This window comes from Diadema antillarum, unplaced genomic scaffold (genome assembly GCF_040938485.1).
Source record: "Diadema antillarum isolate AM-2024a unplaced genomic scaffold, OU_Dant_1.0 scf00000029, whole genome shotgun sequence".
NCBI classification, from domain to species: domain Eukaryota; kingdom Metazoa; phylum Echinodermata; class Echinoidea; order Diadematoida; family Diadematidae; genus Diadema; species Diadema antillarum.
The window spans coordinates 5,586,336-5,658,424 of NW_027270918.1; the positions used below are offsets into that span (position 1 = coordinate 5,586,336).

Here is a 72,089-nt window from a genome sequence, read left to right on the forward strand (position 1 = left end):
CTTTTCAGGGAGGCCGTGCATAAGGATTAACAGAACTGAATCACGAATAAACAATATACCACGAGAATGAAAAGATGGTGCACATGTGTCAAGAGTACTGACGAACGTTCAGAATTACCAGCCATCTATTTCCTTTTCGGATTAACGAACCATCGAAAAATACTTCCTTCATTTTCGAATTAACAAACCTTGAAAATGACGACTCTTGCTCCATTTCCGGATCAATAAATATTCGGAATAGCGAACCTTTAGAGTAACAAACTGTCAGCCCTTGGATGACCGTGGCTGAAGTTTTACTTAAAGGCATCATTTACCATTTGCAGATAAAACAAAAACGCAGCATTAGCGCTTTAGAATAGTTCTAAAATGTGAGTTAAGCATAGAAACAACCACTGTAAAAATTTGAATCCGTATAATCGATGGTGTTGTTAAATACACAAAACGAGAACAATAGTTATAATAAAAATGTTTCCAGACCAAACCTTCTTCAGTTACGGTTTATTGAGAAAAAACCCTGATATCTCCTCAGACTTAAGGTTTTACCGCGAAAATTTTATATGGTAGGATGTTTTGTGATAAAACAGACCTATACATATGCATCAATATTATTATCTTGAACTTTTTTGAAATCACTGCTCCAAAAGGTAAAGTGGACCTTTAATGAAGTGGCGGATACAGATGAGGCATGAGAACGGTTGAGCGCGCTGTAATAAGCTAATAGGGATCTTTAGATTTTCGCGACGGGGATGATCAGAGGAAAAAAAAAAAACGTATTCTGCGCACGCGCAAAATCGCGTATCAAAGTCGATGTATTATAGCTCGCGTCGTCTGAGTTTTCACTATGCGTTCTTATGGTATTTTTACGTCCGCTGAATTCACGACGTTGATAGCTACTTCACGCAGCAATCATATGGGGACGCCATTTTATTTTTCATAGGTTGCGCCTCAGCGTAATCTAAAGCTGTTTTTTTTTTTTTAATACGACGCAGGAAAGAGGAGAACGTCCAGCACAAGCGTCGCTGCTAATCTAAAGCTCCCTAATGTCAGGGAAAGACGTGTACAAGGGAGAAAAAAATCCTTTTAAACCTCTCTGTCATCACGTACGATTTGACATTCAAGGCAAGCATTCATGGAGCATTCATCTTTATGCTTTCAGTGAGATGATAAATCCATTGGTGTCTGTTTTGAGCTTTTGAGAATTTGCCACCAGGTCCCTATTACAATGATGATGAACTGGGTAATCTTCCTCTTAGAGTATAATGAATGTATAGTATTAATGTTCAATAATTGACACAGAAACGGCGATACAGAGGGCGCTATTTTGTGGCTAATGAAGGGTCTGGCTAACTGGTGTTACAGTCCCTGTATGAAGGGACTCTAGCTGATATTATACGGCTAGTAAAGTGGAGCTGCAGCTGAAATCACGGGAGAGAGTAAAAAACACCCCCCCCCCCCGAAAAATACCCGTGATATGTGGAAAAGTGGTTATTGAAATGTTGACAATTCCATGAGAATTATAGTATGTAGAAGTGTTGATTTTTTATGATATGTACGCATATAATACTATATTCCAACTGACACAGAAAAATCTCTTAATTTGGGTTCCACCAATGCTCACTATGTGACAGCCATTAGATAAAGTTCAAGTGATATACAGGAGTTTTACAATACTAGTTAATAAAAACAGTTTAAAAAATAATTATTAAGTTTATGCAATAGAAGTTATATTAGATAAAGTTCACGTGATAAAACGTGGTTTTACAATACTGGTTGATAAACAGAGTTTGAAAAATACTTAATAAGTTTATACACTATAAGTTATATGATTGGATTAAGTTCGCGTGATAAAACGTGGTTTTACAATACCGGATGATAAATAGAATTTGAAAAATACTTATTAAGTTTATACAATAAAAGTTGTATAATTAGATAAAGTTCACGTGATAAAACGTGGTTTTACAATGCTGGTCGATAAACAGAGTTGAAAAATACTTATTAAGTTTATACAATAAAAGTTTTATAATTTGATTAAGTTCACGTGATAAAACGGGGTTTTACAATACTGGTTTTATAAATAGAGTTTGAAGAATACTTATTAAGTTTATACAATAAAAGTTATATAATTACATAAAGTTCACGTGATAAAACGTGGTTTTACAATACTGGTTTGATAAATAGAGTTTGAAAAATACTTATTAAGTTTATACAATAAAAGTTATATAATTAGATAAAGTTCACGTGATAAAACGTGGTTTTACAATACTGGTTGATAAACAGAGTTTAAAAAATGCTCATCAACTTTATACAATATAAACATTGATGAAATTAAACATATCTCCACTGCTTGTGAGACACTACTTAAGGAAATAGGTAAAGAAGAGGTCTTTGTTATTAATATTTTGATTAGATCAATGCCCAAATTACACAAGATAAAGCTCCGTTACCAGTTGTGGACATTGCGTACAAGTAGATGGAATAATAAATACAAAAGACTGAAGTAAAGTAATTATAAAGTAAAGAAAGCATTCTAGTTATTACAGTGGAATGATTCCAATATGATTATGCACTATGAACAACAAAAGCTCCCAAGGAATGATGTCAAAAGTATGTTTTAGCAAAGTATTACAAAACGAAGAGTTAAAGTATAGAGTTAGTCTCAAGTGTTGGGATTTGAGGCCTTGACCAATGCATAACTTCTCCCAATTTTTGATGCCTACTGTTGAATTATTCTTTAATATCAATCAGCGACACGGAATTCTACTTTTGTTTTTTAACGATCACAAGATGTTTTGTTCGTACATTTAAATCGTGGTTTTGAAATCAATGCAGATCCAGTCTAAAATGAAATACTAATGATTCTTTAAACCAGGAATATGCCAGGATTTCTCGTAAGGATCGACTAAAATGTATATTTACAAAACTAGTCAACAAATGCATTCCTTAGATTATGTTAAACAAGATTTAAAAAGAGGCAAATATTATCTTACATTGCGAAAATGACAAAAGGTAGTCAAATTCTGGGTTAGATTAGATTTTAAGGGAATACATTTGAATTGGAAACTATCTGCAACGGTTGAGTTTTAGTTCATCACAAATAGATGCCAAAAAAAGGATGAAAATGTGCGAAACGTCGAACGTTCATATTTCGGAGGTCTAGGAAAGTCTGATCTGCAGTCTTTCAGGATAAAGATAACACAGATCTCCCCACTGTGCGATCGATGGATAGTCACATTAGCATGACCCTGAAAATCCATGTCATCAAGAAACATAGTCTAGTCGCTTTTCAGGTTTTGATGTAAGCACGTACATGTATCCTTTCAAATGTTTGCCATATTTGCCTCGACTCCGAATACAAATGACCCTTGGTTAGATACCTGTAATTGACACATTTGATCACCAACGGAGACAGCGTAGATTTTTTTCCCGTTTCATTTTTCTGTCACTCATTTTGTTAAAATATATGTTGAGTACGGAAATAATGAAAGGGCAAATGTTTTGTGATAGAATTTACAAGTGAAGGGGGAAATCTTTATCAAGTTGCCTGCAACAAGTTCAAATAAAAGCCCTTACAAAATCAAAGACAACACATTTCTTATGCAATTAGGGTCCTCGGAAATAATTGTATAAATCCCACTTGTACATCAAATATGATTGTTTCCAAAAAGTTATTTGTTGAATACGATATTCTTTCAAAGAATCGTAAGAAAAATATAATATCATATACTCTTTATACCATTGAATATGTAAGGTAAATCGTACAAGATCGAAACAGGAAATGATTGCGAAGACAGTGCGTGCAACAACTCATGTTTGAACATCGAAAATATTCTAACTAGAAGGTGTCAATTATGCTTTTAAACAGAATCAATGAATTCACTACATGCTCTTTATTTCTTTACTAGTAAATTGTGATTATGTTTCGAAGACTTCAAATGTCTAAAATGTATGATATTATCGTTTACATTTTTTAACGTTGTTATTTAGTGCACAGATATTCATGTCTTCAAGTTAAAGATTTCTTTTAATTGTCCTGGATAATATTTCCTTTTGAATACTCTATTATGATTTGCTGCAGTGCTACATTTTCCTGGATTCAAGAGTTTACTTTCTTCGGTGGAGATCTTTCCTTGCAATGATTGAAAAGCATGTTCTTCAGTGTTGACCTTAGAAGCGGCTGGCTCACTGCGTAGGAGATCGGGTTCAGAAGGCTGTTTCCGGTTGCCAACCAGGTGAAAAAAAGCATCCAAGCCCGGGGTAGGCCCTGCACGATAAGCTGAGGCTTGACGGAATAGATCAAACCGATGATGCTCTGAGGTAACCAGGCAACAACGAAAGACAGCACGATGAACAAGAGGGTTCGTGTCGCTTTCCGCATTTCGGCAGCCGACTCGCGCTTTGATTTGAAATAGAGAAAAAGAAAAAGGCAGTTTGAAAAATAATACTTGGTCTTTTAACACTGACAAAGAACCTTTCATGATTTCATGATTCATTCTTATTCTAACCAAAAGTAATAGCTTAGTTTTATTGAAAATTAGAATTAATTTAATCGATATTCGTTACATTCAAGCAATCTTTCCTGTCATAATTATCATTCGTGCCAACTTAACTTTTTTTTTTTATTTCGAACAAAATTAGGTTTTGTATCTGTAGGTCTGTATAAACATTATACAAAAGATGCCTTTTGCTGTTGTCCTTTATCAAGATTGGAACATATTGCAAAATGTAAAGAAGATACTCATTGTATCGTTTTTATATTTTCGTTGATGGTGAAAATAATAAAAAAGAGAGAATATCAAATTGTCGTATATTTGGGATTCTGTTGAAGCACACAAATTTCAGTTTCTTGTTTCCAAAGGCCAAGCATTTAAAAAAAAATCCTCAATAGTCATTGGCAGCTTAGAGTTTCCAAAAAAAAATATTTGTGTTGTCTAAACGTGACTTGGGCTTATCGTAACCAGAAAAAGAAAGGTGACAACATTTGCGAAATCAAGCATATAGGCCTACTGAAAATACTTATTGAAAGGGATAAAGCTGATTGCTTACATTCGGTTTCTTGTCGACATTTGAACCGGCTTTCTTGGTGTTCCTCCGTGCAAAATCTTGTCCAAATTCTTTTTCTCCCAAAGACTCAACGTCCATGTCGATGGTTGAATTATTCTGAGACGACGTTGTGGCGTCCTTCGGAATATTTGTGGAAACTATACTGAGATTATTCTTCACATCGAATTTCTTTTCGACAAGTTTCCCACCCCGTGTCTTTCTGATCTTTAGAAATATACGAAGGTAGAGAAAGGTAATGAAAAAGAAAGGCAGATAGAAGATGATAACGACATTGACTACGGAAACTCCTGGTATTGTGGAATATTTATTAACGCAGTGACGTCCGTTGTCAAAGTTGTCGATGAACTCCCAGGCTGTGATGAACATCATCCAGAAAGCAAAAGCAACAAGCCAGGCCAGGGAGTTAAGAAACAAAGCCTTACGTTTGCTGCGAGTCATGAAATGGTTGATGGGATCATAAGTCGCACGATGTCGGTCTGCGCAGATGATCACGACGACGAAATTAGAAGCACTGAGGAGGGACCTACTTATCCCATTCATAATCTTACAAAGATCCTGGTTCAGGGGATAGTAGCCGATGTGGGTATGGAGTACGCTAATGATCAGGCGAAAACCAGACAGGAGATCGAGAATGGATAGGTTGATGATGAAGTAGTTGTTGTAAGTGCGAAGCTTTTTGTTCACGCAAAAAGCTGTGAGAGTGAGAAGATTTGCGACAATAATGCAAGCCGTAAACAGGGAGGTCCACAGAAGACCAAATACGCTGGAAGAATTGGACCTCCCAGATTCTGTGTACACTTCACTCCCAGTTGTATTGTCGAGAGCAATTTCATCCCAAAACGTAGGGTATGTTTGCACTGATACTGTGGTCATTTTTACCTAGATTGTTATGTCGAGATGGATTATCTGACTCCTTTCTAGAAAGACTTCACTTTACTAATGATAGCAATCCACAGAGTTAAATCACATATATATCTATCGTGTCAGCTCTACAAACAAAGGGGCAAATGCGTCAACTTCAAATTTTAAATAGCAATTCATCAACAGTCTTGACGCCAAATGCCGTGGTCTCCTGGGAGTATTCTTACCAATGCTAGAGAGAGATGCGAGAAGTTCACTTCCTGACATTGAAGTGTAAAACTCGCTAGAGTGGGTATGAAATGTCCCCATATTATAAAGACACGTGGTACAAGGTTGAGATGACAATTTCATTAAACACGATTAAAGTGGTACTTCCGCTGCAAATTCTCTCTGTTGGATCTAACTTACACAAGGTCAGTAAAGGATTCTAAAAACAAAAGTCTACAAAGCTCGCACTCTATTTTCCGGTAGAACACGTTAGTGAATGTCATTGTGACGTGTTTCGAGGCCGCCTTCACATTGCGTCTGCACAGACTTTAACCTCCTTTATACCAAGACCAATATCAACGAAAAGAAGACATTGTGGAATCTGACCTGGTGGTCCAGGGAGTTCCGAGATATTCTCTTTCCGCTCTGTTCGTTTGTTTAGTGTTTGTTTGTTTGGGTTTGTGTTCTTGTTGCTGTTGTTGTTGGTGGTGGTGGTGATGTCAGTGATGACATTTTTGGTTTTATTTTTTATTTCATTTTTTTTTTTTTTGCTTGACAAATTATGCACTTGTTTGGAATAGCTTTGTCTACAACATTAGAGGGACCGCGGGGCATTTTCTAAAGTGGAGGGGGAGGGGCAGTTGTAGATCAACAGTACTTTATTTTTCAATTCCTTTTCCATTTTTTCCCAAATCCAAAGAAGGGTGCGGAGGGGGGGGGGGGGGGACTGCAACCGCCCATCCAGCCCCTTCCCCGTTCCGCGGCCCATTCATCAATCATTGACTGTTTGATGATATGTCATAAAATGAGATTATTACATCATTACATTTATTACATGAGTTTCTTTGCAAGAGCCACACTCAGCTTGTTTCCGTCGAGACGTCATTTAAGATAATAGTGACAAGTTTGATACATGTATTATAACTTATAACAAAGTTGAATACAAGACATTTTTTTTTTTTACAGTAAAGCACTCCTTGTTTTCTTTGACTTTGGAGGCTGCATATAAACTTAAAATGCTTGGTATCCATCAAATGAAGCATTGTGTGGAATCTTCGGCTTAAATCTTGTTTGCTTGTACAGGTTCACTCTCAAAAATAATGATCAATAAAGGAAAAATGGACTTGCCTCTATTGAACAAGAATGAGATGGAGGAGAGATCATACTCTTTCACACACTTTTCTCCATAGCTCCTTTTGTCAAAAGTGACAAAGAGGATCAGATTGAAGAAAAAATATCACCTCTTTTAATGTGCTGCGGCTACATTAGATATTGCCAAAGAGCAGCATGAATCACTGGCCAAGGTTTTTCTTATTTGAATAGCATTATGCGCAACAACAACAACAGCAGTAGCAAAAATAAGAAATTAAGCAACAACAACAACAACAAAACCGGCTGAGAAAGCACCGTCGCCTTTGCTCCTGCAAAATGTTGAAGTTATAAGTGATTTCTAGCTAAAAGCTTGTTTGCGCACGAAAGAGATATATCATACTCAAGAAAATGAAGGAAATGGGGACCGGATGGCTTTCATATTTATGTGTGGGTGTTTTTTAATGATAGACCTTACAACACTCTATCCAAGGTTCCATTATAGTTATGACCTAAGAAGGGATAACAAATAGAATAAAAGAAATCCTTTCATATTTTGAACTCTCAAACCATTTGCGTAAGCGGCATGACTTGTTTGTTATGGCAGTTTTAATTCTCCTTCCCTTCTCCTTCCTCTTTTCTGGTTCATCTTTCTCCTCCCACCGACTTCCGAAACCTCTTTTGTATTCTTCTTCTTTTTTTTTCTGGCTCTATTCCTCCTAACAACGTCTGTCCATATCTCCCATCCGCCCGTATCCATTAGTACCGCCTCAACTCCGCGCTCACCGCTGCCCTTCAACACTCGCGCCTTGCCTTTCTTTATATACACTCGTCCTTTGTCGCTTCCCTTCTTAACTCTCCTTTCTGCTGTCTTCTTTTGCCAAACAAGAGTCCTTTCAAGGACTATATTCACATGGAGCTACCGCAAACCTTTTTTCCTCTATTCCTTTATCAATTCATTTTTTTTTTTATTTATCAGAAGTACGTCCTTTTCGGTGTTGAGAGCTATTCTTCCAAGGCACGCTGTCAATTCAAAATCAAAGAACAAAATACATGATTACCAGACTGTGCAGACTATCTTTATGAAGTTGAATGATATGAAAATGACAGGTAGAAAACAATAAGCCGACAACAAAGGGGACATGCCAAGAATTGTCAAATTGATTACAACAATAATCAACTTTGGTAATAACACTCGGGCAGGTGTCTATGGGAAACGTGTGATATAACAAAATCAGCTCATCCTCAACGGGTTACATACATATAAACAAAGAAAACAAATGCCTTCAATTCGTGTTGATAATCATGAATGGAACAGATAGCAACACACATCAGGCGTTTGGTGTCAGAAGGACTCATTAGGGAGTTTTGAAGTAGATTTGATTCAAAGTTACCTCCTGCTTTAATATTGTAGCTTGCTATGAAGTATTCTCAAATGCGGTTAATGAGTAGTAAGACGAATATAGGGAAGGATTCTTTGTCACATTGTAACGTTTCTATACCTGATCCGATACCTGATTTTTTGCGCAGGTGAAAACAAAATAAGAAGAGAATATTGCTAAACAGAATATCCAACGATGGAGAAGCGAATTATAACTGGCCCCTCACAATTTTTTTTTTTCTTGCTTGTGCAGTTTTTAGATGTATGTGGGTGCGTCTGCGTTCACATGTATGCGTGTGTGTGTGAGTGTGTGTATGTTTGTGTATCTGGATTTCATCCTTATAGTGTAAGATTTACGTTATGTTTGTGTATAATGCAGTTTATCTTTGTATGATGCTTTGTTTTTGTTTCTGTGAACGTTTCTGTTTCTGTGATATGAAATGAACAAAATTCGAATAAAGAACTATTAATAGAAAGTATCTGGAGGGTGAAGGGACTGCAGGAAGATGGGGGGGGGGGTCAAGGGTTAATAGCAACCCGACGGACTGTGGTTGTGATGGACAAAAGGGAAGGAGAACAAATTGCGTGTTAGTCATGCACTCCTTTGGACAAGTAGCACTGCGTTACTGTTATTTCTCCTAAGCATGAGGAGACATCACAAATGATGACATGAACAATCCTCCTATATCATAGGATGATTATTGGGGAGCATGCACACCACAGGGAAACCCTGACTTCTTGGTCTCTGTATTTGTTTGTTTTGTTGTTATTTTATCATTCTTCTGTATTGTCTATTCTAAATGCCTGAGGAATGTCACTGCTAATAATGATGATACTCATGATGATAATGATGACGGTGATGATGATGATGATGATGATCCACAGCACTTGTATGGCGCCATATATCTGTCACAGAAACATTCAAAGGCGCAGACTCCTCCAAGACAGTTAGCAATTAAGTGATGATGGTGATTATGATGGTAGCAGTAATAATAATAATAATAGTAATAATTACAATGCTACTGATAATAATAATAACAATAATGATCATAATAATTGCATTTATAAGGCGGTATATATTGGTGTTTCCAATATCACAAAAAAGACTAAAAATCGAAATAACAGAAAAGTGCAAAACCAAAATTACAATCACAAAATGATAATGATCATGAAAATGATAACAAGAAGAAGAAAAAAAATAAGAATAATATAATATAAAGTGTTAATCTTTAAGTGACTCGGTAACGGGGGCACAGAGGGCGCTATGTATGTGGCTGATGCCATAGCTGGTAAAGTGGTATTTTTAGAGCTGAAACAACTCAAAAGAGTGAAAATAGAATACCACTGACATAAGAAAACGTAATTGTATATAGCAGTGTTTTCGATTCCATACGAGTCAGCATGTAGGACCTAGATGTGTTTGTCTTCTGCAAATGATTTAATTTCTTCATGATTAACTCTTTGTTTGCTATAAGTGCTGACTGGCACATAAATCTCCATAGTATTGGACACACTGTCCAGGGTCCCCGGCACAGAAAGGATTAATAGAGCATCCTATTACGAGACAACAAAAAGGTTTGTGATGTGTGCAACAAAACCTTTTGATGTTTTAACCAAGGAGCTACTATGTAGTAGCTCCATAGTTTAACCTTTAGAATATACGGTTGTTATCATTTGCTGCTGAAAGGGAAACTGCATCAAAGAATGTTGTATTGCATGCACAATAGATTATACATGTACATTTTATACATGTGCTTCATTTCGACCACTTCTGTTTCTTTTTTACTACCATGTATAATTACTACAAGGTCCTCAAATATTGTACAGTCGTTTCATTTCACAATGCTCTGTTTACCTTCTCTGTTATCAAAGGAAGTGAAACATATTTTTTTTTGTCGAAAATGAAAAAGAAACAACCTTTGAATTGAATTGAATTGCGTCAGACATCAAATATCTTGACAGCTGGTATAGCAAGTTAGTTCTGTGATATCAACAAAAAGACGGAGAGACGTTCTTTATTCCGAAGGTTTCTTAATGTTGAAATGAAATTATTTCCGTTAACGTTATCACTTATAATTTCACGATAGAAAGATAATACTGTCCTTCTACCTTCTACTTTTTTTATGTGGCACCTTAGAAAAAGTTTTTTAAAGTAGCAAGAATAATACAAAATATGTGTTTTCATAAAATTATCAATGCCTAGAGAAGATGCTTGCTCTTAGCTGCAGAAAGTTAATCAAGTTTTCCCCCAAGAGCATCCTTGTCGGATAATGGCTGCAATAGTATGGAAATTGAATTCATTCATAGGTCAGGGGCAATTTCTTCAGTTTCCAAGCAACGACTCTGCATTGTCGCTTCTGACACATCATGGCTACATAATGTTTTGTACGGATATGGAGAGGTTGGGCGCATCGATGAAAGTGGATATTCCACCGCTCAGCCCCCAAAACAAATTGTACTTTTCTTACGTAACATGTTGTTTTCTTTACCGTATTTGATAATGGCTCACTATTTGGTACCATGTAGCAAGCCAAACCGGTGTGAAAGTGTTGCAAGTAACCATTCTTGTCCAACCAACACCTGGTAAAGGATTAAAAAAATGAGACCAAGCGGTCGTACATAAATGACGTGCAGCAGTTTTATTTCTCGAAATGTAACTGGCATGAGGAGGTAAATAAGGCGCAGACTATATCCCGGTTGCATCGGAAGACAAAGCAGTTTAAAAAAAAAAGATGAAATCAATGTAAGTATATATATATATATATATATATATATATATATATATATATATATTTATACATCCTCGAGCCTTTCCTGTTTTTGGTTTCAACAATAGTCGGAAACTGTCCAAGAGTATCATCACAAATAATCAAACTAGAATGAAAGAGCCTTGCATTGACACACAAGTAAATACCTATGTCACCAGGCGCGCGGAGAACCATTTGGTATGGTGACATGGCTTAGGGACTTGGCTCTTGGAAATCAGATTTTTCGTTCAACTAGTGCTCAGCGCGGACACGTTTGAACAAGATTACCTACCAAGTATGACCCATTGATTCCCAACAAAATGGGTACATAATTTTGCTGATTAGTGAAGCAATTTATGGTAGCCAGTGCTTTACACGGAAAAAGCAACCCTTAATAGGTTAGCGCATGTCGTACTCTTCATCTACATCAATGAACGTCCAGCATTTTGAGAGCGATCGGTTGTGATTGTGTGTGTGCGTGTGTGTGTTTGTGCGTGTGTGTGTGTGTGTATGTGTGTGTGTGTGTGTGTGAGTAGTTCCTGTTTACAAGTTCATTCATGATTTTGTGTGAAGTCGGTTTTAAGAGGTAGATTTTCCTCACCTTTTGTTGCCAGTTTGATACCTATGAAATACATCGGAGAAAACAATTTCACTCAAAATAATGCTTAATTCATGGGTATTTACAAATGAGAAGTAAAATGATAAGTGTATTGGGTGGACACATATATTATATTATATTCACGAAACGTATTTGAGCTGAACAACAATGTCGTCAAGTCAAAATGACCTGCCAACAATAGATGCCAAGTTTCCGATGTTGGGCTCGTAGTAACCGTGGACAGTGTTAACAAGTCAGCGATAGATGGCGCCTTAGAGCCTAACATTGGTTCGCTAGATTGAATTGCCAGATTCTTCAACAATCTGTTTACCGCCGCCCCTTTTCTCCCCTGGATGATATAGCTTACTGTAATACAGTTCTTTATCAGTTCGCGAACTGCCCCTCATTGCAAGTTTATTACCAGGGGTTATTTCAATTCGTTCTATAGCCGAGTTGGAGTCTCGAGTTTTGCCGAGCTGCGCGAGTTTGAACTCGCGAGAACTCGCGTGAACTCGCATGAAATTTGTCAATTTTAAGCAGCGTTTACACTTTGGCGAGTTGACATGGCGAGCTATGGCGAGTTAAGGCGAGTTGCCAAAATGAGGCACTCGCGATAACTCGCGTTAAGCTCACCATGTAACTCGGGATAACTCGCGACAACTCGGCATGGCTCGGCGAAGCTCGTTCAAGCTCGGGACAACTCTCCTTGAAGTCGTGAGCAGTCCCAAAAGTTTTGAACATGTTCAAAATTTTTGCTAACTCGCTGTAACTCGTGCTGAACTCAGCTAGACTCGTTATATACTCGCGGTACTCGCAATAACTCGAAAGAAGCTCGAGATAAACTCGTAATAACTCGTAATAACTCGCCATATTTGAGTATACGCGAGTGCATACCGAGTTTACTAGAGCGAGATACGAGCACTGCGATCGTATTACGAGTGAAGGAGAGGTGCCCGCGAGATTAGCGAGAGTTCAGATCGAGCACCCCGAGTTACAGCGAGTTTCGTATGAGTTTAGTCAGATTGCGTTGCAAGTGCGTGTGCAAGTGCCAGCTGAATAATAAATATCCAGTGTTCTATATTTTTCCATATATGTTTTAAAACGAGAGCACATTTTAATCGACCCACGCATGTACACGTACTTTTAAAACGGCCATTGTCACTGTATTATTACAACTAGCAAAAATAGGAGAGGAATATGCCCCGACCCAAGAGATCCAAGAGTTGTGGCCATTCAGGTAGTTAAACACCGAAAGAATAATGTCATTCAAACAAGGGTAGAAGTAGAAGAAGTGCAGGAAGAGAGAATGGAGACGGAAGAGGAGATCAATGACGAGCATGAGAGACAGGTAAAAGAACAAGACACCAAACTAGACCAGGTCCAAGCTCAAACTACTGAGCATCAGGCCTCGCCTGTCGAACTGGTTGGGGAGGAATATGAACCCATTTTTCTCCACTCGCGAGGTTCTCCGTCTGGCACCCCAGGGAAGACGGAAAAAAAAAGAACAAAGAAGTCCACCCCAAACAAGAAGTCCACCCCGAAGAGACGAAAAACACCTCACTGCATACACATTCACTGAAGAGCAAGAAGTAGAATAAACAGAGTGGTACAGATATCACGATTGTCTGTATAACAGGCGACTAAAGTCGTACAAGGATACTGCAAAGAAGACAAGGCTAATCGAAGAGAAGGCCAAGGAGTATACGATCCGGTGTGCTCCGGTAAGTGAAGATGAATATTAATATCTATTATTTAGGGGGGGGGGGGCTGTGGCGGCAAAACGGAGTTTCGCTAAATATATTTTGTTGAATTCATTACCATGATTACTACTATGATTATGATTGCCATAATTATCGAAAATCCTGTAAACAACTGACAACACGACATGCATAATATTTAGTCCTGAAAATTTTGACCCCCACAGTTCGTTTATCCCGTTAGCTAGCTATATACTTCACTGTATTAGAAACAAGAATTTAATAAAGTTGTTTGTTTCTTTCCATTAATTTCTGTGATCTAAATTCCCAGTGTTCGATTTTTTTTTTTCAGTTGAACAGCTGAACAATTTCCTCAAGTCTATGAGGACACAGTACAGCCGTCTGACGAACCCAAAGTCTGGAAAGGGGACCAGAGACACACCCTACAGTGAGAGAGATCAGTGGATTCTCAATACATTCCGCGTCCTGGAGGGACATATTGTGAGGATGAAAGGGAGAACATTGGGAAGGGTAAATATGCATTTGATTTTATTAAGATCTGTAATAAGCTACATTTAAACAAAATATAGAAATCGCCATCGTGCGTCTTTCCTGTAAAAGATGTTGATCGAGTGATTTATTTATTTTTTGCAGACCTCTAAGGGACAAGTAGCATCCCAACCAAGAGAAGACGAATTAGATACTCTTCCCCCGACCAGGATACTGAGACTGATGGGCATGATGACAGCAGTGAGAATGACCAGACCACCCAAGAAGCTGATGACCCCCAGCAGACAATGAAGCTGGTTCCTCTTACACCAACTTATCAATTGTTGGCAAGGGCAAGGGCAAAATGAAAGGGAGGTGTACAACCCCCAAGGTGGCCTCTGAAGAAGCCAAGGACAGAGAACTGCTGGAAAAGGTGAATGTGAATTGTTGTTAAGAAAAGACAGTACGGATCGAGTAATACATGTATTTTATGAACAGTTATTTTTTAATACAAGTACATGCACGAATAACAAAATGACTAATCCACCATATTGTTAGAGGGTAAAACTCCGTTCGTGTGTTTATCATGATAACGCCATGATATAAAACCGGTGAAAAGGATACTCAACACGTACATTAAGGCCACTGCAACATTGTGGTTGATCGATTTTTAAAAATATTCTTAAAATGAGCTGCATGGCCTGTCTAATTATGTTCAGATTGATTAAAACAACCAAGAATATGAAAATAACGAACGACACACATTCACTACCAAGATGTTATATTTTTTTTTATCATTATCTGCTACAATAATAATTCCAGAACAGTGGGGTGAAGTTTTAGGTTTTCACCTTTTGAAGCACTAAATGATTCCTGTGAAGCATAATTTTTTCAAAGGTTCAAAACATATATTCTGAAAACATGTAAGGACATGCAGCCCAGATTTTTTTAATGAAAATTGTAATTATCATCTGCTAGAATAATAATTCCAGTACAGTTGTCCATGAGGTGAAGTTTTAGGTTTTCACTCTGGAAGGACAGAATGCTTACTGTGAAGCATAATTATGTTTAATGTTAACTTTTACATCCAAACATATATTCTGAAAGCACTTTGACATGCAGCTCATTTTTTTAACTGAACATAATGTTAAATACATGTATTACCTCTAACATCAAAATAAGAGATTAAACACGTAAATTGCGATTTGGACATTTCATCTCGACCATACAGAAACCTTATTTGTTTGAGTTAACTCCGTCAAAGTAAAGTTATATGCATGCTTTCACCATAGGCATTTCTTCAAATTTACATTTTCGTCAACCAGTTGTATCCGAGTAATTGAAAATATTTAATCTCAATGTTATAAAGGAGTTACTTACTTTTAACATGTGAATTTCAAACTGTTCTCAATTTCGCTGATATTGTAGTTTTGTATATATCCACCTACATAATTATGTTTGAATTAATATGGCAGATGTTAAGGAATAAAGGTTCGCAAGTACATTTTAACACTCGATATCAAAACAAGCTTTGAACACTAAGTGTTGCAGTGAACAAAAAATTTGATCAGGCATTGTCCCATACACTAACATGAATTAAAATAACGCACAAAAAGTATTACTAAAACTATTCAGTTCTTGGGGTTTTTCTGGGATACATTAATAGGTGATTAAACATTATGATAATGAACATTGTTCTGTATTAAAGAAAAGGAACAGTAAAGTGTGTCATTAATCTCAAGATCTCAAAATATGTTTGAGACTGTGATTATAACTGTGATTTTTTTTTCCAGTACTCTCGAGATAATTTCGTGATACCGTATAATTCCTGGTTAACTGCTCAATAACTTAATAGTTTTGTGTAACATGGTGAAATATAAACGATGTACCCTTATGAGTATTGAAGTGACTGGTATCCTTTTATTATGTTGTAGCTCCTCCAGCGAGCAGATGAGGTCAGAGATCTACGAGGGTCTTCTTTCGCCTTGTCATCTCTCCCCGCAAGACCGCCCAGGTCTTCACCAGCTAACTCCGCCATCAGCGTCTCATATAGTGTCCGTACTTTGGCCTCCTCAACAACCAGGGTCTTGTCCAAAACCTCCATTGAAGCATTTTGGTCCTCTCTTGAGAATCTCTTTTTCTGCGGCGCCTCCTTGACAACAGGGTCGCACCAATCGTGCAGAAGATCAGGGTCTCTTCTTCTTCAAGCAGAGCGAAAATGCTTCTGGCATCCATCTTTGAGCGCCAAAAATGTGCATTTCCCGCCCCTCGATCGTATAAAACTCTTATTACTCGTAATAAAATCTTGACAACTCGTTTAAAGCTCGCTTTAAGTCGTATAAAGGTCACTGCAACTCATACTAAGCTCGGTATGTCTCGTTTCGAGCTCGGTTCACTCGTACAGCGAGCGTAGTGAACTCGGCGTTGAGTCTTATATCATTCATGCAAATTCCAGAAAAAAATTACATTTCGCGCGAGTTTGTGCGAGTTAACGCGAGTTGGAGCTCGCACAGCTCGCGCACGACTCGCGACTCCAACTCGCCAAAGTGTAAACGTTGCTTTGAGCTGCGCATGAGTGATCTACAAGACAACATCGAGTTTACTACGATAGCTGTACGAGTGATCCGAGCGTGATACGAGTCACAACGATCTTGGTGTGAGTTGTGATGACCTGTGTACGACTTAAATCGAGTTTTCATCGAGTTGTAAAGAGCTTGTTTAATACGAGCCCGTTACGAGCTCGTTAGGAGTTTGCGCAATCCCTGCTGTTCGGTTTGGCCTCCAGTGACGTCTTTTCTCCCATATGGGACCTGGGACCCATTTCATAAAAAGATGATATGATAACAACTCTTGGTGGAATGTCAATTGTCATGGCAACAACAAGAATCCAGTTTCCTGATTAGTTGTTGGTATTGGAAGTTGCCATTCCAGCAAGAGTTCTATCCCAACATCTTTTATGAAATGGGGCCCTGGTCTTGTTGGTCTTGTTTAAAGGCATTGTTTTCTGACTCCCTCTGTAGCTCATCACGGGTGATCTCTTCTGTTTCAACTGTCTCTTCCTGCTCTTCTACCTGTACTTCTACCATTGCTTGATTGATCTCCATTTCCTTCTCCGGTTTTTTCTTGGATTTCATGAGCCGCGAGGCATGTTTTCTGTCTTAATTTTTACGTAGTTCTAGAAATGTAATGGCAATGACCTATTAGGATTGAATTATTGTCTCCTGCCGTGAAAACGTTGGGAAAATGTGAATAAATCCATATTAATAGGTCAGTGCAATGTACTCTGAATAAGCTACAAAACTTGTTCTAAGTCGCAGAGCTCGATCTAAACTCGCGCTTACTCGAGGGCAATTAAAGCAGGGTTCCCACTTAGCCGAGTTGGAGTCTCGAGTTGTGCCAAGCTGCGCGAGTTTGAACTCGCGAGAACTCGCGTGAACTCGCGTGAAATTTGTCAATTTTAATGAGCTGCGCTGGAGTGATCTACGAGACAACATCGAGTTTACTACGATAGCTGTACGAGTGATCCGAGCGTGATACGAGTCACACCGATCTTGGTGTGAGTTGTGATGACTTGTGTACTACTTAAACCGAGTTTTCATCGAGTTGTAAAGAGCTTGTTACGAGCCCGTTACGAGCTCGTTAGGAGTTTGCGCAATGCTGTTCGGTTTGGCCTCCAGTGGGTCTTTTCTCCCATTTTCTTATTGATAGGTCAGTGCAATGTACTCTGAATAAGCTAATACAAAACTCGTTGTAAGTCGCAGAGCTCGACCTAAACTCGCGCCTTATTCGAGGGCATTCCCCCTTCCACATACTGGTAGTAGAGTCGTAGTGCTCGTATCGCACTCTTCAAAACTCGAGCAGAACTCGCGTATAAACTTGAAGGTGGCGAGTTACGAAGAGTTCATCGCGAGCTTCGTACGAGTATTGAGAGTTTGTTACGAGTAGTACGAGTATATTACGAGTTTAAAAGAGTTCAGAACGAGTTACTTCGAGTTAGGGAAAATTTTGAACATGTCCAAAAATGTTTGAACCACTCGCGAGTCCACGGGGAGATTTGCAGATTCACTACGAGTTACGCGAGTTGTCGCGAGTTATCCCGAGTTACATGAAGAGCTTTACGCGAGTTATTGCGAGTGCGCCTTTGAGGCAACTTGCCACAACTCGCCAAAGCTCGGCACCGTAACTCGGCTAAGTGGGAACCCTGCTCTCGATGCTTGGGAATCAATATTTTATGGGATATAAACAAATAGGAAATGGAAGGAATTAACGAAATTATATAAATGAGCCGGAATGAAGTTAAAGTGCAGGGAACTACCTTCTTTTTTTTTTAGTGAGTAAAGGAAGTCATTTGCAGAAGACCGGGAAGCAAATGCAGAAGTAAACATGAAAGAAGCAAGAAAGGAAGAGAGAGAGAGAGAGAGAGAAAGGGAAAGAGGAGGCAAAAGGTTGAGTGCACTGATTATTTCATTACAAAGAGTAAATGGGGAGGGGGAAGGGGAGCAACTTTTAATCTTTAAACTTTAATATATCACATGATTTCTGAAAAAATGTGTACTGAACAAAATACAGAAAGTTGGGTGAGGCTCTTTTCGAAGCGTTAATGTAGTATAGACGTATAATTATTACTATGTTCTCTTGATTGAGATTCACGACATACACCGATATGTAAAGACTTAATTTAACACTTTTCTTGGATATAAGACACAATTTGAGAAATAAAGGAGCATGCGTTAACAGAAGCTGATTTATGCTCCATTCATCACTTTCCTTTTTCTTTTTTTTTTCTATACATTTTTTAAAAACTTTTTCTGTCATCAGCGATAAAACGCGATGTCGGACACATCATGTGAAATCAAGAGTAAAACCAACGCTGGAGTTTTACCGCAGTCAGAATGTCGTATAAGGGACCCAATAAACCAAGCCCTCACACCAACCCCCCCCCCCCCCACACACACACACACCTTTTTTAACTCTTAAAAAAAAAGGATCTGCGAAATACAGTTCCACTCTGAGATTCTTCTAATCAGAGCGGCCGGGGGGGGGGGGGGGTGGGGGTAAAAAAACACTGAAAAATAAAGAAAGGAGTTTCTTTTAAAGAGAGAAAATGACGGAAACGATGAAGATTGATCTGGGTATGAATTGCTTCAATGCACTTTGATGGATATAAACGGTCGATTTGTTTTGAATTTTAAAAACCATTCTTATTCCTCTTCCTAGTCCCCTTAAGTTCTAAAATTATGTACCCAGATAAACCAATTTAAAGATGCTTAAATTCAAAAGTATAAAATCATTTGAAGTTCATCATTGACTTCGTTTCTTCTTCAGTGATGAAAATATTCTACGCTCCCATAGTGAATGCAATAATATCAATATCACGACCACTCTAGAAATTATAATTATACAGTATTCCAATCTAAAGTGAATTCTCGGTATCGCCAATGCGCAGAAAAATTCTGCGCACGCTGAAGAGCCACAGATGCACTGTGGGATTCCTCGATGCCATTGTAGCTTCCGGTTGTCTCGTGCGCGTCGCAGTTCCCATACGATTCAATGGAGTTATTTCTCTGCTTTCACGATGTTACTCCTTTTTTCTTGGCTATAATTCAGCTTTAAAAGAGTTGAAAGTTTCTAAATTTTACTGATTTGCGGTCACTGCTGTCACGGTTCACTAATGCAAGGCTTCAATGTGCTGGTCACATGATGGAAAGCGAAGAAATCTTCAACAAAAAATACCCCTGGATAAAAAAAAAGAATGTGACCTAAGTGCATATGCAGCCAAAACCGGGGCAAGTTTGTCCCCTGAGCTATCCCATAACGCATCTAAAACGCTGCTCTGCGCACGGCAACTAGGTATTGGCGATACCCAGAATTCTTGCCATGACTTTTTTTCCATCATTGCAACTGACTTAGACATAGGCAAGCACCGATTATTCTGTGTTTAAAAAATACTGATTATTCAATGTTCAAAAACGCTGAATAATGGATGCACATTGATTACGTTGATGAAGGGCAACTTGTCAATTATCAACAATAATTTCAGGGTTTCACTTTTCCTTTAGTGACGAGCTGGAATTCCTGGTATCATGACAATGCTTTTGCAATTGACGCAATTAATGATGATGGAACTGTAACATAACTATGCTCAAATATTTGTTCAATCAGCAGGCAGATTTCGAACAGCATCTAACTTTTTCATGGGAGGCTTTGTTATCCATATTTTCTTGATTTTATTTCTCTTTGGCCTACAGCCGAGTATCAGAGTCTCACAGGACACTTTACACCAGATTATAAAGAAGTATAGCTTAGATGTTGATTTGCACATATCTGATGAAGATACATATAAAGTTTGAGAGCGTGCGAAAGATTTACTGTCTTGTCCTGACTTACTTCCTTTATGTACTGACGTGTTACCCTGCTGAATATTTTACAAGCGCTAAAAAAACAACAACAGATGACTAAGCAAGCATGTACAGAAGAAGAGGGAAACATTTACAGTTTGATAAGCCTTACGTGTAGTTTACTCTCAAATTCAGTAACTGATAAAAATGAAAAGTAATTAAACTGCCAAGGCGAAGAAGCTGAACGGCACTAACAAACTGACTTTTTATGTACAGAGGCAGTGAAGATTTAAATGGCTTAAAGGGATCGTATAGTTTTGGTTGAGGCCTAATTTCAGGTTTGTAACTTCTTTTTTTTTGGTGAGATATTGAGAAACCTCTTATGAAATATGACAGAGCATGTAATTCTATGAGGAATCCAATGTTTATTTGATGAAAATTGGTTTTGAAATAGCTGAGATATCCAAAAATGAGCAATTCTAATAAACGATCGCTTTGTTTTACTTTGTTTTTGGATGTTTCAGTCATTCCAAACTTCAGTCATTTCATCAAATAAACTTTGAATTTCTCTTAAAATGGTATGCTCTGTACTATATCATAAGTGTTTTCTTAGTATCTCGCAAAAATTTAAAAACCCAATTTTCATCTCCACTAATACTGTACCATCCCATCTATGCCTATACGAGGTGAACCAATTAACATAAGATAATGCTATGCTTATCACGCTTTCATTCATTTTTAGGATATTTCCTTTATCAACCTTGAGAATCCAAACATCTACGCTAATTCGACAGAAACGTGGATCACAAAACGTAACAATTAAGTTCTTTCACAAAGTGAAATACAGAATACATTATTCATCACGTAGTAAACTATCACGATTCCACTCCAGGAATACCAATTACAATGAGATCTGGAACTACGTAAATCTAGGGCTACTTTTTATGTCGTACTTATACTTCTAGAGATCAAAATTAAACATTCAAGCACTTCGTACAGCTTTGAAATATTAACACACAACAAAGGGTAAAGCGAGAGTGTCGTCATCGCGTACTTTCAATTTACAGAGTGGAATTGCATCAAAATACGAGTGAAACATGTACGTTTATGTCTGAGCCTCATATTCAGGTAACTTTACTTTTTTAAATAAATTTAAACATTTTGTAACCGCTGAAATTCTGAGGAACATTGAAGTTTGCAAGATGAAAGTGATTCAGATTTTCATTGTCACAAGCTCTGCTGGCTTTTTAAACAAGACCTAAATCAAACGTAATTATGAAGTTCATGCTTTTAACAATGTTTTAAGGAATCGCTTCCAGATTCGAAGACAACCAGTGTCTCTCTTTAGAATTAATCTGGATTTGAATCTAATAGATAAGTCAGAAGTTATTTTTATATCTGTACTAGCAGTATCAATGACGACAATTTTACAAGACGGATTCTATTGTTGTTTATGCACAAAGCAATTGTGTGTTTCTCGTGGCGCTTAAAATGGCTTGACGCAAATTCTGAACCAATCGTCTGTTGGCTTCCTGTTACTGGTAAACTAACGTTAGAAATTATATATTTCATTCTCTCCCGAAAGATCAAAACTAAAAACAAAAATAACGTCTCAGAAAATTTTCCAAAAGGAAAACTTCAATTGCATTTTAAATTTGATCTAGGAATATTTCTCATTAAAACAAAAAAAAAGATTATTCGTCGTTTGTCAAAAGGGGCATTTTGAATATAATTTGTATCAGGATGGCTGTAGATACTCAGTATATAATTCAAGGGATTTTTAATGTGTTATTAGTGAAAATTCAATAGATGTGTAGTTACTATTTAAAAGAATATGGACGTACCGTCTTTTGAAAACAAGCTTTTGGCTTAAAGGCCCTGTCACACCTTTTCGGGTAAGCTACGCGGGCTTGTTACGAGTAGGAATTTTCCAGCACGCAGGAGAATTTTCTGCGGGCGGACAAAGACGTTCTGGCGAGTTCCGTACTTGAGTCTTACTGATAGAGGCATGCTATTTACTTGCTACTTGTGTGTATCCCGTCTGACCTGCGTGAGAGCTTTGGAACCGATTTATTTTCAGCTACGAGCGACATACGGGGACTGCGAAGTACCTGCGTTACAGCTGCGAAGTACCTGCGTGGGAGTTGCCTGCGAGGTGCTGCCGCTAAGGGCCTCCTACAGGTATTCTGCGTGTACCTCTGCGGGTAAACCCCCGCGACTCACCCGGAATAAGTTTTGAGCATGCTTAACGCCTTATCACACTGTGTCTGGGGAAGGCTTGCGGCTTGACTTGCGGGGAATTTTTTTTTTTTTGTTACCCGGACCTCCAAGCAGTTCGTCTGCACCTGACAGTACCTAACGCGTATCTTGGCCGTAGTTGTCCGGAGGTGTGTACGCAAATCCGATTTACTTGCAGCCAAATATTGAGCATTATCAAATCTTGTTCCTGGTGAGTCGCGGGGGTTTGTCCGCAGAGGTACACGCAGAACACCAGTAGGAGGCCCTTAGCGGCAGCACCTCGTAGGCAACTCCCACGCAGTTGCTTCGCAGCTGTATCGCAGGTACTTCGCAGTCCCCGTATGCGGCCAAAATAATGTCATTGTATGAGACTACTGCCATTCCTTCAGAGAACTTCCTTCAATGAGTTGTCAGCCCCCACGCGCCTGCCACGCAGGTCGCAAAATATACCCGCAAGTAGAACCTAGGTAGAACTCGTCCAGCATGTAAGGCACATGCAAAACTCGCCAAAATCCTTTTCCTCCCTCAGAAAATGTCCGGTATGCTGGAAAATCCCCACAAGTAACGAGCCCGCGTAGCTTGCCCTGAAAGGTGTGACGGCCTTTGGAACCTCCCCATGGTGTGGTTGCGTTCGCTATAGGTTAAAGGTACTCCAAGTAATGTTTACCATTGGGAGCAGTGGTTTAAAAATGTTCGAGTATCACAAAACATCCTATACCATAATTATAAAGCATTTGTAATAAAGCCTAAAATATTAGGAGATATCAATATTTCTTCCATAAACCATAACTGTAGACGGTTTATTCTAGAAACAATGTTAATGTTATAACGATTGTTTACATTTTTTTTATATATTCAAAAATACTTGATATTTTACCTTTTTTAACTTTTACATTTCACATTTTTAGAAGCTGTTCTAAAGCACTAAAACTGCTGTTTTGTTTTATCAGCATATGGTTAATAACGTTTTTAACTAAGAAATGACTGTTTTCTTCACAGAGGATATTTTCTTGCAGCGACAGAGCACCATGTTCTTCACTGTGTCCCTCAGCAGCGGCTGGCTCACCGCGTAGGAGATCGGGTTCAGGAGGCTGTTGCCGTACGTCAGCCAGCCGAAAAAGAGCCTTCCGGGGCGGGGTAAGCCAGCCACAAGGAGTACGGGATCTATGGAGTAGATCAGCAGGTTGATGCTCTGAGGTAACCAGGCGATTACGAAGGACAGCACGATAAAAAGAAGAGTCCGAGTTGCCTTTTGCGTCTCGGCTGCCGACTCGCGCTTCATCTGCAGCAAGACAGAGGTAGCAGTTTTCAGAATAACTACTTCCTTCTCAAAATGTCTCTTCGAGTATTAACATTTGCATTTCTTTTGTATGTACCTGATGAAAAGTAAACACAAAAATAATGGCAACAATAAACACGAAAAGCTTCGGGATTCACAATTTTGATTAAGATCCAAACGAAGCATTACTAGGGAATTCGCTTTTGGGTTTATGTGTTAGGGGTTTTGGTGGGACGTGGATTGAAATTAAAAACAGAATCAACTCTATTTATTTTCTGTGTTATTTAGTTCAGAATGAATCGTTTTTGGTATTCGTCTTGAAAATGATAATGAATTTCTGGAAGTGTGTATAGTAAAACACCTCGTCAGCACATAATGATAAAATTAAAGTCTTATGATTGATATCAGTATATAAGAGTAAGCATAATTATACTAAATTACTCAAATAGAAACAAAGCAAAGAAACCAATACAAGTCATATTTTCAGATGAAATTCCAGTACAGAAAATCGATTTAAACAAATACTGAACGGAGACATGCAGATCTTTGTTATTACTGTTGTTTTAAAACGTAAATGAAATGATAAATTTATCAATTATTAAGTTAAAAAGTATCATTACACAACAAATAGAACGCTAAAACATTCCTCATATCAAGTTTTCAAATAAGAACATTTGACATGTTTGCAAGAGAAACGTGTGCAACAGAGATGAAAAGACGATATCAGCTAAGTGTTACATTAACTTGCACATACGTTCACTGAATTTTTCTTTATCCGTTTTAATGAAATGAATGAAAGAATTAGTATTTTAAGATTAGTCTGGCGTGGTTATGGCTTATAACAAGAGAGAGATTAATTGGTATATAAAAACTATAATGGTAAAAGAAAATAGATATGAGATGTATTCGTGGACAAATAGAAGGTAAATGAGGTGAAAGCCCTATCGCATGAAATTGATTGTATTTCCAATTGAGATTAACATGTCTGTTGTTTTTAATGTGCCTTTTCTTTGCAATTTGCTCGAAAATTATAATTTGCCACATTGCTCTGTGAAGTCAGATACCCTAAATTCTATACCTCAGTTATGGATAGAAATTAAAGGAATTATGATAGTGATTACTTACAATTGGCTTCTTTTCGGTGACCGAATTGCCTTGCTCCATTGTCTCCTTTGGTGGATTACTTTCAAAGCGTTTTTCTCCGACCGACTCAACGTCGATGTCGGTGGATGAAGTATTTGGAAAATCGTTGCTGTGGGACGCATTGTCATCGTCGATCGCACTGAATTTCTTTTGGACACTCTTCCCACCCAGTGTCTTCCGAATCTTTATAAGTATACGAAGATAAAGAACGGAAATGAAAACGAACGGCAGAAAAAAGATGACAAGGCTATAGACTATGGATGCGCCAGGAATTCTCGAATGTTTGCGAACGCAGTGAGGTCCGTTGTCGAAGTCGTCGATGAATTCCCAGGCCGTGACATACAGCATCCAGACGGCAAATGCACCCAGCCATGCGAGGGAGTTGAGGTAAACAGCCTTACGTTTGCTGCGAGTCATGAAATGGTTGATGGGGTCGTAAGTTGCACGATGTCGGTCAGCGCAGATGACCACGATGACGAAATTAGACGAACTGATGATCGACGTGCCAATCCCACTCAGAATCTTACAAAGTGCCTGGTTGAGAGGATAGTAGCCGACATGGGTGTGAATGACGGCAATGATAAGGTGCAACCCGACGAGGAGATCGATAATGGACAAGTTGATGATGAAATAATTGTTGTAGGTACGTAGTCGTTTTTCAACACCAAAAGCTACAAGAGTCAGGCAGTTTGCTGCAATGATGCAAGCCGTAAAGAGGGAGGGCCAAAGGAGGCTATGAATGCTTGAAGAATTCGACGAGACTCCAGGAACTTCTGTATATACTTCATTTTCAGTGTAATTTTCGAAATCATTTACAACCCAAGCTGTCGGGTAGGATTCCTCTGTTGATGTGGACATAGTGACGTATCAATACAGACGAACGTGTTGACAGGTAAAATGTAGATTGGGATAGGGCCGAGAGAGACTGTCCGTCCCCTGCATGAGAAGCGTTACCTCAGCTACTGCAAGAGAAGATGCGAAGTCAGATTTTATCTATAACAGCTAAAGAGTTTTCAGACTGATTGCCCTGAAACACGACCTTGGTGAACCATTACGCTTGATAAGAGCATAGCAGAAAAGATTTACTAGAGTTCGCGAAATGTCATTTTGTATGGGGTAGAAGAATGCAAAGAATCATCAAGCTTATCAAATTGGTACAGAGCCTTCAAGAATTTAATTGACACTGCTATGCGTGTTAGAAGTATGGAGTCATGAGGACAGTCAAAAGTGGCTTGACTGAGGTACGTAAGAGGGGTTTCTAGAAAGCTCGCAGTCTATTGGCTGATGGATTGGTGAGAAGATCATGTGACCATGGTGACTGAAGACATATTTTAAAGCCATATACATTACCGGTGGCACTTACTCTTTTTGTTCCCCTTTCCAAGAACTAATACTATTGTAGCGCGAGGTATTTTGCTGATACATTTTGCTTGGGCATGTTGCAGAGAGATTTATATCACAGTTGATAGTTAATTTGATTACTGGATACTAACTAATTTGCGAGTAGCTTAGCAGGAGAATTATGCTTTGAGTGTCCCTATATTTTGACACCACAATACCTGTTTATGAAGTGAACTTGCATCTGCTAAAGACAATAAATTATACACTCAATTAATTAAATAGGGACTTTGAAAGTTAATATGAAATCATGAGTGACAGCGCATGGAACCATTTCTTTGCACCGTAACTATCAATCTATCAATCAATTACATTTATCAGCATCTGATTCTCTTTCATAATATGAGCAGAAGTGCGGTCCACAAATGCTATCACAGTCATGTTAATTCCTCTCTATACAACTATCAAAGAGCTCCATGATGCACATTTTGCTAAACTATTGAAGAAATCCAAACTTTATAAAGATTTTCATTTCATCTGTAAACGATGGACCACAGTCTGACCTATAGAGAGCATTTGAAGAGGGTTGCCGGCAAGCTCAAGGCCAGGTCTAACATCATCATATTCCGCAAAGCTGCAGGGAACAGCTGGGCCTCTGATGCGCATACTCTCCGAATGCATGCCTTGCACTTGTCTACTCAGTTGCTGAGTACTGTTCACCAGTCTGGGCTGAGAGCCTGTCACACCAAGCAGGTCGATACGATCCTCCACTCTGCAATGAGAATAGTCTCTGGCATCCTCAAGTCAACACCTACCCAGTGGATGCCGACACATAGCTCTAGGCCCCTTCCCTACGACGCCAGTAGATGAGCCGTAAGGCTGAGCCTAATACTCTTTAAGTCCAAGCCTGACCTTCCCATCCATGTGGACTTGGACAGCCTTCCAACGATGCGACTTACATCTCGTAAACCCTTCTGGCAGTCAGTGAAGTCCCTTGAAGTAAGCAAATTCAACTTAAACAAAGAATGGCCGAATCTGTGGGAAGGATCTGAATTTCCCAACCAAGAACTCATCAAGGATCCCACGTCAAAACCACCTGGATTTTACCTTCCAAGGAAGCACTGGGTGTTAGTTTGTATAGGATACGCACAACAATTAGCAGGGCACACACAGAGACACACACACAGCCACACACACACAGACACACACAAATACACAAAAACACAAATTAAAAACACAACAGATGACACCCTAGCCTGGCCTGGCAACCTGGATTTGCTACTTTAAAAGCGCATAATGTCATACGAGAAGAAGAAGAATCCGTAAAGTCAAGCACTCTGATAAAATAGATTATGCATGCCTCAAGAGGTTTCAATGCATTCAGTGGCTAAGACATCACAGTATAAGAAAGAGGAGAATCCCAAACTAGCTTTGAAAGAAATTTATCTTCAAGTATTATTCTGTTAAGACTCTGCCTACTTTTTGGTGAAAGCAGAATCAATAAACGCGTCATATTTGTGAAAGCATTGTTTTGGTGGTCCAGTCTCATCGTTGGTCATTGTGAGGACGTCATCCAGATATATTGATGACCTCCGAGTTCTACTTTTTAACAATTGACACAGTATAGCATTAATGGGGTTTCCTTTTCGATGTGTTTGACAGTAAGCGTTCAAGATTTTAGTTTCAAAAGGGCGCCGGAGAGCGGTTGGCATTTTATTATATCGTGAAAGTATATATATTCTTCTTTTTAGCTGTTCACACTTTGATGGTAATATTGACGCATGAAGGGTAATGAAGCCCATCGACCCTAGTCACAAAGCATTTTCCCAACAAGACAGCTTTATTGCAGGTTTGGCGCCAGTCGATATCAATTTTTTTTCACTTGTTTTTACGCTGCAATTGAAATACTGAAATAAATTTTATATAGAACAGTTTTAGTATTCAGATAATGTATCAAATGGTATGACACTGGTAGATAGGAAAACAGGATGCGCAAGAGACTGAATAAGATATTGAGGTATAATGGCATAGATATGTTCATGTGCCATATTTCCCGAAAATTTTGACACATTTCCACTTAAATTTCATTATAATAAAATCACAGGTTACAGTCAGGAAGGTATAGGCATAGTATTTTGTCTTGTAGAAATTAATCACAAAACAGTTGGCTAGGAGGAAAATCAATGAGATTTATTCTTATTGGATCATTTCAAAATGTAAGATGTAAAGTGATAACTTCTAAGCCCGACAATTTCTATTGTCTGTCTGTGTGTGTTACAAAAAGTGTACTTTATATGTACAATGAGGTTAATCAAATTTCATTTTGACATTGCGGTGCTTAATCACTCGCAATTTTTTGTATATATTTTCTATTTTCTCCGCCACACAGCAGGTTACTTCAAAATTAGTTTCCGTTTCATGAAATGAACCATCGAGAAAACGACGAAACACCATTTTTTGATTGCAGCTAAACGGTAAGATACAAACAAAATAATGAATACTTTTTGTCTATTTTTTTTAGAATATATGTTAGAGAATTACAATATCTCGCACCTGGACAATTTCGCATCACCAAAGTCGGGATTTAACTCAAGCCTAATATTTGCTGCTATACTTGGAGAGGTGCCTACATTTCAGATTCTCCAGTGGTTGTGGATGAGAATTCTCCCCGACCGCTGGGAAGTCGCCGCTACTTTATTTTGACAGTTTGATTCAGTTATTTCTGTCAGTCCTTTTTCAACACCTTTAACAATCGGTGGAACTATAAAAACAGAAGCAAAACAACAACAACAACAACAACAAAGCATATAATCGAGGATGTCTTACAATTTCATGAAGAGAGGGTAACAAAAGTAGGCTCAGGTGGAGCATTCATTCTTCGTGCGCACGTGCCTTCGAAAACAGTAGACTGTACTTCTGACCTTAACCTTTTTTACCTTTCACAGCTGCGCCTCCCGGGCCGGGAGTTCTTGAGGTTCGACTCATCGATGGCGGTAACGAAGCCAAAGGCCGAGTCGAAGTGCTTCTTGGCGGAGTTTGGGGGACCGTCTGTGATGACGACTGGGATCGTCAAGACGCCGAAGTGATGTGTCGCACGTTGGGCTTTGAGGGCGCCCTGACGACACCGTGTTGCGGAGAGTTCTGTGGTTGCGGGGCCTACGGCGAGGGATCTGGTTCAGTTCTACTTGATAACGTTGAATGCATGCACGGGCGAGGAGGAGAATTTTATAGCAGAGTGCCAAAACAATGTATACGGAGGACATAGCTGTGGACACGGTGAATACGCCAGTGTGCAGTGTACACGAACAACGCCAAGTACGTCAAAAGCTAGTTACCAATATCAGAGGACTACCAGTGTCTGTTCCAGTGTAATTTGTCTTTGAGTTATAATTTTATAACGGAATCCCTCTCATGCGCACACTAGACACAGGCCTGGGTTTATCGGTCTGCTCAGTAGCAACATCATTTCTGTTACCTTTTAATGGACATTGTTTGCCCCACGAGGTCGAGCATTTCAATATGAAGATACAATGATACAAATGGTGACTCAAAGATGATGAAAAGACATGTCTGCGAATGCTCTCAGTCATCCAGGTAAAGTGTCTCATGAACTATCAGTAAATCTAGTCAACTGGATTTACCGGTACTTGTAATTTGGAGTAGCGACGTTTTCCTTGCAACGCGTTTTTACCCATCTATCTTTTTTTTCAACAAAACTGTAACTAATCATGAACACAAAAGAACGATTGGAATACAAAATGTTTGTGTGATTGTATGATTAAGGTAACAGAATGAAAAACTATGTCATATGGACCTAATTAACTTTGTAGTAAACAAAGGAACAAATAAGACTTTGTGTGATTTTTATCTGGGTAAACAACAAAAATAAATTGTGCAACTATTGCTGCTCCTAAAAGACGCGGTCAAGATGTATTACATTTAGGATGGGTATTACATTGATAGGGTTAAGATGTATTACATGTAGGGTTGATATTACATTCATGGTTAAAATAATTGCATTTAGGGTCGATATTACATCTTGGGTTGACATGCATTACATTTAGGGTTGTTATTACATGTAGGGTTGACATTATACAAATGATGCACAGGATAGAGTGTGTTAGTGAAGGTGCGGCGCGCTCGAGAGTATTGACAATGGTGCGACATGCACGAGGCGCATTCACTAACGCCACGAAATAATCCTGTGCATCATTTGTTTTATAAAATGGGTCGAAAACTAACAGCATTATTCACGTACCTTTGTGGGTCAATACCAGTCAGCTACATGTAGCACTCGCTCAAAAGTCAAGATGTCCGAAGATGTTCGTCCCAAACATTTACGCACGTCGCACTCGGAAATCCCGCACATAAGTACTGTACGTACGTATAAGAGTATACGTACGCCACGTGTTATGCACAAGAAAGGCCGCCGGCTGTTGTCGCAGCCCGAACTAGAAGTTGTTTACAGGATTGACAGCGCGTATAGTAGCGCGTGACGCACTTGTAACAACTGATTGAGTGCGCACTGCTAGTGTAAACATTGTGACGTACGTCAGGCCCCGGCCGTGCATTTACTAAGAAATTAATGCACGCACACGTGACTCATTTCAGCGCTTCCAATTGGCTACATTCGTGAACCCATTTTACAAAATAATTATATTACATTTAGGGTTGTCTCCGGTTATTACATTTAGCCGATTTAGGGTTGTTATTACATTTAGGCTTAAAGTGTATTACGTTTAGGGCCGTTATTATATTTAGCAATAAAATGTTTTACTTTTAGCTTTGTTATAACATTTAGGGTTATGGTGTATTACAATTAGGGTCGTCATTACATTAAGCGTTAAGATATATTACATTTAGGGTCGGTATTACATGTAGGGTTAAAATCATTACATTTAGAGTCGATATTCTATTTAGGGTTGATGTGTATTACATTTAGGGTTTTTATTACATTTAGGGTTAAGGCGTATTACATTTAGGGTCGTTATTACATTTAGCTTTAAAATGTATTACATTTAGGGTCGGTATTACATTTAGGGTTAAGATGTATTACATTCAGTGTGGATATTACATATAGGGTTGACATGTATTACATTTAGGGTTGCCTCCGATTATTACGTTTAGTGTTAAAATGTATTACATTTAGGGTTGACTCAATTATGACATTTAGCTTTAAAATGTATTACATTTAGGGCTGTTATTACATTTAGGGTTAAGGTGTATTACATTAAGGTCCATATTACATTTAACGTTGATATTACATTTATGGGTGATACAGCCTCGGAGGCGATGTGCTGCAATGCACCGCCGTCGGTTACGGCTCCGGTCACATTCTCCTCGACAACGTCAAATGCTTCGGCTCGTAAAACAGCTTGGCTGAGTATCGACACAATGGATTTGGCGAGAACAACTGCTGGCATATTTCTTGGATGTCAGACAAGATTTCAGGGCAAATCAGAATAACTTATGCAACAGAAGGTAATTCAAACTCTATTAATTTCTTTCCATATTTTGCTATACACTTTTTTGTTTTTTATGTCATCAGCGATGAAATGTGATGTCGGACATATCACTTGCAACTAAAAGAGTGAAACCATCAGTGGAGTGTTATAGCAGTCAGAATGTCACACAAATACTCAGGGGTCGAGCTAACACAGCCCCCTCCCCAACACACACAACAACAACACAGACACACAGACACACAGACACACAGACACACACACACACACATTTTTTTTTTGTTCTTCAAAGAATAAAGCTATCTGGAAAAAATTATAACATTGAACGCTTGCTGAGAAGAAAGGAAAGGGATTTAAAATAAAGAAATGAGAATGACCAAAACGATTAAGATTAATATGGATATGAACAACTTTTAATGCATTTTAACGGAAACAACACAATCGACTTGTTATGAATTCTAAAAACATCCTTATTCCCATTTCCAATAATGATTTTATTATCCGTTGGTGAATGCAATGATATCAATATTATGAGTTCATAAGTATAACCATGCAGTTAAAATGATTTTTGTGACGATTTTTTTTCATTGCAACTGTTTGACTAATTGCCCTTCATCGACATAAACAAGCTTAAATTATTCAGTATTTGAAAAACACTGAATATCGGTGCTTATCTACGTTAATGAAGTGTAACATGTCAATTATCTGCAATATTTTCACGGTTTCCCTTTTCCTTTAGTAATGAGCTGAAATTCCTGATTATTACGAAGAACCTTTGGTAATTGATGCAATTGATGATGATAGTCATGTAACGCATGCTCAAATATTTGTTCAAGCAGCCAGCAGATTTCCAACCGCATCTAACTTATTCATGGGAGATGCTTATTAGAATTAAGGTATGGTGTACATCCATATTTTCAGGATTTTATTTCTAATACATTTTTTTTTTAATTTTTACCCTACAACCAAATATCAGAGCCAGGGCTTACAAGACACTTGCAAGAGTATAAAGAAGTATAGCTTAGATATGAAAATATATTATAAACAGTTAAATAGTGTGCGAAAGATTTACTGTCGTGTCACGACTTACTTCCTTTATGTGCTGACTTATCACTTTGCTGAATATTTCACTGGCGTTGAAACAAAAACTAAAAGAGATGATTGAGCAAGCGTGTACAGAAAAGATGAAAACATTTACAGAAAGAAGCCTAGGCGTATAGGTTACTCTCAAGTTCTGTAATTGACACAATGCAAACAAAAGAAAACCGCCAGAGGGAAGAAAGTCTAACGATAACAATAACTTGAAATCTCATGTGTACAGACAATAAGATAAAATACATATTCTAAATGAACTAATTAGCATAAAATAATATTATGCATATTCACAGTTTCATCGATTATTAGGACGTTTCTTTTATTTGCCTTGATAATCCAAACATCTATATGCTGTTTGACAGAGGAAAGAATACGCAGTCGTTTCTTGAAAATTTCTTTCACAAAGTAAGATGCAGAATACATAATTCATCACGAAGTAAAGAGTCCACACGAGGAACACCAATTACAATAAGATCTGGCACTATTAAGAATATCTCAGGCTACTTCCGATAATGTGTTATTTATACCCCTAAAGATCAAAATTATACATTCAAGCATTTCGAACAGTTCTAGAATATTTACATAACACTGTGTTACTCGACAGTGTCGTCATTTTTTTTTTGTTTCAAACAATATTTTATTTCGATTCCATCATCCATCGTTGATCATAATTCAACATTTAGTTGTGTTGCTTGCTGCGTGACATTTCAAACGTATATCAAAATATCCCAAAAATTAATAATTCTTAGGACTGTCATTGTGTCAATTTCTGATTATTCTACTATACAATACACAATAACTGCTTCACAAATATAGTCATCCCCGCAATAATTATAAGATCAATTTTTGATAATGCCTAATGGGTCAGCAAAACCAATATGTATGTACAATACACATTACAAAATATACCCATTGACTGCGTCCGTATACTCGTCACAGCAGTAATTATTAGATAATGAAATCAATATTGTTAAGGGGTCAAACAAAAGGCCTGCATACCTATGTATCAGGGGTCAACAAAAAGCGTACATACCTATGTACACACATACATACAAAAGCTTTACAAATCTACATGATCAATGTCTGTACATAATCCATACCTATAAAACATTACCCCTTCATCGCTCACCCGTATAACCTCATCAACACTTCCCCCTCCAGATAGGCATACTCCAGGTATACCTCACTCCAGCACAGATACACACACACACACGCCCACAAACACCGAACCTGTTCACCAAACAATCAACAACAAAAAGCACAAAAAGGTAGCAATAGATGTGGAGTAAGAATCACCGTGTCATTAATTGATTCCATTTTCTGCTGTCAGCGTACCTCGTTTCATTGCTAATTTCCTTTCTTCTTCTCGACTTTCTAACATTCTTTCTCTAATTTCTCTTATCAATGGGGGCCTGCTCTTTTCCTTCGAAAATACAAATATCATCCATTTTATCAATAATATCAAATGGTTTATGAGTTGCCCTTTTTCAATATCCTGCGTTTTAATACCAACATGAACAGATTGCCAATCTAACTTTTGCATCTGTGGTAAAACAAAAACTTCACTACACAATTTCCAAATCTGATTGACTTTCCTGCAATAAAAAAAAAACCAAGTGTTCATAAGTCTCAACCTCAGAATAACAAAATGTACATTGGTTATCTCCTACAAAACCAAAAGAAAATTACTTAGCTTTTGTATATATTAAACCATACAACATTTTATATTGAAATTCGCGCAGCTTACAATCAAGAGTAGACTTCCGAGGCCCTAGAAAAATCGATCTAATATAATGATGATAATAATAATGATGATAATGATAATGATAATAATAATAATAATAATAATACAAATGTAATTGTTTTGGATATAAACTCCAAATTTTATTGTCCGAAAATGGAAATTCTTTTGCCCAATTGATGGTGCGCCCGGCAGCCACTGCGCAGCGCCAGATCGACGTTGCTCTAACCTTTTCAACTGTTGAACGGCAAACAAGGTAGCAGCAACTCCCATCTTTTAACGTCTTTTTGGTATGACGCGGCCGGGGTTCGAACCCACGACCTCCCGATTGTGAGGCAGCCGCTCTACTTTATACTGAGCCAACACATCGGTATATCTATTTCCTCGAAATCATATAAACCAACTAAATTATTATAATATGCAGATGATGTTTCAATTCCATTCCTCATCAATGCTTTATAAATAAGTTTTGACGTTATATCCTGTATATGATATATTTTGTTTTGCAAATAAAGTTCAATTTTCAACTGAGTATCCTCCATATTCATTTCTCGTTTTAATGTACACTTCCATGATGACGGTAAAGTTAAAAATATTTCAGATATTTTTCCAATCATTTCTTCACTAAATCCTAATCTTAAAAACTCCCTTCTCCCTTTAAATTCCCCATTTACATCTACCAAATGATGAATTTTATATACATTCCTAAGAAATAACTCTTTATCAAATACTGTATATCCATCAATCAAAATAAATCTATCATTAAAATTACCTCATTCCTTTTTGAATCCTCTTTCAGAATCAAACTTCTACTTCCCATCCAATTGACCTGCAACATATCATTATAAAATTCTGGTAAAATTAACCTCAACCACCCTAAAGTCGCCTTACTATAAAAAATCAAAATACCTCCCACCGATTTAGTCATTGCAGGCGATGTAACGATTATATCATTATACCAGTGAAACATGTACGCTTCTGTACAAGCCTCTTGAGGTGACTTTACTTTGCAAAAGAAAAAAAAAGCATAATTTCTGAGGATATTTAGATATCTAAATATAAATGATATTTTATGTTTCAGATTTTCAAAGTCACATTCGCTGGTGGATAATCAAACAAGACTAAAACCAAACGAAATGATGAAGCTCATTTTTTTTTTTTGTTGATGACTGCTTCCAGATTCCAAGACATCCACTGGCTTTCGTAAGAATTTGATCGGGATTTGAAACTTATAGATCGGCCAGGAGCAATATCCATACGTGCTATAGCATTACTAATGGCCTTTTTTTTTTTCAAGATGAATTCTATTGCTGCTTATGCTCAAAGCAATTTCGTGGATAAATAGCTTGACGCAAAATTCAGAACCTAAATCTGGCAACTTTCTGTTAATAATGGTAGAGTGACGTTGGAAATTACGAACAAATCCATTCCCTAAAAGTCAAAAACTGAAAACTAGAATAACGACGTTAAAAGTTTCCATAAGGAAGGAATACTTTAACTGCAGTATAATTTGATCTGAGATTAGTTCTCATTTAAAAAAAAATATTTGTCATTTGTTAAATGGGGCTTTTTGAACATATTTGTATTAGCATGGCTGTAGATGTCAAAATTAAGGGAATTTTATAACGCATTATTAGTGACAATCAAATAGGTGTGTGCAAAATAATGGATGAAGCACCTATTGAAAAGAAGCTTTTGGTTTTTGGTCTCCCCATGGTGCGGTAATGTTCGCCATAAAGTTCACTAAGAAATGACAGTTTTTTTCACAGAGGATATTTTCGTGCAGCGGCAGAGCAGCACGTTCTTCACCGTGGCTCTCAGCAGCGGCTGGCTCACCGCGTAGGAGATCGGGTTCAGGAGGCTGTTGCCGTACGTCAGCCAGCCGAAAAAGAGCCTTCCGGGGCGGGGTAAGCCAGGCACAAGGAGGACGGGATCTATGGAATAGATCAGCAGGTTGATGCTCTGAGGTAACCAGGTGATCACAAAGGACAGCACGATGAAAAGAAGAGTCCGAGTTGCCTTTCGCGTCTCGGCTGCCGACTCGCGCTTCATCTTCGACAAGACAGAAAAGAAAACACTTTTCAGAAAATCCATTTCATCACAAATCACAAATGTCCCCTTCGGGTATTAACACTCTGATTTCTAAAAAGGACAGTTTGACTTCACATATGTACCGAATAAGAAATAAAAAAAAACAATATTGGGTTTAAAAGTTCCGATTTAAACCCACGTGTGTTATTACTAGGAAATTTTGCTCCTATAAATTGTTTGTTTTGTTGTTTTGGGGCGGGATTACTTGAAATTCAGTGTACTCATTTCACTATCAAGTGCAGATGTAGCATTATTTTTTCCGTATTTGCTGTTGACAGTAAAGATTTGTGTTAGTGTAATTTACCTTTTCATCATAAAATTATGATGAAATTCAAGCCTTATTATCTGTACGCGCAAAATCTTTTAAAAAAAAGAAGGCAAAGAGAAAAACGCAAGTAACATTTTCAAATGAAATTCGAGTAATAAAAGTCAGTTTTAAAAACTTTAAATGTCTCAACACTGACCTGGTACATGTAAGTTATTATTATTATTGTTATTATTATCATTATTACTACTACTATTATATATTCGGCCTTTCCAAAAGATGACCAAAATGAATGATCAAAAAACAAACAAAGTAAGCGCCTTACAAAATAATAAGTAGATGAAATATTATTCAACAACAAATAGAATGATAAAGATATTCCTCGTATTTGGGCAAAAAATAAGAAGAGTTTGAAATAATAGTGTACAATTCTAATAGCATAGTAGTTATGGTTCTTAACAAGAGAGAGATTACTCGGTACACAAGGAATGGTCTAAAAAATTAGTATTCTTGTAAAATAGACGGGAAATGAGGCGGAAGCTGTATCGCCTAAAATAGATTGTCTTTGCAGCCTTGATCAATATGCTTGATTTTTTACTTTTGTGCTTCTTCTTTGTAATTTGCCAAAAATTACAAATTGCAACATTGTCCCGTGAAGTTAAGACAAAGTATTTTTATACGTCGGATATGGATAGAAAAAGAAACAATTATGATTACTTACAATTGGCTTCTTGTTGATTACCGAATTTCCATGCTCCGTTTCCTTCTCTGGCGAATGACCTTCAAGGCGTTTTTGTCCGACCGACTCGACATCGATGTCGATGTCTGAAGTATTTGGAAAATCGGAGACCACATTACTGTTGGACACACTGTGATCATCGTTCGCACTGAATTTCTTTTGGACACTCTTCCCACCAAGTGTCTTCCGAATCTTTACGAATATACGAAGATAAAGAACGGAAATGAAAACGAAAGGCAGATAAAAGATGACAAGGCTGTTGAGCATAGAGGCGCCAGGGATTCTCGAATATTTGCGAACGCAGTGACGTCTGTTGTCGAAGTCGTCGATGAATTCCCAGGCCGTAATATACATCATCCAGAAGGCGAGTGCACCCAGCCATGCGAGGAAGTTGAGGTACACAGCCTTACGTTTGCTGCGAGTCATGAAATGGTTGATGGGGTCGTAAGTTGCACGATGTCGGTCTGCGCAGATGATCACGACGACGAAATTAGACGCGCAGATGATCGCCTTGCCAATGCCACCTAGAATCTTACAAAGTGCCTGGTTCAGAGGATAGTAGCCGACATGGGTATGGACAACGGTAAGGACAAGATTCAAACCGACGAGGAGATCGATTATGGACAGGTTGATGATGAAGTAATTGTTGTAGGTGCGTAGTCGTTTTTCAACACCAAAAGCTACAAGAGTCAGAACGTTTGCTGCAATGATGCAAGCCGTAAAGAGGGAGGGCCAAAGGAGGCTATGAATGCTTGAAGAATTCGTCGCGACTCCAGGAACTTCTGTATACACTTCATTTTCAGTGTGATTATCGAATGCACTTTCAACCCAAGCTGTCGGGTAGGATTTCTCTGTTGATGTGGACATAGTGACGTATCAACAGACGAACGTGTTGGCAGGTAAAGTGTAGATTGGGATAGGGCCGAGAGGGATTGTCCGTCCCCTGCATGAGAAGCATTACTTCAGTGACTGCAAGAGAAGATGCGAAGTCAGATTTTATCTATAACAGCTAAAGAGGTTTCAAACTGATTGCCCTGAAAGATGACCTTGGTGAACCATTACGCTTGATAAGAGCAGAGCAGAAAAGATTTCCTAGAGTTTGCGAAATGTCATTTTATTATTATGTGGTAGAAGAATGCAAAGAATCATCAAGCTTATTAAATTATTTTGTACAGTGCCTTCACGAATTTAATTAACACTGCTATGCGTGTTAGAAGTATGGAGTCATGAGGACAGTCAAAAGTGGCTTGACTGAGGTACGTAAGAGGGGTTTCTAGAAAGCTCGCAGTCTATTGGCTGATGGATTGGTGAGAAGATCATGTGACTGAAGACATATTTTAAAGCCATTATTACCGGTGGCACATGCTCTTTTCGTTCACCTTCCCAAGAACTAATACTATGGTAGCGCGAGGTATTTTGGTGATACGTTTTGCTTGGGCATGTTGCAGAGAGATTTATATCACAGTTGATGGTAAATTTGATTACTGGATACTAACTAATTTGCGAGTAGCTTAGCAGGAGAATTATGCTTTGAGTGTCCCTATATTTTGACACCACAATACCTGTTCATGAGGTGAACTTGCATCTGCTAAAGACAATGAATTATACACTCAATTAATTAAATAGGGCTTTGAAAGCAAATACAAAATCATGAGTGACAGCGCGTGGAACCATTTCTTTGCACCGAAACTATCAATCTATCAATCAATTACATTTATCAGCATCTGATTCTCTTTCATAATATGAGCAGAAGTGCGGTCCACAAATGCTATCACAGTCATGTTTATTCCTTTCTATACAACTATCAAAGAGCTCCATGATGCACATTTTGCTAAACTATTGAAGAAATCCAAACTTTAGAAAGATTTTTCATTTCATCTGTAAACGATGGATCGCAGTCTGACCTATAGAGAGCATTTGAAGAGGGTTGCCGGCAAGCTCAAGGCCAGGTCTAACATCATCCGCAAAGTTGCAGGGAACAGCTGGGCCTCTGATGCGCATACTCTCCGAACTGCATGATTTGCACTTGTCTACTCATTTGCTGAGTACTGTTCACCAGTCTGGGCTGAGAGCCTGTCACACCAAGCAGGTCGATACGATCCTCAACTCTGCAATCTGGCAGTCAGCGAAGTCCCTTGAAGAAAGCAATTACAACTTAAACAAAGAATGACTGAATCTATGTGAAGGATCTGAATTTCCCAACCAAGAACTCATCAAGGATCCCACGTCCGAACCACCTGGATTTTACCTTCCAAGGAAGCACTAAGTGTTAGTTTGTATAGGATACGCACAACAATTAGCAGGGCACACACACAGACACACACAGAGAGACACACACACAAATACACAAAAACACAAATTAAAAACACAACAGATGACGCCCTAGCCTGGCTTGGCAGCCTGGATTTACCACTTTAAAAACGCATAATGTCATACGATAAGAAGAAGAATCCGTAAAGTCAAGCACTCTGACAAAATAGATTATGCATGCCTCAAGTGGTTTCAATGCATTCAGTGGCTAAGACATCACAGTATAAGAAAGAGAAGAACCCCAAACTAGCTTTGAAAGAAATTTATCTTCAAGTATTATTCTGTTAAGACTCTCTTTGGTGAAAGCAGAATCAATAAACGCATCATATTTGTGAAAGTATTGTTTTGGTGGTTCAGTCTCATCGTTGGTCATTGTGAGGACGTCATCCAGATATATTGATGACCTCCGAGTTCTACTTTTTAACAATTGACACAATATAGCATTAATGGGGTTTCCTTTTCGATGTGTTTGACAGTAAGCGTTCAAGATTTTAGTTTCAAAAGGGCCCCGGAGAGCGGTTGGCATTTTATCATATCGTGAAAGTATTTTCTTTTTTTTAGCTGTTCACACTTTGGTGGTAATATTGTCGCAAGGAGGGCAATGAAGCCTATCAATCATAGTCACAAAAGCATTTTCCTAACAAGACAGCTTTATTGCAGGTTTGGCGCCAGTCGATATCAATTTCTTTCACTTGTTTCTATGCTGCAATTGAAATAATACTGAAATACATTTTATATGGAACAGTTTTAGTATTCAGATAATGTATCAAATGGTAATGTCACTGTCGAAGGTAGGAAAAGAGGATGCGCAAGAGACTGAATAAGATATTGACTTATGGCATAAATATATGTTTCATTCAAATTCATGAAATTCTTCCGTCGAGATGTTTTCATTGTAACTGATTGGCAAATTGCCCTTATACATCGACATAAATAAGCACTGAATTGATCAGTGTTTAGCAGTAGCCATGATGAAAAATCATGGGCGTACATACTCGAGCAGGATTCGAACCTACGACCTCCTGATCACCGGACAGGCGTCATCTCCACTAGACCACCGAGCTTCCGCCCGACAGCAAGTGTTGGGTCTAATCCTTACAGCATGCAGTGGGTACTGCGTAATTATACAAATTCATGAAATTCTTCCGTCGAGATATTTTCATTACAACTGATTGACAAATTGCCCTACATCGACGTAAATTATATGTTTCATGCGCCATATTTTAAACAATTTTGACACATTCCCACTAAAATTTAATTACAATAAAATCACAGGTGAGAGTTAAGAAGGTATAGGCGTAGTGTTTTGTTTAGTAGAAATTAATCGCAAAACAGTTGGCTAGGAAAATCAATGAGATTATTCTTATTGGATCATGTCTAAATGTAAGATGTAAGCGATTACTTCTAAGCCCGACAATTTTTATTGTCTGTCTGTGTATGCTTACAAAAAGTGTACTTAATATGTATGAGGATATGCAAACTTCATTTTGAAATTGCGGTGCTTAATCACTCGCATATTTTTTACATATTTTCTATTTTCTCCGCCAGACAGCAGGTTACTGCAAAATTAGTTTCCGTTTCGTAAAACGAACCATCGAGAACATGACGAAACCCCATTTTCTTATTGCAGCTAAACGGTAAGATACTAACAAAATAGATATTCTAAATAAATACCTTGGTGTCAGTTTTTAGAACATAATTTATGTTGGAATATAACGATTACTTGTACCGTGGCAAGTTTGCTTCAGTATAGTTGGGATTCAACTCAAGTTTAATTTCTCAATTCTGCTATTGTTAATGCATGCTTCTTGATGTGTCGAAAATGGTGACACGACATTCCTGACACGTTCTCTTGCAACAGTTGCTCCGGCCTTGTTTTCTGCAAGGTTAGAATTAGGGTTGTGATAAGGTCTAATGTTTAGTTTGACGTGAGGATTAGGATTACGGTTAGGGTTATCTTTTCCATTGTGGGTAGTATTGATGTTTGGCTTTATAGCGTGCAGATGTTTAATGGCAAGTGTCATGGAACCGTCGAAAATAACAAGGGTTGTCGACTTAAAGATATCTAGGATAATTGTATTAAAGATAGAATAAAAATTAAATGAAGTAAGAATGAAATGAAAGATATCGATTACCCCTGTAATCTGGAATTGAAATACATATTCATTGAAAAAAATAAACATCATGGGAAGACTGTATTGACTGGTTCGAGTGCAAAATAATGATTGTTGATGCAAACAGGGTTTTTACAAAATAATGACCTTGATGCTAATTTTTTTAAATCAAACTGTTGATTTCTTTATATTTTCTTGGGTTTATACGTCACCTCTGCTTAGTCACAATGTTTTTGCACGCACGCAAACGCGCGCGCGCACACACACACACACATACACACAAATGTTACCTTTCCTGAAGAAACGACTTCATCGCCGTTAATAATATACATAGTCGTTACGCACGCGATGACTGGAGTACTACGTCTATATCGTGATCAACAACCCCTTGTCTCTTTGAGTTAAGCAATACACATTAATCAAATCTTATCTTTAACGTGTTTTTTAAAATCATTTCAGTGTGACAGTAACACAACTTGGTAGTCTTTGGTATTCACAGTGCAGATATTTAATGGCGAATGTCATGGAACCGTCGAAAATAACAAGGGTTGTCGACTTAAAGATATCTAGAATTAAAGATAAAAATGAAAATTGAATGAAGTAAAATTGAAGTGAAAGATATCGATTACCCCTGTAATCTGGAATTGAAATAATTCATTGAAAAAATAAACATCATGGGAAGACTGTATTGACTGGTTCGAGTCATACTTCTCTTTGATCAACCCCATTTCGATTTCGATTTTGACCAGTTATCATTACATGTAACTAATGTGTTAGCACCATGTATATTGTTTGTGTTCTGCACATTGTTTACAAAGTAAAAGAACTTGTTTGATTTCTGTTATAATGTTCATAAATGAGAAGTATGGAAATAAATGAATTGAATTGAATTGAATTGAGTGCAAATAATGATTGTTGATGCAAAAAGGGTGTTAACAAAATAATGACCTTGATATTGATTATTTAATCAACCTGTTGATTTCTTTATCTTTTCTTGGGTTTAGACGTCACCTCTACTTAGGGGCACACACACATACACATACACACAAATGTATGTTACCTTTCCTGAAGAAACAACTTCATCGCCGTTATAAATGATAGTCGTTACTCACGCGATGACTGGAGTATTATGTCTTTATCGTGATCAACAACCCCTTATCTCTTTGAGTTGAGCAATACACTTTCATTAAATCTTATCTTTAACGTGTTTTCTTTAATCATTTCAGTATGACAGTAACACTATATACTTGGTAGTCTTTGGTATTTGATAATACAGTGTTGAAAGTTCTTGCCAATGACACGTCTTTCCAAGGTCCCTAACTATTTTGAACGTGACTGATGCGATGCGAAATTCGCGATATCCGTCTGATGTCCCAATAATATTCTCAACACTTCCCCGATACTGCTGACCTAGTTGATGTGAACCATTCAGAGACAAAATACTCAATTTAATTGTTTAAGATATGACAGTTCGCTTGATTGTTCTTCCCTACTTGAAAACAGAAAAAATATTAAAGCAATGATTCCTGAGCTTCAACGCTTTTGTTTTTGTGGAGATGGGAGCAAATAACTTGCAATACTGCATCTGTTTAGACGCGTGGTCCCACTTACACAATTTATCATCGATCCAATATTATACTCCACACGCAAATTACACACCATACTCACATCTCGATGAATAGCCTATTATATGATAACAACACTGATCTTACTGTGATGAATACCAAGAGTTCAATATCAATGCAAATAGGCATTCTTTTAGGTTTTGTTCTTGGTAGATACAGGTGTATCTAGCAACTTGTTGTTCAGCCTAGCTACATGCCACCCCATCCTTATCCATCTCACAGGGTGATACAACACTGTAAGTCAAAATAAAGTATATTTTGTGTGCGTGTGTGTTTGTTTGAGTGTGTGTGTGTCTGTGTGTGTGTGTGTGTTACTGAGCAGTTTTTCTGGTTTATTCCAAGTCCTTTTAAGCAGATGGTGGCTCTTTCTGAAATCTAGAAATAGGGCACTGTCACATAATCAAGTTGCTCTAGTAGGTCTATACTAATCTTATAAGCGACCATATAAGTTCTGTTTCATTAGCACTGTCAGAGAAATTAAGGTGACGTTTAATTGCCCCACTTATCATGATGCCCTCCTCACTTTGCCCCACTTTTCATGGTGCCCTAGTCACTTTGAATTTCATAATGTATGGGACTTACAAATTATAATATATTGACAAAATTGAAATCTTCCAATTTCGTAAAACTGGAAATGATCCTTCCATATCACTTTGCCGGTGACATATTTCATAATAAAAGTTTTACTTCGTCAGAAAATAACAACCATGGAGACATGTTCGGCATGAACTGCAACGAGGTAATTGGGTTTTGCTAGGGTATCTAAGTGAATGATGCCAACCTTGCTCTGAGAACAAAATTGTCTGGCAGGTAATGGACAATGGCTCCCACGTTATACTCTAAAATCGTTGTCATTGTCGCTTCTGGTACGCGAGTGCTTACGAAGTGGTATCATGTATGTGTCTTGTAGTGCTACGTTTCAACAAATATCAAAATATTCATCCCTATTCTGTATGAAGTATGGTTTTCCTTCGTTACCTCTTGCTCTCATTTCTTCAAAGAAACATGTTACTCAAAGAAGAATATGACAAGTTCCAAATAGGCTGAAGTTCGAGAGCGTCTCGTATACAAGTAACCGGGTATCATATCCTTATGGATATCTGTTGCTATAACAACCTCGTGGCACCTGGAGAAAGTTAGGATGTAGCGGTCTTACACCATCAACTTTTGGAAGGAGACTGTACTCTCAGTAACATTCGTGAAAGGCTCAATATCAAGATTACGCCTACATAAATAACGCTTGTCTACTCAACTGTCTCATAATACCGGGTTGATGTATAACACGGAGAACGAGCCGAAAGCTGAAATGCCTTTACTCACGTCAATAGCTGACACCACAGGCGATCTTCTCTGGCCCTCTCTTTTCACCACCAACTTCTTCCAATATTGGTTTGTGTAAATGATAGCGAGACAAATGTTAAGAAAAAACGAGATTTTGGCTGAAGATTATAAGTTGTACTATGTTGACATTGATAAAATAAAATAGTTCATGGAGGGCTAAAATGTTTTAAAAAAACACACAAACTTCTTACCCTTGCAGTATTTGGTGTGAAAACTATTTCGCAGCCGGCCTTCTTAACTACAGCAACTACTTTATTATTAAACTGTCGATTCTTGATTTCCATGTTGGAACTAAATCTCATCTTCAGCGTTACCCGTAAGAACATCGGTTATTACCCCCTAAACTAAGTGTTTTGTAAAACTCATTGTGGGATCTGGGTCCAGTGGTCTGGCTGCTTTTGCTTTCTGGTCATTGTCAGATGGGCTATCTATACTATGACAGTTTGGCCTTAAAGTTCATTGATGACTTCGACAACAGACCTCATTCCGTTGTCATAGTGTACTTACTCTTGTTTTGTTTGTATGATATTATTTCCGTATTTTCAGAAAATTCGTAATCAGGCCTAGCCCTCAGCGGAAAAGCTTCCAAGAAGAAGTTAGAGACAAGCCACGATTAGAGTCAGTGTAGCAGAGGTAAAAACGATCTAAACTATATGTCGACGGACGCTTTAAGTTCCATGAGCACTTCCAACAGTGGTAGGGCTTTTGAATGCTAGGTTAATGCCTCTGACTCTGAAGTGATGAACAAGGTAACTTCGCTCTCCGAATCAGTTAAGAACGCAATCGTATTTAATATGTCTGCACCTGCACTTACCATTCCGACTGATTTTCACATACTGTTCACCTCATGATTATTCACATTTATCCATCTGATTTATTCATTATGTTAGCTTTTACCTCTCTGAACTTCTCAAGTAGAACACTTCGTTCCCAAGAACACATTAATTTGATTTAAAAAACTATAAGTTATGCGTCAGCAATATTGATTTTTCGTTTGTTTAGTTTCACGATTAATCTGCACGCTCAACAGGTAGTGGGTTTGTGTATTTTTATGATACTTTGATATCATTAAACCATTTTTTTTTTAATGGGGGGAGGTGCAAAATATGTTTGAGGCCAGCATACCCCCATTACCCCCAATGCTGGGCCAATGAGACCAACACACACACACACACACACACAAACACACACACACACACACAAACGAATACATTACATATGTTATAAACATTAGCATATATATATATATATATATATATATATATATATATACCGGGTGTCCAAAAAAAAGCGGAACGGTGGATTTTCAGTACTTTGCGTTCTAAAAGTGATATATTCAGGTTCAGTACTTTTTATTCTACGCCAATTTCTGTAAATGCAGTCATTTTCATTTTTTTGCGACTTATGAGATAATAATTTGGGTGCGACACGCGTTCCATACGGTGAATTGTGTAGGCTCGTTGATCCATGTCAACAAAAGATAACGCTTGCATATTGGGAGCGCATACACACACACACACACACACACACACACACACACACACACACACACTGTTTTTTCCTGGCCCGTGCCCAATGTGAAAGCTGTATCTTTTGTTGACATGGATCACCGAGCTTACACAATATTCACCGTATGGATCGCGTGTCGCACTCAAATTATTATCTCATAAGTCGAAAAAATCCGGCGAAATTTGACAATGACTGCATTTTCAGAAATTGGTGTAGAATAAAAAGTACTGAACCAAATTTAATGATTTTGGCATCATAGTTTTCTGCGGAAGATGCTCTTTCTAATGATGTCAAAAGATATATAACTTTTAGACCGCAAGGTACTGAAAATCCACCGTTCCGCTTTTTTTGGGACACCCGGTATATATATATATATATATATATATATCCATATATATATATATACATGTATATATACATATAGATTATGCATAATGTATGTATATTGAGAAAGGAAATAAGTAAAGGGACGATATCTTATTTTTTCTCTCTTCCTTAGAGAATAAATTTATAAAGTATCAATCTTTTCTAATTTGATATGACGTAAACGATTATTACTTCCTTAATGTATATGAATAACTGAACTCAACTTTCCTCAAGAATTAATCGGGCTCCATTTGGTACATTTTGGTGTGACGTCATAACAAATGCTGACATAACATTTTGCCAATGCAAACATATATCACGTAATAGATTGCATTCAAGAAGTTACTGTCTGTAAATGACATTGAGTAGAACGGATTAACCATGTGGTAACCTATGGGCCATATACAGCACATATCCCATTGGTTTTGTGGGTGTTGACGAAGTCAAATCGCTCGAACAAATACAACTTTTGTATACACGTTTGATAAGGAGATAAAACAAACTGCAACTGCCGAGTGGAGTGCGCACTGGTCAAACAACGCAATCCCCGCATACAGCATGGCAGTATCGCACAATAAATATAAGGCACATAGCGTAAAGTAAGGCACAAACTTTGCTAAAACATGGCCATCGTCATTCAATAATGAAAATGAATCGTTAAAAAAACAATAACCATCGCGCTGCGTTAAAAAGGATATTCTAGAGATTACCTCATCAGTTTAGATCCAAGAGTAGTTGACAATCGATGTTACTTTTTATACCTCTTCTCTTTGGTTAGTATTTCTTTATCCACTTAGGGTAATATAACAACAGCTGCACTGAATGAACCTGAACCGAACAGTTTCAAAAGAGAACAAATACATATAACGCTAAGTTCGAGCAAAACCTTTCCATGTTCTCTTTGTCATACACTCGCTTTGTCTTTTACTAGACTTAAATATCACACGAATGAGTTTATAGTTTACAAAGTACCCTGTTTCATTATTTCATTGAACCACTTTACTCAAAATACCTCCAAACTTTAAAAAACAAACAAATATATTCATGAAAATTGTTTTTTTAACTTGTTTACACAAATAACAACGCCATGGAGGGGAGTTCTTTTTGCATTTTGTGCGAACCAAACGAAAGATATTCTGCATTTGAATCTTGACAAAAATATTGATGAAATACAAGTCCTTTTAGAGCCGTTTTGAGCATCAGGATTGGGAAACCGCGAAATGTCTCTCGATATCATCATGCAATAACGCCACATTACTGCGCAGCATAATTTTCCCCCAATGGCCGTGGAGTGGCGATCATTTTGTAGTCGTGAGGTTTGCATGTCAGGCCTCCGGCGGGTGCCAGGTTGACTGATGCGGGTCCTCCGGGCGCTGACAGCGAGTAGCGGTGAAGGACGTGCGACACGAATGTGAACCTTTCTACTTGGGCAATCTGCTCTCCAACACAGGCTCGTCGACCTGGGATGTGTAAGGATATTATCACAATAAACAATCGGTGACAAAATTAGCCATTTTCTTCTTAATTTGATTCTTTTTTTTTTCTTGTTCGCTGTATAAAAAGTAACAAGCCTCTCTAATCCTTGACCTCTTTTCATCTTTACTTCTTTGATAAAGTTATGAACGTTTCTTTCTATAATAAGTATTCCGGTTCCACTTAAGGTACCCTCGTTTAAGATGAATATCAAAATTGCCAATCATCAGCAAAAACAACGTGAATATGAGACCATTTTTGTCCAAAAAAATGGAACTCACTCGAAGTGTTGGAAAAAAACAGCACGAAAATTCACTTGGAAGGACTCAGCTTGCCTGAGTTGGGACTCTCTCTGATAAGGGTATGAAAGCTTATAAGTGCCACAGAAATGACGAGGTAATTCCTCATCTTCTCGGCCATCTCTGGAACGAGAACACGAGATCCGAGAGAGGGAGGGAAACGAGAAAGTCGGCAATAAACATAAACAATACCTCTTGTGTGTTCCTCCCTTATTTTGTAAGTCACTAATCTAGTTTACGTACCTGAAACATACGATATACAACGTTAGTCTTTTCGACCTCTTGGCAAAAAGTATGGGGTTCGAGAAGGCGAGATGGGAGATCTCGTCTTTTTCAACTTCTCGGGTCCGAGAAAGAAAGGAGACTTGAGCTCGTAGTCGAATCTCCCCCTTTCTTGCCCCCGAAGATGTCGAGAAGAAATTCTCTCGTGTTCTTGGTGTCATTAGCGAGCTTAAGATTGCGACGCGAACGCTAAGACGACGCTATTTAGACAAAAATGGTGTTCTGCGCATGCGCGAGACATCTGTTTCCATTGTACAAGGGGCGTGGGGGGGGGGGGGGGGAGGGCTGCGTCGTCTTAGCGTTCCCGTCACAGATCTAAAGCTCGCTATTTGAGAAGATGTGATCTCTAGCTCATCTTCGGTTAAAGGGATAGTATAGTATCGGTCGCTGTGAAGATTCAGCTTTGAACTTCTTGCGAGATTAGAAAATACTTCATAAAATGTTAAAGAGCACACAATTCTAAGAGAAATTCAAAGTTTATTTGATGAAAATCGGTGTTGAAATGACTGAGATATCGGTGTTTAAATGGGATATCCAAAAACAAAGTAAAACAAAGAGATCATAATAAAAGGTGGGTCCTTAATTTCATTATGATTTTTTCAATATCTCTTCCATTTCTAAACCAATTCTCATTAAAATAATCGTTGAATTCCTCTCGGAATTTTATACTCTTTCATATTTCATAAGAAGTTTCTCATTTCTCAGCTAAAGATGTTGGGAACCTAAAGTTAGGTCTCAATCAAAACTATACGATCCCTTTCAGAAGACGGGATCTCCAGCTCGCCTCCGGACCGTAACTTCTATGTATTAAAGAAACAAAAAGACATTATGATACGTACCAATGCCGAACTGTGTGCTAACTCTTTCCAGGAGAGACGGGATAATCTGCCCCTCAGCATCCACGAAGCGCATGGGGTCAAATACATCCGGGTTAGGAAACGTTTTGGGGTCATGGCATACGGCCCATAGGTTCGGCATGACCACGCTTCCCTTTGGGATGTCGTAGCCATGTAATGTCGTGTCCTCTTTGGCTCCATGGGGAACACCTTAGCCAGGAACACGGACACCAGAGAAAAGTTCAGGTAAGAAAAATGATAATAATAATGATAAAGCACGCCTCGCCCACCATAATCCATTACGGTATCATTATCATTAATATTTGTACTAGTGATCAAGTTATTATCAATATTGTCATTATAGACACATTATAGTTTGTGTCACGATTGACATTAGTACAATGAATATAACAATTCTACTACAATATACCACACGTGTTACAATTTGCACATGCAAACAATTTATTTATTATCATTTAGAGAGCGTTAATCCAGCAAGGAGACTAACAAATTGATGGGAAACTCATATTTTGCGACTTTGTTTGGTATCATTTCAGATTTCTGTTGAAACGTCACATCGACGCAACAGATCAGGGTTCGTAAAGTTTCAACTGAATTACCAAAGCCAATTTACTACAAAGTAAAACATTATTCTGATGTCCTTTTGGAGTGCTGATCGGAATTCGTTGCCGGGATTACGCACATGAAAATGCAGTAATAACATAAAACACTGCATATTCGATAAATACTTAAAGATACAAGGCGACCCTGTTTACTGATTTTTATGGTAATTTCTCAAAATCCAAGTAAAGTGGTAAATGTCCCTTGGTAAATTCAATGCAAACATAATTTCTTCTAACTTTAGTCGATCTTATGTCATAGTGTCGCAGTGGCGGATCCAGGGAGGACCGCAACCGGCGCACACCCCCCCCCCTTTATTTTTTCGTTGAAACAAAATAAATAAAAAGAAAAAATGGGGGAGGGGTGCTTGCGCCCGCCCCCTTTAATTTTGTGAACGCGCCCCCTCTTTACGGAATTCCTGGATCCCCCTGGTGTCATATGTCTTCATAGGTGTATCTTTTATGTTCAGTGTATGCTGTAAGATCCTATGTGTGTTTATTAAACCTTCTGCATCCTGAAGCATGTGTCATGGCGCATCTCCAGATATCATCCAGTACATTGAGTAACAAGAGCGTGGTAATAATCGTGAGTGACTGAGATGGATTACCGAAGGTTGCGATGCACGAGTATCGCATACTCTCTGCCAGGAAAGCTTGGGTGTAGACGAGGTGCGGTTTGTCCGAGATAGCGGGCATGCGATCCCTACCCACCACTCGGTCTAGCTCCTCCTGTACCTTAGCCTGTGGGTCCACGAATTTCGTGAGGTGGAGCAGGGCCCACTTGATGGATGTAGCTGTCATATCACAAGACATAAGTGAAAATAAAATGATTTTCTATTCGAATATCGTTCAATATCACAAATGTTTTCACAAGGACACAAATACAAACAAAGATTTGGTGTAGATCCATACAAACAAACGAAAGATTACTAACATTTACAAATTTGTATTAAACGGTTTTACAATACACTTACATGATTGTTATAAGTCTTACAGTGCAAAATTCACTTCCTTAGACTTTACCATACTTTCCCACCAGGTCAGCATGTTCTTCTTAATGCTCTTATAGACACTCTAATTACGAGACTCCGTTCTCTGAACTCTTAATCCATCTTCCTGTAGAAAAACGCATTTGTGGCTATTGACACAACGGTCATACTCACAGTAATAAAGAAACACAATTCAGCGTTCAAATAGTCCACATTTTACACGGCGATATTTTCATCAAAACATCATAACATTGAAAATCATTGAGGGTATAAACTAACGATGCCGTCAATCGTCTTACTTTTTCATGAATTTTCGCTCATTTGGAGGAACATATAGTGCTGTTTTATCATATTAATTTTTTTTTTTTTTTTACTGCCACACCGAGGGATTGACAATAGTGGATTTAAGAATGGCCTCCTATGGACAAAAACAGACAAAATATTTCAAGCTGTACCAATCCGTTTTCAAATTTGCATGATCGCATTCATGACAACATACTTGTTGTGTCTGTTCCAGCGGCAAAGATGTCTGCCATAAAGTGAATGAGTTGCTTGTCGGTGAAGCCTGTAGGCGAGTTGTCTTTTTCGGTCTTCCTCTTGTCGATCTCCTGGAGGAAACAGTCAATGATGTCCTCCGGTTTTCGATCCGGAGAGAATTGCTGTCTGTGTTTCAGGCATTCTTTCAAGAAGAGGCCGTTCTCTAGGTGGCGACTAGCGTCGTTGAGGGCACCGTAACCGCTGAACGGGACATACTTCAAAATGCCGAGATAGTTGATCAAACCTTAAAGAGAGGGAGAGAGACAGGGAATTGGGTGGGGGAGCGAAAACCACTTTATTGTACTTCACCATGAACATCATCGTTCAAATTTACAGTTCAGGGTAAAGGGAGGCAGTTGACTAATAGAAGAGTAATTTTTTTTCTGCATCATCATCATCATCAACAACAACAACAATAACAGCAGCAGCAGCAGCAGCAGCAACAACAACAACAACTATATCATTACCTCCTACGTTGGCGAGTTCAAACACCTTGTCAAGGGCATGGACGAATTCACAAAAGTCAGGATTATCGTAGGAAAAACGCCGTCCAAAGCCAAATTTACATGTCACATTACAGATGGCCATTCCCACGGAGTCTGTCGGGTCAAAGGGTCCCTTTAACTTGGTCCACTCTTCCACGAAGTGTCTCGCTTCACATTCGATGGCTTCTGTCACCACCCCGTGCGCCCGACCCATACCGAAGTTCCGGAGGACGCGCAGGGCAAACCGCCGCTGCTCCTTCCAATGGTTTTTGTAGAAACAGGTGGCAACTCCTGTGATGAAATTTAAAAAAAAAGCAACGCTATTGTCTTCGATTGGTATAATTGTAATTGCTGTTACTTTTATTATTAGTATCAATATTGTTATCATTGTTATCATTACTATTATCACCATTATTATTATCGTCATAATTATCATCATAATCATTATCATTATCAACATCATCATTATCGTTAGATATGACAACCTAGCAACTAAAACCTTTCGGGGAAACAATAACATTTGCTAAATCACATGATGTTAATCATCTCTCAGTATTCATTTTAATTAGATTCAATTATAATCATCAGCTTTCATCATCGTAATAATTATCAGAGTACAAACCGAGAGGGATCTTTCAGGGAATGACATCCAATCAGTCTCCTTTTGTTTCGTCACAATCGACTGCCAAGTTTCTCCCCTTTGATTTTCAAGCACATCGATCATTCAGCGTTTTGAGTAATTAAGAGCCCTTTGCGTGCTGTACCCAAACTTGTTCACACCAGCTAAAGAAATCGTTTAATCATGTATAGATATTATGTGTGCTCAGGGAAATTTACGTGGATCCGAAGTGTAAATACTGTCCAAAACTCTTGAATCTGTCTCCGGACTGCATGCCAATTTTTATTCCAACTCAGCTCTTTTAACTCCTACTATTTTTGTTTAAACGCGTCCCTCTGCAGAGATGCTAACTGTTATTCTGTTTGCAATATTTTTTATGTGTGTTGTTTTTTCAAAAGTACGTATTGCAGTGTTTCGTAGACATTGCTGGTTTCCCACATTACATCACTTAACGTATCATTAGCAAGAAAGGTGAACATACTACTTTTCACCAAAAATGCGCCTTTTCAGCCCTTGGAATACTGCAATGCCGTTTTCAAGGTTGGCACCCATGCCTCTGATTAACCACTGCATCTCAGCTTTCCCATCTATACAAGTATACAAAGTATTCACTTCGAAACTTTCCACGCCACATTCGTTTATTGAATCGCTCCCTCTATCGTCAGTAAAATGTGTATGTACACATTGACAAGGGCTGCGTTTGAGTTCTGTGAGGGATGCATGTAATTAATAATATATGTGCCATGTCCAAGTTGAGGAAGAGAGGTTTACGGTAACACTGCATGTGTATTTAGTCCTTAAAGGGGCCGTTGTTTGGCGAAAACAAAAGTAGAGGTGAGTGGAGGAGGGGAACAACATAGAAAGAGGGTAAGGAGGGCAAAAAGTGACAAGTGGTGGTGGGGGGGGGGGGGCGCAGTTAGCTGAAAGTGAAAGTTACACCAGTGGAGACAAAAGAATAGGAGACGGGGAGAGTGAATGCAAGGAAGAATAGAATGAAAAATCAAGTAAAGTGCTGGGAAATCGTGGGGGAGGGGTGAAACAGAAATAACGGAAGAGATGGCGAAGTTGAAGGTTGAAACATCATGGTGATAAGAGTTGAGTTTTCGTGAACAGGTTTCCATCAAACAGAATGATGTATAGCCTTTGCACCAGTGAAAAGAGGTTTCGACCCTTCAACCTTCTAGTCTCTTCCTGTTATCCCTTCCACAACTGTCCTTTATTTCTTTTCTTTTTTTTACAAAAGAGCTGCCTGGCGTTTGCTTGTGTAAGTGCGTATTTTTCTCTTTTTATGATTATGTCTTTTTATGCCTAGTTTTGTAAGTTAAGCAATTGGTTATTGTGTATGAGGAGACTGCAAACTACAAGTACTGCTTTTTTATTTTATTTTTTGCTTTAGCAGGGTTCTCCATTTTTAACCATTTTGATTCAGAATTTGTCATAAAAGTCGCGGCATTAATTGTACTTTAGTCGCGGTATTTTCATTGACTACCATGTGGAAGATTTGTTGTATTCATTTTTCGTGTTGCAATTGCGTATGTTTTAAATGAAATTAATGAAAACCATAGGTATGAGCCATGTTATATGTCACACATTTACTATACATGGTGGTTGTTCCTGGCTGAACGCAAGGATCAGCGATACATTACTCTGTGCAAAGTATGTTGCAGCTATTGTATCTGTGAGGTAGCATCATAGATTGTTGACCCGACTAAACAGTGGAAAATATTGGTTCTGAAGCGCGAGACCCTCAAAGAAAATCCCCATGAATTGATGAGAAGTAAATTTAGATATTGAGAAAATCTTTCTCAATCTATCTTACTGAATTATCAGGAACAGAACAACATAACCGAATATCAGAATAACTTCTAGAATGATTCTAATCATAAAGTAGACCACATACAGGGGCGGATCCACGAATTCCGTAAAGGGGAGGTGCCTCTACAAAATTAAAGGGGACGCACGCGCCCCTCCCTTTTTTTCTTTTCATTCCTTTCGTTTAAACACACACAAAAAAAAAGTGAAGAGGGGGAGCGTGCACGGTGCGCCTCCTCTGCCACTGCCATAGAAAAATCCTTCAGCAATCCCAATTTGACATCTTATCAATCCTTTCAAACAATCGCGGAAACTGTCAGTGAACTTTCATAGAACGACAGGTGCAGGCAGCCTGTACGACTTTCTGCTATGATAGTCACGCGTTTTCCAACTGACTCTAACTGATGATGACTGGTGACACTATAAGTGATATGGATTGTCACTGCCACTGTAACTCTCCTAAAAGCAGTGTTTTCGTAATTATTTTTACCTTGTCCGTTACTGTAAAGCTCCAAAGATGCTATTCTTGGCCTGTCATTGCACGTGTCGTCACTTCTCGAAAAGGCTTCTTTGATAGTGTCATAGTCGTTCAGAAAGACCGCGTGGTGGTCTCCAAGATTCCCACTGAAAACCGTCCCGTAACGCCTCGACATCTCTCGGATGGCAATGGCAGGATTTTTCGGATCAATGTAAGGCAGAATGCCGAAAATCGGCACACCAATCGGGCCTGGGGCCAAGCGGTACTTCCACCATCGCGAGTTCCGTATGAACCAAATCGCGGAGAGCACCAAGCTAACGAATAATAACGCGACGGCGTAGGGATCATTCACACGTTCCATTTCTGTCCCCTTTGTCAGTTAACCGCTTCCCTCAAACGAAGAGCACTTTTCAGCAATGTGTATGTTTGTCGTAGCATTAAATACTGATGAAAGTTTGGCACAACATGTGAACATTTCACCTTTGAATTCAAATGAGGTACCCCGCCATCAAAGCAATGTACCGTATCGGCAACACTAAATGACGTTTTGCCAAAAGCCTATTTGAATGTTCTGTTCTTCAAAAGTTTCCACAATGTACACATTTACAAAGCACGTCAAAGCAATTACCTCCCTTCTTCTACAATGGCTGCGAATCAGAGATAGCATGAGCTAAATAGATGTCTCCGTAAACAAATTCCAAATGAACCTCTCTGGAATTCGCCTATCTGACTTGGGCTATTATTAGTAAGCTGAAGTTAAACTTAACTCGTTATATAGAACTCTAGATAAAGAACACCCCGTTTCTTCAAGATTATCCCCTTCATACCTTTGGCAAACTCGGGGTACCGCCAGATAGACTTGAAACAATTATAATGCTGTGTGTCTGGGAGTTGCTTCGCAAAGGCGGTACAAAATTTTTCCTTCTACATAGTGAACTATTCAGAAATCTGGAAAGGCTGTTGGTTGTAGGAAGTGGGTTTTAGAAGAAACTGAGTTGAGGTGGATTTTGCTTGTGAGCATTCAGGATTGAACAGAGTTGTGTGATAGAGAACATTTAATCTTTAACCTTCGTGATTATCAAACTGGTTTGAAGCCCAGTCATCATGATTGAATAGTTTGATTTATTAGTGCTTTGAATGCATCTATTGCTGACCGTAGAAACCAACGGTTAATGTGTAGTGCTAACAAAGTGAATGATGAGAAATAACATGGCGATCAATCCTTTAACTGACAGCATCAGATGCTCAGAAGAATCTGTTTACATTACCGTCTTCTAAGTAAGGTGCCGTATTTAGCATTCCAAATAGACTTCCAGATTATTCGTTCTATTTCTAAAGAAGAAAACTCATTATTTGCCATTCGAGATCAAAGTTCATACCAATAAACTATTCAAAGGCTCTCAAGCTTGGTTTTTTTCTTTTAATCTTGGAAGACCCCCTTCCCCATAGATATTGTAAAAAGTGCAAGAAGTGCTAACCTAGCTTATTTGATATTGTCAACTACTTATGTCACGTATTTGCACTAATGTGTTCATATTTTTGTTCGTACAGTTGTTCGTTATATGGTAAAGCATTTGTTTCTTCTTCATGTTCTTTGTTTGGTGGTTGTTTTCTAATTTCTCAGTCTTTTTTATTGGGGTGGGGGGGGGGAGTTCACCTTCAGATTCCGTATACCACAATAAAGAGCTCAACTGGGCCTTGTGGACTTTTTAGGAAACAGACTACAGTGTAGGGCCTACACTGTACTGGGGTCACCCCACGAGTCATATAGCCCACGAGTTCGACATTGAAAAAAGGTCCATGAGTCATACAGCCCATAAACTTGACACAATAGGCAGAAAAGGCCCACGAGACTGACACTACGTACATTAAACCCCATGATGTTCACGTCGGTCTGATGGGCCGTTTTTGCTTAGTGTCGGAATCGTGGGCATCGTTTACCAAGTGTCGTACTCATGGGAATTATTTGCGTAGTGTGGAGCTGGTGGACAGTATAGCTCGTTGGCCTTGTTCACCTATTTTCTTGCTCGTATAATAGGTTGTAAGACTCGTGTGCTGTATACGACTCGTTGGCTGCTTTACTCGTGGGCTGAATGACTCGTGGGTGTCCAACTCGTGACGTGAACCCACATTATCTAACTGTCTCAAGAGGTGCTTCTCTTTTGCCATCACTTTAGCTCTCCTTTGTACTTTCGTATACGTTGGTGTAAAGGGTTTACCCAAACGCTTTAAATTAAAATTTGGCAGCGATATAGTGTTTATAAGCAGGTGACAACGATTGAAAAGGCCTCGAGTCCGATCAGCATTCGAACCGATGACCCAAAGACAGAGAAATCATGGTTGTATTGTATCATTATCACTCCCCCCGTTATGATTCATTGATTACATGCATTGTTTATTGTTTATAAGAATAAAATCAAGATTTGCTTGTTCTCGTTAATTACCAACATGACGACATTTATTGTGTGATACCGCGAAAAGAGAACATGCACATATCGTATGAACACAACATAATCTGTTGTTTTCCTTTAGCTGTGGTCGTTGTGGATTTATCCGAGGAAATGATAATGGGCGCATGGTTCCATTATTTTTTTCGTTGTGGGGGGGGGGGGGGGGAATTTCTCACTCATAATATATCTCCCAATATGCCATAATGTGAACGCATTGGTACTTTTTTAGACGATGAATGCATTCTGTTTCTGAAAGGAAATTGAAAAATCAGATGGCATTTTGAGATCTTGAGATAAGGGAGAAGGAAGGGAACGTGACTTCCTCTTCTGAGAAGTAAGAGAGGAGGAAGATCCTTCGGTCTGTAATTTATCAACCAGTTCAAAATGCGCCCAAAGAACATCTGAACTACATAAGACCTTGCACGTTATGAAGAGCCTAGTTAAATGGGAATGTCCAGTTTCTCAGTGCGAAACTCCAGTGTATACATTGTTAAAGGTGTTAAAGCAGTGTCTTGAGAAATGTTCGAGTTATCACATTTGATGCATATGTGTAGGTCAGTTGTATCACAAAACAGCCTACCATATAAACATTTCGCTATAAATCCTAAAATATAAGGAAATAGCACTATTTCGTTTTCTCAATAAGATATAACTGTAGTTGGTTTATTCTGGAAACAAGTTCGTCATAAAAATTGTTCACATTTTGTATATTTAACAACACGTAACATTGATTATACTGATTAAAACTTTTGTATTGGTTGTTTATCCCTAACTCACATATTAGAACTTTTTAAAAACTCTAAAGCTGTTTTTTTTTTCATCTTCAAATGGTAGATAATGCCTTTAATCTTTGCGCAACATATCTCAAAGACCCTGATAAAATCTTAATTAAGTTTCCTCACCTACGTCTGTCAAATCCCAAAACTGCATCACCGTCTCTTACTGACGTCATTCTTCCGACGCGATCTGTTTGACCAGGGTGACACAGTTATTCCAAAAAAAAAAAAAAAATGTTACACCTGGCTCGACAAGAGTGATAGGGAGTGTATATCTTTCCGCAAACATCAATACATGTAGTGCAAGCAAGTTCGGCGGTTGGGACTCCGAGATAGACATAGTGTGTTTATACGACATTACTCTCTTTTATCCATCAAAAAACCAATGTCTATTCAATCAAATTATTATTTTTTCTATATTGATATTGGTATCAGAATTGTGTCATGATAACTTGTAATTCGAGCTATCAATAGGCTCAACTACTAGACATGAAAGTTGGGGAGGGAGGGGGTTAGGTTTTTTGATGAATATTACACATTTCAATCGCCTTGTTGACAAGTAATTAGAATCACAATCATAGAGTATAATGTGTCATGGTATATTCGTGCACAAGCTACAAACAATGAAGGGAATGAAACAATACTGGTAATCATAAAATTTGACCAGTAACGCCATAAGATATAATAATATGACAACTGTATATGTGCTGCCAAACTAATATCATCGAATGTAAATGTTATCATTATCAAAATTTCAACTTATCTTACAACTATTATCCCATTAGAACTACTATCACCACTATTATTTTCATCATCTTTTTTCTTTCTAAAATAATCATATTTCTCTATCGTCATTGTTACTGGTATTTGGCTGAGGTATCTTGCTACACGTCAGTATGTAGTTGGTCTTGTCCCAAGAGCACACACGTCTACGGTCTTGTCATGGGTCTTCATAACGCTTGTTGTGTCTATTGATTCTGGTTTGTTATGATTATGACTAAATTGGGTATTTTCGCTGTCTTCAAAGCGATCGCTAGTTTTAATCATTGAATGAAAAGTTTTGCCATGAGGATTCTGTCATTGAATTTATTTTACGCTGTGTTTGCGTCGAAAGATAGCGATCTTTACGTCTGCGACGCGAGCGCTAAGACGACCCCTCCTCCCTGGTTGGACAATGGAAGCAGGTGTCTCATGCATGTGCAAAACACCATTTTTCTCCTCATTAACTTCGTCTCGGAGTTAGCGTCGCTATTTTCAGTTTTGACTAGACCTATGTATTATAAAAAACGCGAAATGGGTTGGCCCTTTTATATACTAACCGCTGTCAACGGTTTTCACAGATATAGGGGAGAAGCAAAATTTTCCTTCGAAAACCTCTATCACATTTTTTTACTTATGTAAATCCCTCGAATACCATTCAAACTGGATAAGAAGAAAAACGACAACCCTCAACACTGCATAGCTCGATCTTTAAATGATTGCCGCCCTCTATAGATCAATGATAGGCGAAGGCCGTAGATGTGTATCATACTCCAAGGTGGCAGCGTAGAATCCGTTACTTCAGAAACCGGGAAATTATAATAAACATGTACTCTTTTTGTGGTTTCATGGAACTTTAAAAAGGTAATAAACTTGAGTACATCATATCATACATAAAGTTTTATGCCCGTCAGAATAAATAGTAATCAAACGACATACATGCTCCATTAAATCATGACAATACTGAAGTACCTTGGTACATGTACATGGGATTTACATTGGGTCATCACAGCAAAAATTTGAAACTGATACAAATAAAATAACGTGCGTATATAGCTGGAGCATGATACATACAGTAAAAAAATTCATTTCACATTTAAATGCGTTGACTTACTTTGTGACAAAACAATACAGTAAGTACGTGGTGTTTGTTCGATCGTATATACGTTGATTCTTCTTTTGCAATCAATTAGGAAACAGTAGGCCCTAAGTGCCAGGAAATAGCCGAGTTGAAAGTGTTTTTTGCTACAAGCCTATGAAGACTAAAATGACAAGTGTTTAAAAAGCAGGAGGAAGAGAAGTGGAACAAGAAGAAGAAGAAAACGTGTATCGGAGCCTGCATAGTCATTAAATGTCAGGTGTAGAGTTACAATAGAGATAGGCCTATCTATTTGTGTGTTGGTCACATGACCGACAAGAAGGCGTCGAGTGTCATCACCTGCTGGTTAACTAATTAATCGTGTGATGCCTAACGATATGTTAAAGTTCCTGTTTACCACTGGGAGCAGTGATTTAAAACATGTTTAAGACATCACACTTGACTGCGTATGTGTAGATCAGTTGCATCACAAATATCCTACCATGTAAACATTTTGCAATAAAGCCTAAAATACAAGGAGATATCACCATTTTTCTCACTAAACCATAGCCGTCAACAGTTCCTTTCCCTGTACAAGAGCCTAAGATTTAATTATCCCTCCCCCCCCCCCCCCCCATTCAAGCATAAGCCTTTAGGAAATGTGTCTAGCGTGAAGACACGGATAAATAGTGAGGATGGCGGGAAAATGGGGAATGTTGGGGTCACCTCTGAATGGTAAGAAGGTGAGGAGACAATGAATTAAGAGGAAATTAATTTAAGCATTCTTGTAAATTATACATTTCTTAAGGAAATTCGTCTCAGTATCTACCCCGGAAAATGAGATTCACGGCCAACGTCATTATTAAGCCAATGGAAAGCAAATGAGCGTTATGAGTTAAAACAACAACAACAACAACAACAAATTGGCGCGCAGTTATTGATCTATTGTGTCTCCAAGGAAACGACTTCCTCATCAATCAGTGTGGGAAGAGGGAGAGAGGGGAGAATCAGGGAAAGAGATAGATCATTGCACTATCTACACAGACAGGTAAAGGGACAACGCAGGGGGAGGTACATTGGTTATGTTTTGTTATCTTTATTTGTTTTAATTTTGCTTATGTATCATTATTGTATACAGAATTAGATGTTGAGCTTTGTTCAGGCAGTGGCCTTGGAGATTGTTCATTAGTTACATAGTTACCCTTAGCCTTCAATCGTGTCATTAACTTTATAATAATTGCAGTATTGATGATAGTAGGCCCACCGTCGGGGGCCCTGACAAGCACTGGCAGCACATTTTTCAGTCTTTTGCTTCAACTGAGAGCCAGATAGCAATGGCAATTAACTTTCATCCTGCGCCCCACGGTTGATGTGTCATCTATACGAATCATTCATGTGCATGTAAGAAGAGCTAATGAAATTGTAATGATGAGAAGCAACACTACTAATATCAAGACTTCTAATGACCAAAGCATATTTTATTTGCGTGTGTGTATGAATGTATGAGAAGTGCTTACAGTTGACGCCTTATTGAGTTGTGCGTGTGTATAGCACTGAGGAGACTATTACGAGTCATTGCACTTTTATCTATACGCATAATACTTTATACATGTATACTGGCCTGTCACACAGCACGACGTGTTGCCCTTGCACGTTCGCCAATTTGATCAATAATTTTGAGGAAAAGCACGGACACCCGTGAAACAAAATTCATAATAAATTGAGATACGCCCACCTACCTCCTACACACACATGCTCATGTACGTACACACGTGCACACACACACACACACACACACACACACACACACACACACACACACACACACACACATACACACATTCAGAAGGAGGGAGCGGGGTGGGAGAGGAGAAACATTCAATGAAAAAAAGACGTAAGAAACATGATGATTAATAGCGGTGTGCTTGTCACGCACATCTCACTCAGAAAATGGAAGTTATCCCGTTTACAATGTTATGAGTCTTATTCAAATTTTCATTCTGTAGGCCTACCTGCGGCAAGTCAACGGTTAGTAATACACGAGAGGTGCCGGGATACCTGTTCAATCACTTGCTGCCATAGTTACCGCGATATAACCAATGTGACACTTCATCATTATTGAAAACGAATTTCGACCATCCCCCGGTTTACAAACATCCCCCCGGTTTACAAACATCGATTATCAATGTACACATTGATTATGTATATTGAATGCTATATTCATCAGACACTTTATTGACTGTGTACTGTGTATGCCCTCTTGGCTTGCATGTTGTTATCAACTGACGAGGTACCATTTTTAAGGGGGAAGTATCCCCAAAATACATGTGGACTGAGTGAATGTAGCGATATTAGCAGAACTCGTCAGCGAAGTTTGAGGAAAATCTTACAATCCTTTCAGAAGTTTGATATGGATCTTTAAAGTTTTGATGCCATCAAGCACATCGGTGGATGAGATGATTACATAATTTTGAGACGTCTCATATGGACAACGATACAAAGGAAATACACCAAAAAATAAAACTCAACATATTCTAACTTTTCTAATTCTATGAACTGACTTACCTCTTTAAAAAAGCAAAGGAATGGTATTACCCTTATCATACGTCAGCAACAAGTCGAAATTATGTACTTTTCATTAAAAAAAGATAAAATTTTGTGGAAATCTTTTCATATTTTCTTCATACTTGACGTCACAAACTGTAGTAGTCTTTTCCTCCAGCGATGGCTGAATCGAAGATTTAAAAATGCATAACCTTTAAACAAATGTCAGCTTTTCGTCGAACTTTTACTGATGTGTTCTATTAGTCCAGGCTAGGCTCCATAGAAAGTGCACCTAACCTTGTTTTGTTTTTTGTTTGTTTGTTTTGTTTTTTGATATATACGATGTTTTTTGATGGTTTCTTGTCAATTCGATGGTGCTGACTCCAAATCTGACTGATGCCACTCGCGTAACCTTGAGCATTTTCGGCAAAATACAAAAATCCAAAATGGCCGCCAGATAGTGCTAATTTGGCCATGATAATCCCAGATATGTCAATTCTATGACCGATTATTCCATCAAACTTTTTTTTTCACATTTGCGTTCATTGAGTAATTCTATTTGCATATGCAAGACAATTTTCATTTCAAATAGGTACATTTTAAGCTTATTTTCAATTCAAAATGGCCGCCACTCCTCTGCTCATGTATACTATATGAACGGCAGAAAGTATGCATGGAAATAGAAGACGAATTTGCTATATTTCCAGTCACATACCTACGCTGTTATCAAGTTTTGCATGTGCAATGCAAATCTGATGTATGCCCCTGGCAAAACAAGCAAATAAACAGAAAATATATTGTTTGTAGGCTTATATGTTCTTCTTATAATACAAAACTTCAAAATGGATGACAATCATATACCCATGTACAATATGAAAGGCAAAATGTACATGGGTAAAAACACATTTTCTTTTTCTTTTTTTTTTCTTTTCTTTGCTCATACCTTTCCTTCAATGATGAATTTTGGAATTATGGAATATTTGCCAATGTTAGTACAATGCAGGTGATTCATGATGGATATAATGGGATGGTTCCATTTTAGTCAAGGGGCTTGTTTGACACCTGTTTGCCACCACTTCTGCTGCTGCCCAGCCCTCGGTTCTGCGACCCCTGCAATCCTGCAATTGCCTTACAAGGTACTTAGGGGTCACCGGGTGATCTTGCCATGGAGACAGGGTGAAGAATTAGGGACTTGCTTGAGCACTCCTTCACAGAAGATCCAAAGCCCAACCTTACCAACAACCATCCACAGAGCTATCTGACAATAGGCATGCTGACATTGTTGCCTAAATGCAGCCATGATAGGCAAAAGGCTTCACTGTTCTCGAGGTAGATGAATTTTGTCACCAGTTTTCTTGAAGTGAATGTGTTTGCTTATGATGCCAAGGGAGCCTCTGAGATCTGTAAAGTGCTGCCTCATTCTGAAAGCAGTGCTATAACAACTTCACACTGCTTGTCTTTAATCTTCAGCACTTGTAGATTCAGGACTACTCTAGGTAGCCAGACCAGCTGTGTTAGGACTCTGAATGATGACCTCCTCCAGGGTGGCTGTAAACTAACTCCAATCTTTTTTTAACATAAATGGTGACATGACACTCATTTCATGTAGGCAGTTTGCTCGTGCAGATGATCTTGCCTTTACGTCTCATAGAAGGTCCTTGGATGACATCAGCCAAGTCCTGACCCATCTCAAGACAATGGATGTGTACTTCACCTTCTGGAAACTTTACCCCAACCTTTACAAGATTACCATCAGGTCCATGCCTTCCATCTTAGTAACCATCTTGCGAACGCTATGCTCAAGGTAGCCTCCTGTACGTGGCAAGCCTTCCAAAGATAGGCTAAGGAGTTAACTACCTATAGGCCCTACCTGGGAGTTTTGTTGGTCCACACTCTCACATACGAGGAACACATAAACAGTGTTGTAAACAAATCATGGCTCAAAGTCATCTGGAAACTTGCAAGCACATTGTGTTTTTTGTCCTCAACCATGTATCTCTGCAGTACTGTATAGGATTTTTCTGTACCTTATTAATAATGGTTTTAGGGGAATGCATATTACAAGCTTTGCTTTGTAGGTCCCCCTCCATTTTCAACATTATTCGATAGATACCATGCATCTAGGCTTCTTAATATATTGTGTTAGTATTACATTCTTATATTCTACCTGCATGTGGAATATGATGGTATATTGATTTTTTGCATGATGTCTAGCGCACTTACATTCTTCGTCGAAAACAAAATTAAATGATAAAAAATTGTGTGAAACATCGTAAGGCTTATGAATATTAAAATACTCAAAACTTCATTCCCAATTCCTTTAGTGAAAATGTTAATCTATGTAGCAAATTTTGACTTTTGCATCACAAAAGAATAACTTTTTGTTAAGAATATCCTTCAGATATATGATCAGCACTGAATCTTGATAAACAATGTAGCTGAATGACAGAAAAACAGCAAATTGGTTTTCTATTTCCACGGATATTTTTGCCATTCATATTGTACAAGAGATTAAGAGTGGTGGCCATTTTGAATTTTTGCATTTAGAAGAATAACAATACATGTAGGCCCTCTATATTCTAAGTGGCACCCAACATATTTGTATTGCGCATGCAATACTTTATAACAGCGGAGGTTCGGGACTGGAAATACAGTAAATTTGTTCTATATTTCCATGCATATTTTTTGCCATTCATATTGTACATGATCATAGGAATGGTGGCCATTTTGTATTGAAAGTGAGCTTTGAATATTAAATGTACCTATATGAAATGAAAATTCTCTTGCGTATGCAGATGGGGTAACTCTAGGAACAGAAATGTACAAAGTTTAGGTGGAATAATTGGTCATAAAATGAACATTATTGTGATTATCACGGCCAAATTAGCATAACTGGCGGCAATTTTGGATTTTTGCATTTTGCCGAAAATGCTCAAGGTTATGCGAGTGGCATCAATCAGATTGAGAGTTAGCACCCTCAAATTGACAAGAAACCATCGAAAAACATTGTGTATATATATATATATATATATATATATATATATATATATATATATATATATATATGTATATATATATATATATAAAACCAAGGTTAGGTGCCTTCTAGCCTGGACTAAATATTGCTGCATTCTCTCAATAAACATGTATATTTGGGTTTCTTTGAGTACAGGACACATCTGGCATTTGTTTGATATGGGGCTATCTTCTAGAAAGTACGGCTTTAGTCAATTTACCTGTGTTTCGGTTCGTGGAATTATTATTACGATTGAATGTAATAACATTGAAACTTGCATATAATATCTGTGATGATAGTATCATATTCTTTGTTGTTATTTTCATATTCATTCTCGCCATCAGTGCCATTATTGTCACCGCCACCAGTACAAAATTGGAATCATCATCATCACTAATCATCAATGTTAATTGTCATCACAATCGTGATGGTTATCTCTGTAATTATCATTATCGCTATTATCAGGGCAATAAAGTTACTATATGGTATAGTGGGTATCGCGTTCACTGCGCCGTATTAAGGTCTCCGCTCATCGAATACGATAACGGCAACTGTCCGGGTTTCTGCTGTAATGGCTCGTCAAAAGGTATCATGTCTGGTTCTGGTTCTGGTTCTGCAAAATCACCAGTTGAAGATTTATTTTGTCACTGCAACATTATTAGCGGGGATGTGATGTTTTAACAGAATCAGACATGGTTCCTTTTGGCGCACCATATCAAAACAAAACAAAACAACTACAAAACAAAACAAAACAAAAACCCGGACGGTCGCCGTTACCGTGTTCAGTGTGCGGATGCCTTTATATTGGATACTTCTGTTTTCTAATCGGATGTAGAGGCATGTCTTGTACCGGCTTCTATGATTATCCCCCTTGCAGGATATAATATCTACTACATAATCACCATTCACATAACACGCCAAAGATCAATGTTAAAGATCAAACGCCAGTCAGCTCTGTTACTGAGCCATTGAAAGGGAAATAAAACCCAAATAATATATTTCATATGAATTGGATTGAATGAATACAGAAATCTCAGAACGCTTCAGTGAAGTTTGAGGAAAATTGGACTATCAGTTTTAAAATGATGCATTTTGAAATGTGGAATAGAAGACTGCGACAATTCGTGATGTTACACATTGACAATGATAAAAAAAAGTGCAAAGAAAATGCCACAAAACTTCATCTTATGAAAAGTACACTTTCCACTCACTTGTTACTGACATAACAAGAACGTAATATCATTCTCCCTCCCTTCATGTGAAAAGCCAGGTGCTCTTTCATCATGCTGGAAAAATGAAAATATATTGAATTTTCCTTTTATTCTCTTTATATTTTGTAATAATCAAGCGATGACCTTACGAAATCTTAAAAATATAGACAACTTTTGTACCGATTGTCCAAGTATCCTCAAACTTCACTGATGTGTTCTATCAATATTTTTTGCATTCACTCGATCCACATACAATATTTTTGGTTTCATTTGCCATTTAAAGGATAAAGCGAGGCAACGAGCTCTTTCTCGGTTGGATGATGAACAGAACGCTCGTGAGGCGGAGTCGGGATAACATTGCATGAAGTCAGCCATAAACCTTGCATCCATTTGCAAATTGATACCAATAATGTAAATGGATCTTTTTTGAATGGACGCGCATCAAGTTAATGGATTTCTCCCCCCATGGAATATATTGCCAATTTGAGGATGGTTGCGATCTACTGAATACGTAACAATGAAAACACACATCAAATGGTCCTATGAATAAACTATTACCTCTTAATGCCATTGCTTTTATGAATGACAGAAAGAGGTCTTTTAACCTTAACAACAAAGAAAAACATCTGTCAGTGCACTTTATCATATAGCACCCGACGACCCCATTACGAAGCTACAATTAGCGAGAGCAGCAAGACGGATGAATTCATAAGTTTCTAGTGAAACTACGTATGTTTCTGGTAAAAAAATAATTCGAAGTACTACTAATGATTTCTACGAAGGAGGCGGGATTTGTGATCAAAAGTTCTGATAGAGATTCAATTTGTCAACCATTTTTTTTTTTTGGAACAACTTCAAGTTAAATAGTGATGAGAACTTTTATCTGGAAGATAATGCCCTGAAGTGTTTACAAGAAAAAGGCGCGAATGCAGGATGATGCCCTCTGTGGTAAGAGGAATAATTCATGAGCAAAAGGGCACTTCAGCTGCTCAGACCCCGTCACCTTGGTTCTGTCTTCCGCCTTAGGAGAGCCGATAGCAATTAGATTCGTTCCCATGATCCATTCGAGTAGTTATATAGTGGTCGGGCCCGTGAGTGGAGTGTTTGCAGCTCGGCTGCGGCTGATCTAGAATTTGCCGAGTGGCTTATTTGGTTGGTTTCTCTGTAAAGGGCTCCCTCTTCGACCGATAGAACATGCTCTTGTCCGACTCGCTTACTTCAAGAACGTGAAATTCCCAGGAGACTCTTCTAGCCCCGTTGGCAATATGCTGGCATGACATTTTAATATGGTGGTCCGGAGAGGGATCATCGCAAATCTTTAATAAAATCTGAAAGTCCCTTTGCCCATCTAGCCCCCTCTTATATCTGAATGCTATTTCCATTTCGTTCTTTCTCATTTTGTCCACCCCCACCCCCTCTACCTCTCCATCTCTCACACTTCATTTCTTCTGCAGGTGAGCTTTCCAGGTTAAGTAAATGCTTCAGGCATTATTCTCCAGCAGTGACAGCTGCTAGGAAAGTTATCAAGATTCCCGCCATCTTAATCAACCATCAAAACTGTCGGCTCGGTTTCAGACCAGCAAATCAAATAAATAATATTCTCTCTGCCCCCTCCCTTCTCTTTCTTATAATATGTCTTAACTGGTACAAAGATATATTTATGATACGACTACATCAATGCAATCGATCAATCCTCGTGGATTTGAATTTATCAGCCATTGTGATTCATACTAATTGACCTTTCGGGGAATGCTTTGCGCGACAATTACCACATCAGACTCAGTATGAAAAGTCGCAAAAAACAAATGATAGATTAGCTATACCAGCTATCACTTCAATTCTCCTAAAGTTGTAGATGCGAATCACCACTCTGTTGTCAAAGTTCACACTGAATGTAGTAGGAAGAATACAGCCAAACAAATAGAACAGAAACTATTTCAATACTACAGAGAATAGAGTTTACCATAATAATTATATCTGTCGCACTGACACATCCAGTAAGGACAATTTTAATGATATGAATTAGTTGTTGTTGTTTTTTCGAAAGCGCCACGAATAATATGTTTGTACATACAAGCTATTATACTTTCAAGAAAACATAAAAATCTTAAATCTTGATTTGAGATGCAATTGATTACATGCGTTTGTTTGTTTGTTTGTTTTATACCGGTGTTTTTTTTTTCATTGTATCACTTTCTACTATCAATAGGTCTAAGTATCCCATAAAAAATTGAGAAAACATTTATGTTAAGAAAAGAAAATGAGATAGAGGCTGTTGCATGATCGCCTTTTACCATGCTGACACATCATTTTAGCTATAATTAAGTAAACAAAACTGTTGAAAAGAACACGTAATGAATAACAAATTCGCCATGACAACACAAGCAGTTCACAGTAAATCTACATTCTCACTTCAAATGATACTGGCATTATGAATCTAACATTTTCCGTTACTGACGAAACTATTGAAGCTTTTAAGCTATGACAACTCTTAATCATTGTTTAAATTGCAGATAGATATCTACTCTCTCAAGAGATGTCATCCAGGTAAGACAAGACGATAGTTTTGGTGAATCATTAGCTGGATTGTATAATCGACAGAATCATAAATCTTCAGTAGGATTCTGCGTGTCCCCATTGAGGTATTATATTTTGTCTGTATGAAATAACACTGAATTAAGTTTAAACCAAAGCAAAGAAAACTGTATGGGAATGAATATCATTTATTAGTGAAAAATTGTGCAAAGAAAGAGGGATTCCATCCAGATGGAATCATCCCATTTTCTTTGCTCAGTCTTTCTCAAATGGATTAAGTTTAGTTTCATTTGATTAATTTTCTAATATTGCATGTTTTTTTATGTCTTTCTACACGATCAGTTACAATGACTATAGGAGGAGTCATTTTCTTACAAGGGTGTTCATTATCATTTCCATGCAACAAATTGTGCAAATGGTAACATATTGCAACGAATAATTGCAAACTAATATGTGTAGAAAAATACAGAAAACCGCATCCTAAATCAATGGTTGACTTAAGTTCCATAATGAAACACAAAATTATATAAACAAGTGAAACATATTGTGTTCAGGGATGTATTCTTAAAGATTGAATCGGAAGGCAAGCTGCATTCATTGAATAAAAAATGACAACAAAAATCATAGAGCGAATTCAATAAATAAAGCAAGATACCTCTATACTAAAGAGAGGCAGTTATTAAAACGGCAACGCTATAATTAAAGTCATGGGTGTGACACAATCAAGGGCATTGTGTGGTGCGGGAAATCTACCAACAATCCTAAACATCACTCAGCAGCCACACAATCTGATGAATTATTTACCATGTATCTACCTGCTCACTGACTACGATGAAATATGGACCGCGGTGACCATGGCAACTAACGCCATCATTGCGGAAGTCGCGCAGCCTTCACCCGAGCGAGTGAGTGAGTGAGCAGTATAATAGCGGGGTACATAAGGGAGATGAAGAAATAATGCCGTTGTCATGGTTGTGAGGATGTATTAATTGATTCATGGACCGATTTTTACAGATAAGGAGAGAGACGAACATCAACCACTTTATATACACAACATTGTGGAGAGCTCTTTTTTTCATATTCTGATTAATTCGACATATTGGATAAAAGAGTCATGACAAAAACAGATTTATCACAGTAACGTTACAATCAAAGAGATTACAAATGCATGGCAACGTGCCTATATCGATGCATCATACATATATATTTCCCTTTAAAGATATATTTAAAAGGATATAAACAACAAATCAGAGCTGTTGTGATACTTATTTTTTGGGAGTTCACATTCACGAAAATCTGAGAGGCAATGAACACATTCAAAACAACTGATGAATATACATGAATGCGTAAAATAATGTACGCGTCTAACTAGTTTACGTTATAAATGTGTATCATGATATATGCACAACAGTTAACATTATTATTTTTATACAAGTTTTTAAGGTAAACTCATCTTCGGTAATCGGTACACTCTCTCTAACAGCTGTGTTTGTATAAAGACTCTTTTCTTTCAGTTTCTTTTTCACATAATATTGTACATTAACCAGGGGCCATGATTTACTGTCAACATCATTAATGGTTTCCTTTTTAACAATAATTTACCTAAAATGATTGCATAATAATCCTAAGTTAAACCATGAGCTCTCTTCTCTCTATTTATCTTTTATTCCTAAAAACATTCAAATCAATAAATGTATGCCTTTAAAAACACTTTAGCACAGCACTGTTAGGCAAACTTAATTTCTTTGTTTGTCTGTGTCTTTGTTTTGCTTTGGTTTACTTTTAAGGGGGAGGGTTCTCTCACTTCTCAACGAGAACGAAAAGGAAAGTGTACACATTGCATTACGGCTGTAAATCATGCACCCACGCATGCATGCCGTCGCATGATATTAAATGGTACTTTCTCCTAAATAATCGACAGGATTCGATGGTGAACTTTGCGTTATCAATTTCGTTCTTTATCTTTCCTGCGTATACTCGGTCTATGTGCATGCATGAGATATTTCATCTCGTTATCATTCATTATGTGCAAAACTGCACCAACCTTAATCTTACGCAAATGTTTGGAGCTGCTGTTCAACAAATCTAAATACTTTATTAAACACACGTTGTCTGTATAACAATCCATTTTGTATCTCCTTTGCCTTTTGGTTTATCCAATCTTTG

At 38.1% G+C, this 72,089-nt stretch overlaps 3 protein-coding genes across 3 annotated transcripts; all 3 read right to left on the reverse strand.

Annotated features, from left to right (window-relative positions):
• Positions 1-4,093: 4,093 nt before the first annotated feature.
• On the reverse strand, positions 4,094-5,934 carry LOC139739981 (muscarinic acetylcholine receptor M2-like). Its single transcript, XM_071650582.1, has 2 exons — positions 5,044-5,934; positions 4,094-4,393 (listed from the first exon to the last, which is right to left on the reverse strand). The coding sequence occupies exons 1-2, from the start codon at positions 5,932-5,934 to the stop codon at positions 4,094-4,096; spliced, it is 1,191 nt and encodes a 396-aa protein (XP_071506683.1).
• Positions 5,935-36,507: 30,573 nt separating this feature from the next.
• LOC139739994 (muscarinic acetylcholine receptor M4-like) lies at positions 36,508-38,726 on the reverse strand. The gene is made up of 2 exons (XM_071650592.1): positions 37,842-38,726; positions 36,508-36,816 (listed from the first exon to the last, which is right to left on the reverse strand). Exons 1-2 carry the CDS (start codon positions 38,724-38,726, stop codon positions 36,508-36,510), a joined length of 1,194 nt encoding a protein of 397 aa, XP_071506693.1.
• A 9,652-nt stretch (positions 38,727-48,378) lies between these two features.
• Positions 48,379-55,915, reverse strand: LOC139740003 (cytochrome P450 2C20-like). The gene is made up of 6 exons (XM_071650602.1): positions 55,567-55,915; positions 52,628-52,936; positions 52,123-52,404; positions 51,243-51,428; positions 50,018-50,224; positions 48,379-48,584 (listed from the first exon to the last, which is right to left on the reverse strand). The coding sequence occupies exons 1-6, from the start codon at positions 55,913-55,915 to the stop codon at positions 48,379-48,381; spliced, it is 1,539 nt and encodes a 512-aa protein (XP_071506703.1).
• Positions 55,916-72,089: the final 16,174 nt, after the last annotated feature.

Coding starts and splice junctions, on each gene's coding strand:
- LOC139739981 (XM_071650582.1), bottom strand. CDS start 5,934: ATGACCACAGTATCAGTGCAAACATACCCTACGTTTTGGGATGAAATT. Junction 4,394..5,043: donor ATGTCGACAAGAAACCGAAT/GTAAGCAATCAG, acceptor TTCAAATCAAAG/CGCGAGTCGGCTGCCGAAAT.
- LOC139739994 (XM_071650592.1), bottom strand. CDS start 38,726: ATGTCCACATCAACAGAGAAATCCTACCCGACAGCTTGGGTTGAAAGT. Junction 36,817..37,841: donor TAATCAACAAGAAGCCAATT/GTAAGTAATCAT, acceptor GTCTTGTCGAAG/ATGAAGCGCGAGTCGGCAGC.
- LOC139740003 (XM_071650602.1), bottom strand. CDS start 55,915: ATGGAACGTGTGAATGATCCCTACGCCGTCGCGTTATTATTCGTTAGC. Junction 52,937..55,566: donor GCTTTACAGTAACGGACAAG/GTAAAAATAATT, acceptor ATTTCATCACAG/GAGTTGCCACCTGTTTCTAC. Junction 52,405..52,627: donor TGAACTCGCCAACGTAGGAG/GTAATGATATAG, acceptor CCTCTCTTTAAG/GTTTGATCAACTATCTCGGC.